This window comes from Trifolium pratense, linkage group LG4, assembly GCF_020283565.1.
Source record: "Trifolium pratense cultivar HEN17-A07 linkage group LG4, ARS_RC_1.1, whole genome shotgun sequence".
In the NCBI taxonomy this organism is placed as follows: Eukaryota; Viridiplantae; Streptophyta; class Magnoliopsida; order Fabales; family Fabaceae; genus Trifolium; species Trifolium pratense.
Genome location: NC_060062.1, coordinates 29,419,684 through 29,482,075, shown reverse-complemented (window position 1 = coordinate 29,482,075; position 62,392 = coordinate 29,419,684). Strand labels below are relative to the sequence as shown.

The 62,392-nt window shown below is 33.9% G+C and overlaps 7 protein-coding genes and 1 pseudogene across 9 annotated transcripts; 6 read left to right on the top strand and 2 right to left on the bottom strand.

The window, feature by feature from the left end:
• The first annotated feature begins 3,721 nt into the window (after positions 1 to 3,721).
• LOC123881778 lies at positions 3,722 to 9,494 on the top strand. Its single transcript, XM_045930521.1, has 9 exons — positions 3,722 to 4,105; positions 7,137 to 7,391; positions 7,473 to 8,143; positions 8,226 to 8,420; positions 8,519 to 8,623; positions 8,725 to 8,791; positions 8,884 to 8,979; positions 9,063 to 9,165; positions 9,293 to 9,494. The coding sequence occupies exons 2-8, from the start codon at positions 7,227 to 7,229 to the stop codon at positions 9,153 to 9,155; spliced, it is 1,392 nt and encodes a 463-aa protein (XP_045786477.1). The 5' UTR covers positions 3,722 to 4,105; positions 7,137 to 7,226; the 3' UTR covers positions 9,156 to 9,165; positions 9,293 to 9,494.
• Positions 4,290 to 6,488, top strand: LOC123922428. Its single transcript, XM_045975145.1, has one exon. It carries the CDS (start codon positions 4,290 to 4,292, stop codon positions 6,486 to 6,488), a length of 2,199 nt encoding a protein of 732 aa, XP_045831101.1.
• Positions 9,495 to 10,463: 969 nt separating the features above from the next.
• Positions 10,464 to 14,205, top strand: LOC123881776 (putative disease resistance protein RGA4). The gene is made up of 2 exons (XM_045930517.1): positions 10,464 to 13,829; positions 13,916 to 14,205. Exon 1 carries the CDS (start codon positions 10,663 to 10,665, stop codon positions 13,714 to 13,716), a length of 3,054 nt encoding a protein of 1,017 aa, XP_045786473.1. The 5' UTR covers positions 10,464 to 10,662; the 3' UTR covers positions 13,717 to 13,829; positions 13,916 to 14,205.
• Positions 14,206 to 14,288: 83 nt separating this feature from the next.
• On the bottom strand, positions 14,289 to 18,313 carry LOC123881777 (putative disease resistance protein RGA3). Of its 2 annotated transcripts, none has more exons than XM_045930518.1 (2): positions 15,124 to 18,313; positions 14,289 to 14,707 (listed from the first exon to the last, which is right to left on the bottom strand). In XM_045930518.1, the coding sequence occupies exon 1, from the start codon at positions 18,180 to 18,182 to the stop codon at positions 15,129 to 15,131; it is 3,054 nt and encodes a 1,017-aa protein (XP_045786474.1). In that variant the 5' UTR covers positions 18,183 to 18,313; the 3' UTR covers positions 14,289 to 14,707; positions 15,124 to 15,128. The 2 variants fall into 2 exon arrangements, with proteins under 2 accessions (XP_045786474.1, XP_045786475.1); XM_045930519.1 differs by having other exon boundaries at positions 16,438 to 18,310.
• Positions 18,314 to 31,746: 13,433 nt separating this feature from the next.
• On the top strand, positions 31,747 to 35,347 carry LOC123881773 (putative disease resistance protein RGA4). The gene has a single exon (XM_045930514.1). It carries the CDS (start codon positions 31,999 to 32,001, stop codon positions 35,041 to 35,043), a length of 3,045 nt encoding a protein of 1,014 aa, XP_045786470.1. The 5' UTR covers positions 31,747 to 31,998; the 3' UTR covers positions 35,044 to 35,347.
• A 770-nt stretch (positions 35,348 to 36,117) lies between these two features.
• Positions 36,118 to 39,605, top strand: LOC123881775 (annotated as a pseudogene).
• A 531-nt stretch (positions 39,606 to 40,136) lies between these two features.
• Positions 40,137 to 44,094, top strand: LOC123881774 (beta-glucosidase BoGH3B-like). 2 transcript variants are annotated; one of them, XM_045930515.1, is made up of 9 exons: positions 40,137 to 40,516; positions 40,610 to 40,817; positions 41,601 to 41,691; positions 41,913 to 42,058; positions 42,297 to 42,540; positions 42,661 to 42,765; positions 42,849 to 43,031; positions 43,215 to 43,416; positions 43,502 to 44,094. In XM_045930515.1, the coding sequence occupies exons 1-9, from the start codon at positions 40,366 to 40,368 to the stop codon at positions 43,999 to 44,001; spliced, it is 1,830 nt and encodes a 609-aa protein (XP_045786471.1). In that variant the 5' UTR covers positions 40,137 to 40,365; the 3' UTR covers positions 44,002 to 44,094. The 2 variants fall into 2 exon arrangements, with proteins under 2 accessions (XP_045786471.1, XP_045786472.1); XM_045930516.1 differs by having other exon boundaries at positions 40,166 to 40,516; positions 43,215 to 43,387; positions 43,502 to 44,001.
• A 1,665-nt stretch (positions 44,095 to 45,759) lies between these two features.
• LOC123881772 (transcription factor DIVARICATA-like) lies at positions 45,760 to 48,803 on the bottom strand. Its single transcript, XM_045930512.1, has 2 exons — positions 47,484 to 48,803; positions 45,760 to 46,769 (listed from the first exon to the last, which is right to left on the bottom strand). Exons 1-2 carry the CDS (start codon positions 47,900 to 47,902, stop codon positions 46,268 to 46,270), a joined length of 921 nt encoding a protein of 306 aa, XP_045786468.1. The 5' UTR covers positions 47,903 to 48,803; the 3' UTR covers positions 45,760 to 46,267.
• Between the last annotated feature and the right edge of the window lie 13,589 nt (positions 48,804 to 62,392).

Here is a 62,392-nt window from a genome sequence, read left to right as displayed (position 1 = left end):
TTTTTTTTTTTTTTTTGTGTGACTCCTATTAATATATACTTTTTCCTTTTATAGAAGGAAGGTAAGAAAAATGTTGAAAAAATATTAGTTGAATAATTTTATATTTTTTGACACAAATAATATATTGTTATATTTTGAAATTTTGAGTATTTTTTTTTTTGGAAAACTCTTTCGTATCTGGATTTTTGTTGGGTGTCGATTGGAGTGGAAATAGACACGTTTAGTAGAAAGACTAAACTCAGAAATAGAACTCTTTAAAAACCTGATTAACTAGGTTTGATTTAAGCTATCTGAAAAGCCTATTCAACCTTATTATTTTTATTTTAGCCAAAGACAAATCAATTCATTTCATAACGAATAATAGTATTAAATTATCAATATAATGAGTAGGATAATAGAAAATAATGGGACAGACCAAAATATAGACACTTAGATTGTAGCTAGCATTGTAAAAATTAATTATATTCCACATCTAGTATATGTAGCAATAATTAATTGAAAATTTAAATAAATAAATTTACTTTAAATTAATTAAACATATAGAAAAATAACATGAGATCAAATATTAGGACATAGATCTTACCATAAAAATAAATAATAGGACATAGACACCAGCTTAAAAAAAAAGGACATAGATACCATCTAATCTATCTACAAGTTAAATATCAATATTTACTAGCTCCGTCTCTTATTATAAATGTCCATTTCTATTTTTCACGTATATTAAGAAAAATCGATAGTGTAATTAATAAGTATTTTTTAAATGTTACAATTATTAAATTGTTCTTAGGAAAAAGATATATTTGTTTTTAACTTTTTATATTTCAGATTATGTTTGAGTAAATGGCTCTACAAATTTAAAACGAGCCTTATAAAAAAAACTTCATCCGATGGGGAGTATTTATTAGAGTGTACATTTTATCTTGCAAAGTTGCCATTACTACGCAACCAAACCAAATATACTTAGTTGGTTCAGTGGTGATTGACGCTTAGTAGGGAGAACCACGGTTCGATCTCGCAACTATATTTGGTAGGGGACTGGAACCACTTGATGTCATAACTCGCCCCGAATTCTGCACCAATAGGGTCCCTTCTCCTTAGGTGAAAAAAAAAAAAAAAAAACAAATATACATGAGCGATCAAATTCATATATATTCTTCCATTTCAATGCACGCTGATTCATTTCACACGAAATTTTGCCTGTCATCTTCACCAATGCCACATTCTTCCACTTTTTCATCGATCAATTTGAAGCTCAAATAATCCCTTTCTCCATTCGGACTCACTCTCCCCAATTCACCATTCATTCAGGTATTTCTTTCAAATTCATTTTACACCATATTTATTTAGGATTTTTTATTATACTTGCTTACTTTTTGAGTGGAGAGTCCGGGATTCGAACCCCAACTTCTGTATATACAATGCAATGTCTCTACCAATTGAGTTAAGTCTACAGACTTATTAATCGCTAACTATAGATGCATTACCTAAGTGTTTATAGGAGATTGCATAATAGTGGATAAAATTTTGGTACCACAATTATTACTGTATATGTATGGTATGATATTCTTTTAAATTGTACTGACCTGTGCTGACTTGGTTAGATGAATTTTCCAATATAAATTAGATTTTGATTCCTTAGTCTCTACGAAATCCAATAAAAAATACATCGGGCGGACTCGACTGGACCTTGGCTCTAGAAAAAGTTGAATATGCAGATACAAATTGTAAATTTATAATCACCATCATTATAGGGTGGGATGGTTAGCTCAACTGGTTTGAGCTAAGGGTTAAAAATGTAAAAGAACTTTGGGTTCAAGTCCCGATGAAGGGGAAATACTAACATTGACAACTAATTACATTTGTGAGGGTATTCGCCTGATCCTAAATCACCTGTTTGCCTAATTCGGTTAACAAGTTGTTTATTTTTAGGTGTAAACAATATTAAACTCTTATAAAAAATTGAAGTGGCTAGTATTAACTTGATTCATGGATTGCCATGTGAATTAGATTACTGAGTGCCATGGATTGCCATGTGACTCAGGATAAAAAAAAAGTGAAAGAGATCCAGTAATGAATACTTGGTCATTGGATCAAGAAACTACTGCATTTTTTTAAACAGTATAAGCTTAGCTATAATAAATACCATCACCCAACAAGTGGGGACTTGGTTGAATTTTCAGTATAAATTAGATTTTCAGTATAACACTAGTAGAAAAATGACTTTTGGTTTGGAGATACCACTACTGGTATGTGAATACCAGTAGTGAAATACATTTGACCAAAGGATTCCACTACTGATATTTTTAAAACGGTAGTGGAAAGTTCAGAGACAAGGGATTTCACTACCGGCTTTGCTAAATCCGTAGTGGAAAGTAGACACGGTGGCAATGTCGTAATTACGTACAAATTTGTTTTAATTATCTTCCACTACCGATCTAGGATTCACCGGTAGTGGAATCCTAATAGTGTTATTATTTTTTTCATATTCCCACTTTTCACTACCGATCTAGGATTCACCGGTAGTGGAATCCTAATAGTGTTATTATATTTTTCATATTGTCATTTTCATTCCCAATTTTCATACGCGTTCAATCTCCCTCCCACTGCAAACTCTCCATTCTCAATCGTCCCAAGTTCTTCCAAATCGTCCCAAGTTCTTCAAATCAAACACTCCAATTTCCCAATCATTCTCCAATCTCTCCATTCTCCATTCTCCAATCTAGGCATGGCAACAGAACCCGTACCCGCGGGTACCCGCCCGAACCCACCCCGAATTTGACGGGGAAAAACCGATTTGACTGGGTTTGGGTTCGGGTTTGGGTTTTCCCCGATTTCAAAACATGGGGATGGGGCGGGTAACGGAGATATTGGTACCCACCCCGAACCCGTCCCCGAACCCGCCCGTTTATATAAAATTACTATATTACGCCTATTTATTTATTTATAATGTCACATATCATATAATTTATCTGCTTGAGTTAGGATTTTTAATGAACAACGGTTCTTAGTTATTTATTTTTTTAGCAATTTCAGTGAACAATGATGTAGAACATTCTTGGTTATGTGGTTGTTTTGATGGTATTTTGGAATATTGGTTTGTACCGGTACTATTTTATGGTTTTGATAATTTTGGTTTGATATTTTGGAATATCATTTCATTTGTATGTTTAATGCATTGAAATTTTGATTTGTACTTTATTATTTGAATTTTTTTGTATTGTATGTATGTCAGGGTTCGGGAAAATTTTGCGTTCGGGTAAGGTTCAGCAGGGCAGGGCAAGGTTCGGGGATACCCGAACCCATTTGGGTATACCCGAACCCATTTGGGACGGGGATTGGGTTCAATTTTTCATCCCCGTCGGGTAATGGGCGGGGAACGGGTATTTATCAATGATTCGGGTATGGGGAACGGGGAAGGTAAAAACCGTACCCGCGGGTACCCATTGCCATGCCTACTCCAATCTCTCCAATTTCATTCGGTTTCATTCTCCAAACCCTAGAATGCTTGAATCGCCTCCAAATTTCTTCGTTTTTATTCGGTAAAGGTATGAATAAATCAAACTTCCTCCAAATTTCATTCGTTTTCGTTTTCATTCATTTTCATTCTTGTTCATTCGTTTTCATTCGCTTGGGTTTTCATTCGTTTTCATTCACGTCGTTTTCGTGGGTCTGTGATGTTCATTTCTGTGATGTTCGTTTTCGTGGGTATGAGCCTAAGATAGCTGAGTAGTGTCTCTCCAAATACCCTTCAGCTTCACCACATAGCCTTATAAGATGGGATCTTTTTTCTTGCAAATACCCTTCAGCTTCGGCTTCAAGAAAACATACAACTTGGCCATGGGCAGGGGTCAATATTTATGGCCAATTGTATAAACATACAACTTGTTTTGATATTAACTAAGTTGTATAAACATATTTATAAAATTATCAATGCTTGTGCTGTGCAGGGGTTGCTGTGTTAGGCGGTGATTGCTGCTCCTGCGTTAGGCGGTGATTGCTGCTCCTGCGTGTTGCTTGTGCTGTGCAGGGGCTGGTGTTGCTCTTTTTTGGTGTTGTCATCTTTGTTTGAAGTTAGAAGGTTCAATCACGGTCTCATCTACAGGTACCGATTCTATTTCAAAACATAGAAGCTATAGGCTATGAATTTTTATTAAAATAGAATGCATAATCTAGTCATTCTGTTATAGGCTATGAATTTTTATTAAAATAGGGCGAGAGAATGTTTCGCAATAGTAACAACCTAGTCATTCCTTTAACTTAGAATGCATAAATTTCGAAACGTAGGTATGGACCGTAGTTGGATGAGAGCTAATCGATTAAGTACTGAGTACAGACATGGAGTGATGGAATTTCTACAGTTTGCGGAAAGTAATGCTGAACTAGAACGTCCTCCTCCTGAATTTCCTCCACTTTTTCTATGTCCGTGTATAAATTGTGCAAATAAAGAACCAAAACGTACTAAGAAAGAAATCATGAATCATCTAATTTGTGACGGGATTTGTCAAAATTATACACAATGGATATGGCACGGTGAAGTAGTTGCAACGCCAAGTGTGTCCCATAGAGAAAGTGGTAGTGTGGATATCGATGATCGACTGGAAGACATGATGCGTGATATTGGAGAAGATTCGTTTAAGAGGGCGCATGTGTATGAAACTTTATGCAGTGACAAGGATGAACCATTGTATCCGGGATGCACAAATTTTACCCGTTTGTCTGCGGTGTTAAAATTGTTTAATTTGAAAGCAAAAAATGGGTGGACCGACAAAAGTTTCACTGAATTGCTTGAATTGTTGATACAAATGCTTCCAGAAGGTAATGTAATGCCAAATCGTTATTACGAGGCGAAAAAAGTATTGTGTCCAATGGGTTTGGAGTATGAAAAGATACATGCATGCCCTAATGATTGTATATTATACCGAAAAGAGTTTGTAAACTATAATCATTGTCCGACATGTAAGGCGTCTCGCTACAAAAAGAAAGATGGTGATTCTAGTGATGATGAGGTGACCAAAACGGGTCCTCCCGCGAAAGTCGTATGGTACCTACCAATAATTTCAAGGTTCAAGAGATTGTTTGCTAATGCAAATGACGCAAAGAATCTTAGATGGCATGCAGAAGAGAGAAAATGTGATGGCCAAATTCGCCATGTAGCTGATTCTTTGCAATGGAAGAAAATTGACTCTTTGTTTCCAAATTTTGGCAAAGAGTCGAGAAACCTTAGACTTGGACTTGCTACTGATGGAATGAATCCGTTTGGTAATCAAAGTACTAACCATAGTTCATGGCCTGTTCTCCTGATGATTTACAACCTATCTCCTTGGTTGTGCATGAAGCGTAAATATATTATGTTATCGATGATGATTTCAGGCCCAAGACAACCAGGAAATGACATAGATGTTTATCTAAGTCCACTAATTGATGATTTGAAAGTGTTGTGGGAGGAAGGAGTGGATGTTTTTGATTCGTATTCTGGTGAACAGTTCAACATGCGTGCCATGTTGTTTTGCACCATCAACGACTTTCCGGCATACGGCAATTTGTCTGGGTATTCCGTTAAAGGGCATAATGCGTGTCCCATATGTGAAAAAAAAACATGTTATAAGCAACTGAAAAATGGAAAGAAGACTGTTTATCTTGGCCACCGAAAATTTCTAAATCGTTATCATCCATATCGTAGATTGCGAAAAGCTTTTGACGGAGACCAAGAGAATGGTGTTGCTCCAACGCCCTTAACTGGAGAGGAAGTTTATGAACGACAACGAGACATTAATGTTGTCTTCGGAAAGTGCCAAAAGCCAAAAGGGAGAGTGCCAAAAGCGAAAGTGCCAAAAGCCGAAAGTGAAAGTGTCAAAAGGAAAAAGCAGCCTGTTGTGAAAAGTATATGGAAAAAGAGGTCAGTGTTCTTTGATCTTCCATATTGGTCTAGTCTTGATGTAAGACATTGTATTGATGTGATGCACGTGGAGAAAAATGTATGTGATAGTGTAATTGGAACACTTCTCGACATTAAAGGCAAGACAAAAGATGGTGCACATGCTCGTCTTGATATGGATTTGATGGGTATACGACAAGAGTTATTACCACAAAAAATCAATGACAAGACATATTTGCCTCCCGCGTGTCACACTTTGTCTAAAGACGAGAAAACAAGTTTTTGCAAGTGTTTACAAAGTATCAAAGTGCCACATGGTTACTCGTCAAATGTCAAGAGCCTTGTATCAATGAAAGATCTCAAATTAATCGGCTTAAAATCTCATGATTGTCATGTCTTGATGCAACAACTACTACCTGTGGCTATTCGTGGGATATTGCCCGATAATGTTAGGAAAGCTATATGCAGGTTGTGCTTATTCTTCAATGCAATATGTTGTAAAGCAATTGATCCATTGAAGTTAGACGAGTTGGAAAACGAAGCTGCAGTTATCTTGTGTCAATTGGAGATTATTTTCCTCCTTCATTTTTTGACATTATGGTTCATTTGATTGTTCATCTAGTAAGGGAGATTAGATTGTGTGGCCCAATTTATTTACGGTGGATGTATCCAATAGAGCGATACATGAAGATCCTAAAAGGGTATACAAAAAACCCACACCGTCCGGAAGCTTCGATTGTTGAGAGGTACATTGCAGAAGAAGCTATTGAGTTTTGTTCAAACTATTTGTCAGAAGTGGATGCTATAGGGGTTCCCAAGTCTCGTCATGATGGAAGATGTGACGGTGTGGGCACGCAAGGTTTAAATGTCAAGAGCATGCATATTGATATAATTCTTCAAGCGCATTTGTATATATTGAATAACACTGATGAAGTTCAACCTTACTTGTCTGCTCACAAAAGCATCATAAAGAAAATGCACGATAAGATGAATGAAAAATGCGCGGAAACTGCTGTTTCTGTCTTTAACATTGCCTAAAACTGTGATTCTGCTGAAACTGCGTTAAAACATTGCCTAAACTGCTGAAACTGTGACTGAAACTGTCTTTAACATTGTTGGTAGTCTGCTGAAACTTGACTGAAACTGAAACTTGACTGAAACTTGACTGAAACTGTCTTTAACATTGCCTAAGTCTGCTGAAACTGCTGAAACTGCTGAATGTGATTTTTACATTACTAATTATTTGAGTTTATAATAGGAAAAAAGTCAAAAGGGTAGGGAGAATCATGCAAAGAATGTTTACCCACATGTATTATCCCGTGGAGGGTATAAGAGGCTCGAGGAGCAGATGATCAATGAAAAGAGATTGTCCTTATCGAAAGATAGTTCTGGCTTAACTGATGATGATCGTCATCCATCTCCACCGGAACGCTATGAGACATGGACGAGAGCACGACAAAAGAAAGGGGGAGAATTCACATCCGAGCCTGTAAAAAAAGTTGCTGAGAAAATTGTAAGTAACATTATAATCATGCTTTTGCTTCAAGTAACACAATTATTTACTATATTGTGACTTTGTTTGTGCATGTTGTAGGAGAAAATTGTTGAAGACTCAAAAAAGGGTGACTTTGTTCCAACGAGACGTCACGATGTCCTAACAGAAGCCATTGGAACACCTGAGCATGGTGGTAGTGTTCGTGGTGTTGGAAAAAAACATAACATTACCACTTACTGGGGAAGATCAAAGGTTTCACGTCAAAGTCAAGGTATAGATGTCAAAGAGCAACTAGCAGCATTTAAAGCAGATTTGGAAGCTAAGTTTGAGGAAAAGTTGGCGCAAGAGCGTAAGATGATGCAAGATTCTCTTATGGAGACACTAAAGTCCATGGGTTTATCCCAAACCTCTGATACAAATAATAGAGTCATGGTACCTGAAGCGCAAACTGAACAACTTGTTGTCACCGGAAGCGCAAAAGGGAGTTGTTCTCCTGCACCGGTCAAGATGCAAAATGAACTCAAGGAGGTTGTTGTCACTGAAAGCGCAAAAGGAAGTCGTTCTCCTGCACCGGTAGCAGAGGCTCAAGATAACATGGACGATGTTCAGAAATTGTTAATGATGGTTCTGAAAAGGGGTGATGATCATTTGGATGTAGAATTAATTCATTGTTCAATGTGTACTAATTTTCTCATGTCTTGCAAGTGTATAAGAGAGTTGTTGGTGGGTTTTATTTGGCTCGACATGAGTACTCTAAGTGTTTGGTGCTCGTAAGTGTACTTTCTTATTTACTACTATCTCAATATCTGTTAATATGTTATATATCTCTCCTAACTTTAAAATTATATTCAGGTACATTCATCGTTTATGCATTGAAAACAACACCACAAATGTATATGGAATTTTGGAACCAACTTTTCTGAACATTGTTGGTGATGCTGGGAAAAAAAGTGATCAGAGAATATCTCAAAGTAAATGCAAGAAATACATCCAGCATAAGTTACAAAATGAAAAGAAAGAGTGTCAATTATTACCATTTAACCATGGGTAAGTTTGTATGAATTTGTGTATTTTTTTAATATTTATTTATTTTTTATAACTCATAGTTATTAACAATATAATACTGCTTCCACGCACGCGTACAGAGGACATTGGCAGTTGATAATACTTTGTCCAAAGATAAATACCGTGGTTGTTATTTGTTCACTACATTGGAAACTTAATCCAATAATGGAGAAAATTGTTTCAAGGTAATTAAGTTTATACTTTAGGGGTTTTGGTTATATACTATAAACATAAATTATTACAAATTTTATATGATTTTATGCGGCTTTTTTTTCTTATGAATTAGTGTTTTTACGGTTGATCAAATGGCGAATGGCAATAGAAAGAACAATACCGTATGGCTTTATCCACAAGTAAGTGTGGTATTCTAACTTTATATATATTTACTTTTTTGATAAGTAAGTGTGGTATTTTTTGATCAAATGTTACTATATATAATTTGTAGGCGAGGAAACAATATAATTCAAATGACTGTGGATACTATGTAATGAAAAATATGTTGGACATTGTCACTGCTAAGATAACTGATTCTTGGATGGAGGTAATAATTTTTATTTTTTATACATCAATAATTTTTTATAACCGAGTCAAGAATAGTTTTATATTATTATTTACTTATTGTAGGTATTTAATGACCCAAAAGAGTTAACAGCTGAGGAGATGTATGAATTGCGATTACGTTGGTCAACATATTTTTTGGAGTTATTGGAGGGTTAAGATTTATCTGGTGAGTTATAGAATAGTTAATTATTTGAACTTTGTTTTTGCAAATTGGTCTATTCAATACATTGCAGCAATTTTAGTTTACACTTGTTTATTTGAACTTTGTTTCTGTCAAATTTGAGATTCTGCAGGGTGATGAATTGGTTATTAGCTTTAGTTTGAGTCTTGGAAGCAGATCAGGTGATGGAATTGGTATTTTGGCTCGGATGTGCATCTCACTGTTTTGGACTGTTTATTTTGGACTATTTTAGGATGGTTTTATGAAGGAATTGGTATTAGAATTGGTATTTTTGTGATGGAATTGGTATTTTATGAAGGATTGGTATTTTAGAATTGGTATTTTAGGAATTGGTATTTTAGGATTGGTATTTTAGGAATTGGTATTTTAGGACTGTTTGTCAGGTGATGGAATTTTATGATGCTGTTGCTGAGAAGCATAGTTTAACTGCACATGAATTGTTTGATGGAAATGATCTTGCTACTTTCTTATCTAATTTGCATCAAGATGTTGGAAATTTAAAGGCAATTGTTGTGTGGTTATTGGTTGCTAGTGCAACTGATTTTTAACATATAGCTTTAGCACTAGCAGCAATGGCTCATTCTTTGGGGTCTGTGATGAAATTTGGTCATGTTACAAAACTACACACCACTACTAATATGCAGGCACAGGATGCTACAAAAAAACGAAAAAAAAAAATAAAACTAACATACCACTACTGATATTTATAACAATCAGTAGTGAAAACTAACATACCACTACGGGTATTTGTAATTACCCGTAGTGGAATCCTCAATTCTAAAAAAAAAAATGGAATAGCATACATACCACTACCGGTATTTACAAATACCGGTAGTGGAATCCCAGATTCTAAAAAAAAAAAAATGAAAACCATACATACCACTACCGGTATTTGTAAATACCGGTAGTGGAATCCCAGACTCTAAAAAAAAAAAATGAAAACTATACATACCACTACCGGTATTTACAAATACCGGTAGTGGAATCCCAGACTCTAAAAAAAAAAAATGAAAACCATACATACCACTACGGATATTGAAAATACCCGTAGTGGAATCTCATACATACCACTACCGGTATTTGTAAAAACCGTCGTGGAATCCTCATAAATTTAATTAATAATACAGTAGAAACCTGACATACCACGACGGATATAAAAAGACCCGTCGTGGAAAGTATTGACTTACAACGACGAGTGTGTTTACTACCGGCCGCGGCCAGTAGTGGAATCCCTATTTGGCCGGTAGTGGAATCCCCTTTCTGCACTAGTATAAGGTGAGTGAGTCCTCCCTAAGTCAATAAAAATAATATAAAGGGCAAGTTTCTTTTTTTGTTTTTTACCTTCTTAACTTCACATTGACCAACCAACTCCTTGTTCCATCGAATCTAGTCTACTTGCTACTCTATTCATATCATATCATTCCTCAAAATCAAAACTGATCTTCTATTTTTATTCATTCAACTCTCTTTCATTTCTCAACAATGGCTGAAGCTTTGCTTGGTGTTGTTTTTGAGAATTTGCTGTCTCTTGTTCAAAATGAATTTTCCACCATTTCTGGTATCAAGTCAAAGGCTCAAAAGTTATCAACCACCTTAGATCTCATCAACGCCGTTCTTGAAGATGCTGAGCACAAACAGCTCACCAACCGTTCCATTAAGGTTTGGCTTCAACAACTCAAAGATGCAATTTATGTGCTGGAGGATATTCTTGATGAATGTTCCATCGAATCTGGTCGACTTAAGGGTGCATCCTCTTCCAAACTGAAGAACATCATGTTGCGCCGTAAGATCGGAAACAAGTTCAAGGAGATTACAAGCAGATTCAATCAAATTGCTGAAAGTAAGAACAAGTTTCTTCTACAAGTGGTTGGTACAGTTAGGGAAAGGCAACAAGAAGTGGCTGTATGGCGCCAAACCACCTCTATTATTGCCGAACCCAAAGTGTATGGTCGAGAGGATGATAAAGAGAAGATTGTCGAATTTCTTCTCACCCAGGCAAGAGGCTCTGACTTCCTCCCTGTGTATAGCATCGTCGGCTTAGGTGGTGTTGGAAAAACAACTCTTGCTCAATTGGTCTTCAATGATCAGCGGGTAAGTATTCATTTTGATACAAAAATTTGGGTGTGTGTTTCAGAGATTTTCTCTATCAAGACGATTTTGTGTTCTATTATAGAATCTATCACAAGAAATAAGTGTTACGACTCCAATTTAGACGTAATGCAAACAAAAGTGCAAGAAAGATTGCAAGGTAAAAGATATTTGTTGGTCTTGGATGATGTATGGAAAAGAAATCAGGAATTGGAATATGGATTAAGCCAGGACAATTGGAATAAGTTGAAAGCTGTGTTATCGTGTGGATCCAAAGGTGCTGCGGTTTTAGTTTCCACTCGTGACAGGGATGTTGCAGGAATCATGGGAACTTGTGAAACTCATTGTCTATCTGGTCTCTCTGAAGACGAATGTTTGTTATTGTTCAAACAATATGCATTCGGACATAGGAAAGAAGAGCGGGCAGAGCTTGTGGCTATTGGCAAGGAAATCATCAAGAAGTGTGGTGGATTACCTCTTGCAGCACAATCGTTAGGTGGTCTAATGCGCTCAAGAAGTCAAGAAAAGGAATGGCTTGAAATTAAAGATAGTGAGATTTGGACTTTACCTGATGAGAATTCAATTTTGCCAGCTTTGAGATTGAGCTACATATATTTAACACCAACCTTGAAGCAGTGTTTCGCGTTTTGTGCTATATTTCCTAAAGATACAGAAATGATGAAGGAAGATTTGATTCATCTTTGGATGGCTAATGGATTCATTTCATCTAGGAAAAATTTGGAAGTAGAAGATGTTGGCAATATGGTCTGGAATGAATTGTGCCAGAAATCATTCTTCCAAGACATCAAGGTGGCTGTTGATTCAGAAGACATTTCTTTTAAGATGCATGATCTTCTCCATGATCTAGCTCAATTTGTTACCGGGCCTGAGTGTATGATTTTGGAGAGCTCAAACTCTGATTTATCAAGAAGCACTCATCATATTAGTTTTGACTATCCCACTTTGCTATCAATCAATGAAGGTACCTTCAAAAAAATTGAATCCTTGCGAACACTATATGGTATAAAATTTTATAACTGCCACTCTTTTTCTCAAAGTCGCTTCCCAACAAACAGCTCTCTGCGGGTTTTACGGATAGATTGTTCAATGTTATTTTCACTTGAGAGCTTTACTCATTTGAGGTATTTGGAACTTTATGGTTTCTCAACCTTTGAAGACATATCTGACTCAATTCATACATTGAAGAATTTGGAAGTCTTAAAATTTAAAAGTTTTTGGAAAACTAGTTATCTACCTGAACACTTAAGTTGCTTACAGAATCTCAGACACCTTGTCATCGAAGATTGTAATTCACTGTCTTCTCTCTTTCCTAATATTGGAAAGTTATCTTGCCTAAGAACATTAAGTGTATTTATTGTTCGTCGGGAGACGGGACACAAGTTGACAGAGTTACATGATCTAAAGTTGGGGGGAAAACTGAGCATCGAAGGCCTAAAAAATGTTGGTAGTTTATCTGAAGCTCAAGAGGCCAATATGATGAGTAAAAAGGACATCCAAGAATTATGCTTGTCATGGAGCAAAAGTGTAGTATTTACCGAGGGACCAACTACTAGTGCAGAGCAAGTAATTGAAGCACTTCAACCCCACTCAAACCTTAAGAGGTTGAAAATAGATCTCTATGATGGGTTATCCTTACCAAGTTGGATCAGGATTCTGAGTAGTTTAATTTCTGTTGAACTTTCTGGTTGTGACAACTGCGTGCAGCTTTCAGCACTTAGCAAACTGCCGTGTCTAAAAAAAATATATTTACGCCAGATGGATAATGTGCAGTACATGGATGATGATGAACCTCCCCATGGTGTGGAAGTGAGGGCTTTCCCATCTCTAGAAGAACTCTCATTAGATGGGTTACCAAACTTAGAGCGATTGTTGAAAGTGGAAAGTGTAGAGATGTTCCCCCATCTTTCTAATTTTACCATCATAAATTGCCCTAAACTTGTGTTGCCACGCCTCTCATCTGTTAAATACCTATTTGTAGATGGATGTAACAACGAGTTACTGAGACAAATCTCTAGTTTCTATGGTCTTACAACTCTTCACCTTCATAAAAATGAAGATGTGACATCCCTCCCAGACGGTATGTTAAGAAACCTGACCTCCCTTCAAACTCTGACAATATCTGATTTCCTAAAATTGATGGAATTGCCAAATGAACCCTTCAATCTTTCTTTGGAACATCTGTGTATCAATCGTTGTGGTGAGCTTGAGTCTTTGCCGGAGCAACTTTGGGAAGGTTCACTTTCTCTTCGAACGATCGATATTGTTCAATGTGAAGGATTGAGATCCTTGCCGGAAGGTATTCGACAACTCACTTCACTTCAGGTTTTGACTATTCATGGTTGCCCAACATTAAAGAAGCGCTGCGAGGAGCAAACAGGGGAGGACTGGGATAAGATAGCGCACATTCCAAAATTACTGATTTGGTAGAATGGAAAAAGAATGTAAACTTTTGGAGAGCATTGATACAACTTGATTATTCTTATATGCTTCCATGAACGTTGTTCTTCCAGTTTTTTCTTCCTCTTATTCGACCCAATCTGGTAAGCTTTATCTTCCTCTTCTACCCTTCTTTTGATTGAATTTCTTATTATGCATGAAGTAACAATTTCTATTAATGTGTTTGCAGAATTTGACACTCTTGGGTCTTGTCTCTATGTGAGAATTGCTTCTGATCAAATTGTTAAGAACAATGATTTATCATCTCTGGGATTTCTGATTTCTGACTTCTGACTGTATGTAGTTTTCAACTTATTCTTGTTGTTGCATTTCCACATATTTCCATTTATGTATTAGATTGCCTTATTTTGTATTTGTATAATTCAAGCTTGAGAATTTCACTTTTGTATTCTTGACAAAAGACTTGCTAATCTCATATTATTGTATTTTGTTATGTTCATAAATGCCTAATTATTGACCTTATCCCCAATGTTCTGGTCTATATGTTGAACAAGTTTGCGCAGCTCGAGTCAAAGCTGTCAAAGTTTAACATGACTTCTAGTTACTGAAAATTAAAAGATAGAGTAATTTACAATGTATTCATTTGATATATCAATGAGAAAATGGATTAATAAATCTTTGTAATGCTATGTTATACTAACTGAGAAAATGGATTAATAAAAAAAAAGTAGATCAATCAAAGTTGTGTCAATACAAATTGAAACAATGATGAGACTGTAAAATCAGATACATCATATAAACGAAAGGAAATTGTTTCTGGTTTATATATAGAACAGAATTTTCTGACAAGAAGTTGCGAATCTTATTTTCCATAACAAAGCACATTATGAGAACTTTTGGAGGAGCTCAATCAACTAATATTGTAAGAACTTCCACTGAAGAGCATGACACATTTATATCTTGGCGCTTCCCTCACTCAAAATATGTTCCAAGAAACAACTGTGTAATAAGGAAGTGATTCCTGCACAAAGAAACTGAAATGAGAAAATAATATATATGATCACAATAAGGACAAGAAAAAGGTTAATCCTTCGGAGGCCTTGAATTGGTAAGAACATTCCTTAATAACAGATTTTGTAGCAGACAAGAAACTTCAGAAAAATGTTCTGACTAGAAATTACAAAATTGAAGCCATAAATTGACAAAGTTGATAAAATGATTATAATTATAACTAAACATGATATTAGTAAATTTCAATTCCTAAAAACAAAAAAGGGATATTCACTTCCTAAACTAACAAGCAAAAAAGTAAGAAAATGAAACTTACCTATGCAAGTAAAAAAGAAAAACTCAATGAAAAGAAAGATGAAGGGAGAATAGAAAGGCTAACAATTTTGGTGGAAATGTGATATATCTTGTTGAAATTAGAAGCAATACCATCATCACCAAATGAATAATGTCGGAATATGCGCTATCTTGTCCCAGTCCTCCCCATTTCCCTCCTTGCATCGTTCCTTTAATGTTGGGCATCCATAAATTTTCAGAACCTCAAGAGAAGTGAGGTGTCGAATACCCTTGGGCAACCATCGCAATCCTTTGCAATTGTCAATATTTAGAGATCGAAGGGATTGTAGACTTTCCCAAATTTTCTCTGGTAAAGACACAAGCTCATCACATTGAGAGATTTCCAGATACTCCAAAGCTTGGTTAAAGGGTTGATATGGTAACTCCTTCAATTTTGGGAAATTCTTAATAGTCAGTTTCTGAAGAAAAGTAAGGTTTGTGAACATCCCCTCTGGGAAGGATGTTATTCCTTCATTGCCGCATTCAACAAGGGTAAGCCTGGTAAGACTGCAGAAGGTAGAGATTGACCTCAGTAACTCATTGTTACATTCTCTGACATAGAGTTTTTTAAGAGATGGAAGACATGGCAGTGCAAGTTTAGGGCAATAGGAGATTTCCAATTTAGAAAGACAAGGAAACATGTCCCCTATTTCCACTTTCAATAACCCCTCTATGTTTGGTAACTTATATAACATGAGTATCTCAAGAGATGGGAAAACCCTCACCTCCATACTATCTTGACATTCATCATCCAAGTATTTTAGATTATCGATCTTGTTTAAATACAATTCCTTTAGAGATGGTAGTTTACCCAATGACGGTAGCCGCCCAAAATTCTTGCAATCCCAAAGACTAAGAGAAACTAAATTACTAAGAATACTTATCCAACTTGGTAACAATAATCCTTCATAGTAATCTATTCTCAACCTCTTGAGATTTGAATGAGGTTGAAGCACTTCTAGTAGTTGTTCAGCATTAATAGTAGGGGGTTTTGTAAATTCACCATCCATTATTTTCCAAGATAACCGTAATTCTTGAAGGTCTTTTTTACACATCAAATTGGCCTCTTGAGCTTCAGATAAACTGCCAACATTATTTAAGCCTTTGATTCCTAGTTTTCCACCGAGGTTTAGATCGCGTAGTTCTACCAAGCTATTACCTTCCTCTAAACTAACAATGTATAAACTTAATGTTCTTAGGCAAGATAATTTTCCAATGTTTGGAAACAAGCGAGACAGCGAATAACAATGTTCAATGACTAGATGTCTAAAATTTTGTAAGCAAAACAAGCGTTTTGGAAGAGAACTCAGTTTATCACAATGGTTTATTTTCAAGATTTCCAATTTGTGTAAGTTGTAAATTAAGTCAGGCAATGTTTTTAAGTCAAGGGAACAAAGTTCCAAATACCTTAAATGAATTAAACTCCCTAGTGATGGTATGTGGATAAAAGATGTGCGTAAAACCCGAAGAAAACGGTTTGTTGGGAAGTAATGATGATTTTCTCCACCAAATTGGTCCAGTTGAAAAAAAGTTCGCAAGGATTCAACTTTTTTGAAGGCAGCCTCATCGATTGATAACAAGTCTTTGGAGTGAACACTTATGTGGTGTGTGCTCTTTGACAAACTAGTCATGTTTGCATCCTCCAAATACAAACATTCTTGCCCTGTTATTGATTGAGCAAGATCATGGACAAGATCATGCATCTTAAATGAAATGTCACCAGAATCTTCATCCATCTTAATGTCTTGAAAGAATGATTTTTGGCACAATTCATTCCAAATCATGCTGCCAACATCTTCAACCTCCAAATTTTTCCTAGATGAAATAAATCCATGAGCCATCCAAAGATGAATCAATTCTTCCTTCAAGAGTTCAGTATCTTTGGGAAACATAGCACAAAATGTGAAACACTGCTTTAAGGGCGGCGATAAATAAGAGTAGCTCAACCTCAAGGCTGGCAAAATATTATTGTCACTCTGTGAATCCCAAAGTCTACTTTCTTTAATTTCAAGCCATTCTTTTTCTCCACTCCTTGAGCGCATTAGACCTCCCAATGCTTGTGCAGCAAGAGGCAATCCCCGACACTTTTTTGCTATATCCTTGCCTATTTCCACGAGCTCTACTTGTTCTTCTCTGTCATGTCCAAATGCATATTGTTTGAATAACAACCAACATTCGTTTTCAGAGAGAACACGCAAATGATGAGCTTGACATGTTCCCATGATTGATGCAACAACCTCATCACGAGTGGAAACTAAACAAGAACTACCTTTGGATCCAATGGACAACACTGATTTCAACTGGTTCCATTTCTCTTGGCTCAATCCGAATTTCAGTTCTTCATTTTTGTTCCAAACGTCATCTAAAACTAGCAAAAATCTTTTACCTTGTAATAGTTCTTGCGCCTTTCTTTGTATTACATCTAAATCCAAGGCATCACACTTCTCACTTTTGATAGATTCTATAATGGAACATAGAATCGTCTTGACCGAGAAAGCTTCAGAAACACAAACCCATATCCTTGTATGAAAATTGGTACTCACCCTTTGATCATTGAAGACCAATTGAGCGAGAGTTGTTTTTCCAATGCCTCCTAAGCCAACAATGGGATAGATGGAAAGGGAGTTAGAGTCCCTCGCTTGGTTGAGGAGAAACTCGACAATCTTCATTTTATCATCTTCTCGTCCGTACACTTTGGGTTCGGCAATAATTGAGCTGGTTTGACGCCATTCAGCCACTTCAATTGTAATGTCCTTAGCAGTAACACCCTCTTGTAGAAAAAACTTGTTCTTCCTGTCAGCAATATCATTGAATCTGCTTGTAATTTCTTTCAACCTGTTTCCAATGTTATGGCGGAAAATGATATTCTTTGGTTTGAAAGAGGATGAGCCCTTAAGTCGATTGGATTCAATGGAACACTCATCAAGAATATCATCGAGGACATATACAGAATCTTTGAGTTGTTGTAGCCATACCTTAATAGAGCGGTCTGTGAGTTGTTTCTTCTCAGCATCTTCAAGAACAGCCTTGATCAGATCCAAGGTGTTTGATAGTTTTTGAGCCTTTGACCTGATTCCATAAATGGTTGAAAATTCATTTTGAAGCAGAGACATCAAATTCTCAAACGCCACTCCAAGTAAAGCATCAGCCATTTTTTCAGAAAAGAAAGAGTTGAAAGAATTGGTTTAGATTGCAAAGAGGTGAATGCAATGGTAGCAAGTCATTATTGTGTCCATCACTTATTTTATTCATTTAGTGGTGAGACTGAGACTGACACTGAGAATACTTAATAAAATATAAAAGAGAATATTGCAATTTTTAAAAGAGTAAGAGAAGCCACAATGCAATTTTCAATGGGAAATTGCGAAGAAACATCCAAGAAGCCACAATGCAATTTTAAATAATAAGAAGAGTTTGATTGAGCCATTGTTTAACCATTAGGATGTGGTCGACAGATTTTTTATTTTTTTATTTTGAATGGCGATGTGGTTGACAGAGTAATGAACTAACTTTGCATTATACTAATAATTTTGATTTGATTGGGATATGTTATTACTACTCCGTCCTATTTTATAATACATACTTTGATTAAATATACTATTTACATGTCTTGTTTTGACCGTATTTTTCTAAAAGTATATAAATGAAAATATTTTTCTTATATTTTGAGACGGAGTGACTATATCATATGTAAGAGAAATGTTATCCTCACACACTCAAACACACCCCAATTATAATCATCTACGTCACCGACTTCTTCTCTTTCCATCTACCTATCAACTTGTTGTCCAGGTTGAGAAACTAATATGTTGTTTTTATTACTCCCTCCATTCCTTCCAAAATGTGAGTCACTTTTTGGTATTTTTATACATGTTAAGGAATGAATGAATGAATGATTACACTATATGATCCTTTTATATACAAATTGTAGGATCAATGTAAACAGGTAAAAAGTAAAACTACAATGACTTCAACTACAAGTCACTTATTCATTCTATGTTTTCCATCATTCTCCTCACTAGTAGTTTCAACTTTTATACTTTACAGTTGCTGTTAATAAAGGCATGTATACTGAGTTTGTAGATGACAATTTCGAACTTGTAATACTGTTTAATTAATGAATGAAGCTGGAATTATAAACATAGTTGCTGATAAAATCCCAACACTTGTGATTCTGATATATGGAATTAGACAATTTGGTCATAGAGCATTGTTTGCCGGAAAGATAGATGCTCTTGTTGCGGCATTGTTACAGAAGGAAACGGAATCATATATATAAGTTTTCTTTGAGAGGAAAATATTCCCCACTGCCTCTCTTTTTCATTTGAATTTCGGTTTCTATTCTTGACAAGCCTTGCTAATCTCAAAATATTGTATTTTGTTCTTTCCATAATTGCTTTGAATAGAATATAGATATGATAAACTCTTATCCTATCAGTATTTCCATAAGCATGGATGTAAAACTAAATTCACACATTTATGTGACTATTTCAGTTCGGGACAAGGATGAATGTAGGACATCCTAGATTTCTAAAGGACTGAATTCATTGAGAGAAATTAAAACACTGATGCAGTCATGAAAATGTGGACCTCAGTGCGACAGTGCCTTTATTTCATGAGTTTAATTGTTGTGCATCGTCGGTGTAAATTTTTTTTACACATACATTCAATGACGCGTTGTCACATTATTTAATGAATGTGACACATCATGTGTTTTTAATGACCATACATGATGTGTCGGTATATTATTAGACGCATGTGCAAGATAACTTTATACCGACGATGCATATAAATTAAATTCTTATTTCATCATTGCATGGCATATAAATTTTAGAAAACTGACATTTCATTTGGCATCAACTGCACTACTTTCCTTTTCCAAGGGTAATGGAAAGTTTTCTTGGCATCAACCGCACAAAAAAGGAGAATCATAACCGTAAAACTGAAGAAAATAAACAGAGAAGAAGAAGAAGGAGGAGGAATGGGTGTAGACTACTACTATCTTCGATTTTATTTCTTTTGAAGAAAAAATTATATTCTTCAACATATAGAAATTATATATGTTCGTTAGGAACCAAAAACAAAATAGAAGATTTTGATTGAACGAAAACATCTGAAGATATATTTTATTTTATTTTTTAAATTTTAGTCTCCAAACTCAATTTAGTCAAATTTTTGCTGATGTGTCAAGCTTATTAATGATGTGGAAGTGTTCATGTGGACAAATTATATTTCATGTCATTAATTTTTTTCTTTAAATCAAATATTAGGTTTTTTTTTTTTGACAAATCAAATATTATGTTTTAAAGTATTGAAATAAATAAATAATGTACCAAAAAATTTAATAATAATTAAAAACCAGTAAAATTAAACTTTATGGGTGCGTTTGATTTGCTAAAAAACAGAGGACTGAACTGGACAACTTTTGTTGTATCCTGTTTGATTTGAAACTGATTATAGGACTGAACAAATTAAGTAGCAAGGAACAGGACAAAAACAAGAATTTTTGTCCCTCAAAGTACAACTTTTTGTCCACGGTACAACTATAGAAAAATACCAAAACTGTATTGTCTTGTTATGTTGTGTACTGTCCTGTCCCGTCTTTGCTGTTTTACGAATCAAACGCACCCTATACAAAATTAATTGTTTATTAAAATAAATAAATAATTAAAAAACAGTAAAATTAACAAAGTATTTTTTGTTTTATATAATAATTAATTAATAATATATAATTAAAAATCAGTTGGGAACCGGGAAAACTTTGTTTTGAATGGCTCTGGCGATGGAGTCCCTGTTCATCTCCTCCTACCTTTGCTACCCTTGATTTCTTTTCACCTTCAATTTTCTTTCAATTGACCGCCGCGGTACTGTAGCAATCCCTAACACTGCCGTATGAAGCCTTTCACGTTGGCATCTCCTTGGTTTTGCTCTTCTTTCGCTTCTCTCGGTGTTGTACACTGTACAGTGTCTTCATCGCTTTCGTTACCTGGGTTTCTATTGTGGGTTTTTGTTACATCATTAGCTTTCATCATCAGTTTCAACAACGACTCAGTTTTGTGGGTTTGATTTTGTTGCTTCGTAGTTCTTCGTCGCGGATTTTCGGCGGACAGAGGTGGTTTTCTGCGTTGTGTAACTTTATTTTTTATTTATAAAAACATAATATTTGATTTAAAAAATAAATAAATTAATGAGAGTAACAAAGCTGGGCCACAAAATATTCGCGGAAAACATAATTCTATATAAAAGAGATGTTGATAGAGATTTTTTCAATAAGTCATTTAACAATGAACAACAATGTCAGGAACACAATGTCAAGAACACAACAACTTATTCTCCTATGATAAAAGGAGACAAAGTGTCATTGTGTAAGCAGAAACACCATTTGCATATGTCGGTTTCAACCTCTTGTGAGTTACTGAAACTCTTTCATATTGTTGTCTTCTTCTTCTAGATTTTAATTTTCTTTCATTTTAATTTTCTTCTTTATGTTTAGATAGAACCAACAACAACATTCACGTGAAGAAGCTGTTATATTAATTTTCGAAAGTTATCAAACTAATCAATAACTCACACTTATGCCAACCGGTTCCTGCTCCTTTAGTCAGAATTGATCAACAAGAACAACCACCTCCATTTCCATTTGTGTTCATCGGGAAAATAATAGGTCTCAACACCAACAAAGTCAAGAACAAACCAATGGAATGTGTAGACAGAGCTCCTATAGTTGCGGTTCTTTTGGCCGGAGCAGCCGTTATATTCTTCAATCGTGGTGTTAATGCCGGCAACAACAACCGTCGTATATAAAATTAATTAAAAAGAAATAATATAGGGATAACAAAATATGATATAAGCATAAAAGTATTTTCATTATACATATATAAAATTAATTATAAAGAAATAATAAAAAATTGATATGCACGGTAGCTGTGACTATGGATAAAATCCATTATATGCACGAAACAAATAGTTTAACGGATACACGAAGATAAAATAAATTTATATAGTAAAGATCCGTAAACAATGGCTGTCTTGGGCACGATTCGAGATGGGCAGTCCCAAGACCTCATATTTAAAGAGACACCAGATTTTTTTAGTAATACATGTAATATATACAAATATTGGATGAACATGTATTTTTTTTATAATGAACATAAATTTATTTTAATAGTATTGTAATTAATTAGTTAGAGGATATATATTTTTGTTGTTTTTGTAATAGCAATGTACTCTATAAATTTGCACAATTGTCTTTTATGTTTACGAATGTAAGCAAAAAAGATGAAAGTAAAGAAAAGAGAAAAATATATAAGAAAATATGAAAAGAAATAAAAAAATCAAATAAAGGATTATGCATGTAGTATTTCATGAAAAATTGAGGAGAATGAGTACAAATATACCGATGGTGTTATGCATGTAATAATTGAATTTTTGTGCTTTTGGTAATTGATATGCATAACTCCAATAGTCATTTAATACACGAGAATGAAAGAATTTTGTATGATTTATTAATATTAAAATTTTTATTTTAAACTTCATAATTTGTCGGTGGTGTCATGCATGTAATTGGTTGATGGTATTTTTGATGATTGATAAGCATGAATTCAAGAGTCATATTTAAAACATGAAAATGAGGCAAAACAAAATATGTAATATTTGTCAAATAGGGAAAACAATATGTGTATTATTTGTCAAATATTCAAAAAAAAAAAGTTAAGGTATATGTTTTGTGTTTTCACCACTTCTTTAATTAAAATTTGCAACATTTAAGTTTCTAAATTAAAAGTAAAATTCTCAATTTTAGGTACCGTTTGACCTAGCTTTTTTCCTATTCTTTTTTCTTAGAAGTAAAAAGCTAGGCCAAACAACAATTATTAAAAGCTCCATAAAAAAAAAACAGTTTGTATATTTAAAGAAAAATTATAATATATTATCAAAGATATCTTTTAACCTGATCCACACCTTGAACCTTCCTTCCTCTTGAAGCTTTTTCCTTTCCTCCTTTGTTATCACACACCCCCTCTCTGCTTATCTGCTGCTGGTACAGCTTGGTAGTTATCTCCTTTGTGGAAGTGCTTATATCATCGGTTTTGCAACTTTTTCTGTCTCGGTAATTCTCGCTTCTGCTCCTTCTGGCTCGTGTGTTTCACCATGGAAATTCAAGCACAACAGTCCAAAGAAAACCTCCAAACTACTACCAGGCCAAGAATGATGATGATCCCTGAAGCACCAAGACTTGTGATTCCTGAATCACCAGCCATGGAACAACACCAACAACATTACTCCACTGAGTCTCCAGCTACACCATCTGCTACCAGATCTGGATTCTTTGTCTACCCTGAAACAGATATCAATGAAGGAATCAATGCCTGCAACAGAAGCATACTGGGTAAGATAATCACTGAAAAATCCATTCATGTTAGTTCTATACAAAACGGCTTAGATAGCATATGGGGAGCACCACCAGGTCTTAAAGTCCAAGAAATTGAAGGAGGGATCTTGCAATTCTTTTTGAACAGAAAAATTGATCAAGAACGAATCTTGCTAGGTAACCCATGGATTTTTAGAAACTCTTGGTTAATTGTAAAGGCCTGGGATAGGAACACAGACCCAAACACTATGGATTTTACTCACACACCTGTGTGGATTCAACTTTGGGGGCTACCCCCACATTGCAAAACTAAGAAAATGGGAGAAAGCATTGGGAATTTGATCGGTACGGTAGAAGCAGCAGAATTTTACGAGTTTCCGGGTAAGAAGATGATAATAAAGATCAAAGTTGCCATAGATGTCAATAAACCTACACAAACAGGAATCTTAATCGGAAACCATAGGGATGGCACCACATGGATTGACTTTAGATATGAGAATTTACCTCAAGTGTGCTTCAAATGCGGCATTCTAGGCCACAGTGATAAAATCTGCCAAAATGAGGTCATGAACATGATGGAATCAGCACCTATTGGACCATGGATACGGTCCAATCAATATGGAAGAAGAGTCAGGGAAGAAAAGGATAGGCAATACCACAGTAACCCCTCTCTCTCAAAGACCTTTGGTCAGTACAGCCCTCCTATACCTGCAGAGATGATAGCCCAAATGGCAGCCATGAAAGTACAAGATGAGGCAAACATGGAGGGCTCTAGATCCTCCAACAGTCATAGGGAAGAGACTCTTGAGGCACAAGCTGGGGATGGAAGGGGAACATGGCATCGAACCAACAGAAACAATGCACAAATTAAGGCTCCTATGGAAGCTACAAACAACACTACCACACTGAGTATTGCGAAAAGGTTGAGAATGGATGATAGCTGGGTAAACAACACAGACAACACAACGGCAGGACCTGCGGAGCAGGCCAGCCAATCAAAATGAGGATCATATCATGGAACTGTCAAGGGAGTGGCAATCCCAAGACAGTTAGAGCTCTAAAAAAGCTCATCGCTAACCAAAAGCCAGATATTGTTTTTCTTATGGAGACGAAACAGCTAAGTTCCAACCCTTGTTTTTTATCTAGCTTTATGAACAAATATAGTACTAAGATTGTCGACTGCTCCACTACTGGTGGAGGTAGAGCGGGAGGTTTAGCTTTACTTTGGAATAACTGTAATTTTGATTTGGAAATAAAAAGCTATGATTCAAACTATATTGATTTGCTTATCAATTCTAATAACATGACTTGGCGTGCTAGTGGTATATATGGATACTCTAATCAACTTCAAAAGTTTCAAACCTGCAATTTAATTAACGATTTGTCTCAAAACGATGTTAATCCTAATTGGTTAATTTTTGGAGACTTCAATATTATTTTATCTTCTGCAGAGAAAGAGGGGGGTAAACCTATGGACTATAACATAATTAACAGCTTCAGAAATACTATTGACATGTGCAATTTAACTGATCTTGGCTTTAATGGAAATATCTTTACGTGGCATAATAGACAACAAGGGAATCAGTATATTCAAGCTCGGCTTGATAGGTTCCTAGCCACGCCTAATTGGATATCTATGTTCCCTCATTTTAAAAATTCTCACCTTCTTAGATACAGTTCTGACCATTGTCCTATTTTGCTTGAATTTTCTCCGAATATTATATGTAGGCAAAGACAAGCACCCTATGTTTGCAGGAAATTTGAACACATGTGGCTCAGAGATGATGAACACTACCAGATCGTCCAAGACACTTGGCAGACACAAAACACCAACTTTACTAACAAACTCAGCCACACCCTTGCAAATTTGCATAAGTGGGGAAAGGAAAAATTTGGTATCATCCCTAAGAGAATAAAAAAAACTCAAGCAGAGTTGCAGACTCTAAACGAGCAAACAAATAATGGAGGTTCAATGCAGAATATTAGGGAAAAAGAAAAAGAGTTAGATGAACTTCTACAGTGTGAGGAGATGTGGTGGAGCCAAAGAGCGAGAGCTCTGTGGCTCAAACATGGGGACAAGAACACTTCTTATTTTCATCAGAAGGCTAATCAGAGACGTAGAATAAACAAGATTGAACACATATGTGATAACCAAGGAATAACCCACCATGACCCTACAAAAATTGAGGAAATCATGATTAATCACTTCCAGAATTTATTTGAGACTCAAGATACGCACCACACTCACAGGACAGTGGAGGTCGTTAAAAACTGTATCACCCAAGATCACTACAATCAATTGGCTGAAGAGTTCACTGAAGATGAAGTGGCGGAAGCAATTAAAAACATGAAAGGGTTGGCTGCCCCGGGCCCAGATGGCCTCCCTGCTCTATTCTATCACACTTATTGGGACATCATTAGGAAGGATGTCACCACAGCTGTTCTTAATGTTCTTAATCACAAGGGTGATTCCACCCCCTACAATCAAACATATATTCGCCTCATACCCAAGAAGAAAAACCCCTCTCAACCTAGTGACTTCAGACCTATATCCTTATGTAATGTTATTCTCAAGATTATCACAAAAACAATAGCTAATAGGCTGAAGTTAATTCTTCCAGAGATTATTAGCCCAAATCAGAGTGCCTTTGTTTCTGATCGTTTAATAACTGACAACACCTTAGTCGCTTATGAGGTGTTTCACTTTTTTAACCAAAGCTCCAGCAAGAAAGGATTCATTGGTATAAAGACGGATATGGCTAAGGCTTATGATAGGGTGGAGTGGAATTTTCTCCAAATTACCCTCGAGACTATGGGATTTCCCCAACATCTTACTGACACCATCATGAATTGTGTCAAAAATGTCATGTTTTCTATCCTTATAAATGGGAAACCTTCCCAAAACTTTATACCTCAAAGGGGGCTCAGACAGGGAGACCCCCTCTCTCCTTATCTTTTCATAATCTGTGCTAATGTCTTTTCAGGTTTACTTACAAAAGCCCAAACTGAGAGGCGTATTCATGGAGTTAAAGTAGCTCATGGAGCCCCCGAGGTAAGCCATTTATTATTTGCTGATGATAGTTTATTGTTTTGCAAGGCTACTGTCCAAGAGGCTACCGTGATAAAGAATATTATTTTAGAATACCAAGAAGCCTCTGGGCAACTCGTTAACATGGAAAAATCTGAGATTGTCTATAGCAGACATGTTCCTCACCAAATCAAGGAAAACATAGGACACATTCTCCCAATGAAAAGAGTAAACCATTTCTCCAAGTACCTGGGTATGCCCACTCATGTGGGAAGATCAAAGAGACAGGTGTTTGATTATATTCAAGATTGTGTGTGGAAAAAGATCAAAGGTTGGAAGGCTCAACACCTCTCCTTCGCTGGAAGAAGCACCCTCATCAAGGCGGTGGCCCAAGCTATCCCTACTTACGTTATGAGTTGCTTTCTACTACCCAAAGAGCTGTGCAGCCACATTGAAAGCATGATTTGTAAATTTTGGTGGGGCAGCAACAATGACAAAAGAAAAATTCACTGGATAAAATGGAGCACGATTTGTAAACATAAGAAGAAGGGTGGGCTCAGTTTCAGAGAATTACGGGCTTTCAACGAAGCTCTACTTGCAAAACAAGGGTGGCGATGTATCACCCAACCAAACTCCATGGTTGCACAAGTCTTAAAGGCTAAGTATTATCCAAAGACAACGCTCCTAGAGGCTGATATTGGAAGCAAAAATGTGAGCTACACTTGGCGTAGCATATCCAAAGCAAGTTGGATTCTTAAGAAAGGAGGTCTTTGGAATATTGGGAATGGAGCTACCACAAACATATGGACTGATAACTGGCTTCCGAGACAACAAGGCCACAAAATCTGGTCCCCTAAAGGAGAAGCCACTCAGACTTGGGTTAAAGATCTTATGATTCCTGAGATAAGAAGCTGGAATAGACAACTGATTTTTGACACCTTTATGCAATTTGAGGCGGAGCAAATTACTCAAATACCTATTGTGCACCTATCTAGACCAGATGAATTCTCTTGGCCTTACACTAAAGATGGAATTTACACAGTGAAGTCAGGTTATCAAGCAATTCAGGACTGGAAAGAAGATCCAAACAAGCCATCAACCAGCTATAAACCCAAAAACAATTCTGTCTGGCAAAAATTATGGCACCTAAAGATCCCTCCCAAATACACTCATCTCATATGGAGAATTTTGCAGGATGCTCTACCAGTCCAATCCAACTTACAGAAACGAGGAGTCAATTGCTATCCTCTATGCCCTCGATGCAAAGAAAATACTGAAGACCTCAATCACGTTTTTAGTGGATGCTGGTGGGCAAAACAAGTGTGGTTTGCCTCACCTCTGACCTTAAAATTTGACCAGAATGAATTCTCTTTCAAAAATTGGATTGAAGACAATATTAGAAAGGATCAAAGCCAGAACATGAATCTAATTGGCGCTATCTGCTATCATATCTGGAGAGCTAGGAATTTATTAACTTTTCAAAATAAAAACGTACCTGTGTTGGATGTGATTCACCGGGCGCAGGAGTGTCTCTTTGAGTACCATCGTCAAGTGAAGCCAATCTCTGAGCAAGTTAACCGCAACACCCGAGCTCGCAGTAACAACGATAGTGACTGGATTCCTCCTCCAAAGGACACCCTAAAACTCAATGTGGATGCTCACCTTATGGGTGATGGCCATTGGGGGTTGGGGTGGATCTTGAGGAAGGAGGATGGTAGTTTGGTTGGAGCTGCGACAAAGGTAGTTCGAGGGCTCAACGAGGCTATCGAGGCAGAAGCGATGGGTGTTGTTGAAGCAATCATGTTTTTAACAGAGTTCCCAAACGGATCTGTTATCATCGAGACAGACAATGCTTCAATTGTGAAAGCTATCCACAGAAGAAGTTATCCTAGACTCTATTGGGGGATGCTAGCGAGAAAGATTAGAGAAGCTATGGAAGAAAACCCCAAAATCTCTATCCAATGGGTCAACAGGAACAAAAACACGGTGGCTCATGTGTTAGCAAATTGGGCTGAAGTTGAACCCAACAAAATTTGGTTAGATAACTTACCCCCCCACATTGTAGGCCATATCCAAAAAGATATGATGCCATCTCATGTCTCTTCTGTTTAGTAATATACTTCTTTTTTGATTCAAAAAAAAAAAAAAGATATCTTTTAACCCTATTATAATAATATAAAAAAGGCTTAATTAGTCTATTGGTCACTTAAAGACATTTTAGGTTTCACAATGGTCCCTTAAAGAAAAAAAAGACCCAGATTGGTCCCTTAAAAAAAGGTCCGGATTGGTCCCTTAAAGACATATATGTTTGTCATATTGGTCCTTTCCGTTAAATTTTAACTCCAAATATAACAAAAAATTTCAATGATTAAAATTTTTAAAATTAATAAGGTTTTTGGTAGACCACTTACACTTAATGGCATTCACAATCCAGTCAATTAAAACTAACGTTTTTTGTAAAAAATTGACAGAAATGACCAATTGAGAAACGAATGTGTCTTTAAGGGACCAGTCCGGACATTTTTTTCTTTAAGGTACCAGTCCGGACATTTTTTTCTTTAAGGGACCATTGTGAAACCTAAAATGTCTTTAAGGAACCAAAAGACTAATTAAGCCTATAAAAAAACAACTTTTAACATTTTTTTATTAAAAAAAATAAGATTTCTCAAACAACTTTAATTTTAGTTTTAAAGCTATTATTTCTAGCTAAAATAGCTTCTACACCTAAAAACAACTCGGTCAAACGATACCTTACACTATGTTCAAAATTAAATTCTCAATCAAGATATTCAAGTTTGATCTCTAACTTGAGCAATACTTAGTTTTTTTATTTTTGGAATATGACATTAAAAGATAAAGAAGTAGCAAATAATTTATGTATGATGACAATTACTCTACCCCTTGATAATTTGGAGGTATTTGTACGTCCAACAACCAATGAGAACAAGCCACACAAGTAGATTTGCTTGTGGTACCCACAACTAACTTGCAACCAACTTTTATTTCACATGCATATAACTTGTTATTATTGGTTGATGGTATATACTCCCAAATTATCAAGGGGTAAATTAGGAAGAAAAAAACATTTATTAAGCCACTAGCTTTAGTTAGTGTAACACCCAAACCCCTTAACGCGAATTTATTGAATATAAATAAATAAAACACTTAAGACAATCTAGGCGTCACATGTTATAATACAAAATCACGGCATAATTAAAATCATGCTAGCACAGCGGAGATTAAAAGCGAATAATATAGATCAACATAGTGCTTATCATACAATAAACATAATTGTTCACACAATATCCCTAGGCTCTAGGCCATATCAACAAAGGATATTATGTTTACAACAAAAGAGTAAGGATTAGCAAGGTCAAATATGCCATCACGGGCTTAATACAATTCAATCGAATAACCCGACCCGGTAAATACCTAATTAGAGCAATTCTATACAACCCAATCAAAAAGATATACAAAATATATCTAAGGAGTAGTCTAAGCTAAACTCCTCACCAAAAAGCGCACTACCACGAGCACGAGCAGCCCTCTAACTCTGATCGGGATCCTCAACCTGAGAATCTGAACCCCCAACGGTCCAGCACATAACACAAAGCATGAGAGTTAGATCACATAATCAAAATACAAGTGGAAGTATAAGGGTACTTAAACACTTCTTCAATAATCATTTATTGGTTAAATATGATTTTGGAGAACAACCCTTTGAAACCATTCCACAGCAAAAATGGTTTCATACCGTTATACACTGAAACCATTAGTCTAGTTAAATGATTTCATGGCGTTATACACCGAAACTATTATTATAGTTAAATGGTTTTATATGAGCATTAGTGTCAAGATGTTATACACTGAAACCATTAATCTTGTTAATTGGTTTTAAGATGTTATACACTGAAACCATTTGTCTAGTTAAATGGTTTGATACTGTTATACACTGAAACCATTATTATAGTTAAATGGTTTTATATGAGCATTAGTGCCAAGATGTTATACATTGAAACCATTAGTCCTTTTAATTGGTTTCAAGATGTCATACACTGAAACCATTTGTCTAGTTAAATGGTTTCATAGTGTTATACACTGAAACCATTATTCTAGTTAAATGGTTTCATAGCGTTATACACTGAAATCATTAGTCTTGTTATTTGGTTTCAAGATGTTATACACTGAAACCATTAGTCTAGTTAAATGGTTTCATAGCGTTATACACTGAAACCATTATTTTAGTTAAATGGTTTCATATGGGCATTAGTGCCAAGATGTTATACATTGAAACCATTGTTATTAAGTAAAACATCACATAACCATTTTACAAAACCATGCTACATAAAGCAAAAAATCATATAAAGCAATTAGGGTTAGTTTAGTTGAAAATAATTTGGATAGTATGCATGAGATATTGGATTCGATCATTTCTTTATTGTAAAGAAAAATCGATATATATATATATATATATATATATATATATATATATATATATATATATATATATATATATATATATATATATATATATATATATATAATTAATTAATGTATGAAATTTTATTTATATTGTGATTATGATTGATAAAACTTAAAATTAAATTGTATGTTTGACAAGTATGTTTTATATATACATGAATCATTCGTTATTATGTTGGACTTCGAGGGGGTGTATGACGAAAATTAATTAAAAATGGATTTTTATAATATATACTTCAAAGGAACGAAAGTTATTATTTAATTGGAAACGGGGGACGCGCTAGAAATTTGGGGGGGGGTGTGCTAGAAGATTGGAGGAGGGAAAAAAATTGGGGGCGCGCTAGAAATCTAGGGGAGGAAAAAAAATTGGAGGGCTCACACGAAATCTAGGAGAAAAAGAAAAAAAAATTGGGGGGTGCGCTAAGCAAAAGGGGGGGCGCAAGTAATGGGGTAGTATATGGGGGGCGCGTGAGTAATGAATTGCCTAATTTTGGGCTTGGACTGACCTTTCTTTGACTTTTGGTGTAGGAAGCAAATATGGTGGGTGTAGGAAGCAAGTTTATGCATGGTGCATAAGTTTGGGCTTATGCACCATAACCACACCCTGATGCAGTACTCCATTTGAGGGAGATACGTACCCATATCAGTACCAAATATATACTTGTACCTTAATTTATGCTCATACACATGCATTAATTTTCTAAAAATATCATATCCCGTACCGGTAACCATATTAGGTACCAGAGTACCGGTACCATATCAGGTAGCGGAATACCGGTAGTGTATCCGCACCTGGGCAATATAGAGAGACACTAGCATTTTCGATTTTGTTACGGTGGTTGAAAGTTGAAGTGTCCCATACTCCCACGGGTTACACTAGTTTTGACAATATAAAAATCACGGGCCCAGCATAGACAACCAACCGAGCATACTAATCTTCCTTAACCAACCATTCTTGCTTACTAACTAACCAACTAACAAGTGGCAATAATAACAACATCAAATAAACCAAAGACTTGTCTGTCACAACTCACAACAACAAAATCTGAATTTGATTCTTACAAGTTTCCAATTTAAACATTCATATAAAATGGTTGAGGCTTTACTTGAAGTTGTGCTTGAGAACCTAGTATCTCTGCTTCGTAATGAATTTTCCACCATTTCTAGAATCAAATCTAAAGCTCAAAATCTGTCAAATACCTTAGAACTCATCAACGCCGTTCTTGAAGACGCTGAGCAAAAACAAGTCAAAGACAGCTCTATTAAGGTATGGCTACAACAGCTCAAAGACGCAGTTTATGTGCTCGATGATATGCTTGACGAATGTTCCATTCAATCCAATCGACTTAAGGGTGCATCCTCTTTAAAACCAAAGAACATTATGTTTCGCTACAACATTGGCAACAAGTTTAAAGAGATTACAAAGAGATTTGATCAAATTGCTGAAAGTAAGAACAAGTTCGTTCTACGAGTGGGTGTTAATGTTAGAGAATGGCCAATTGAAGTGGCTGAATGGCGCCAAACTAGTTCGACTATTGCTGGACCAAAAGTGTACGGACGAGAAGATGATAAAGAGAAGATTGTTGAGTTTCTTCTCACCCAAGTAAGGGACTCTGACTTCCTTTCTGTCTATCCAATTGTCGGCTTAGGTGGTGTTGGAAAAACAACACTTGCTCAATTTGTCTACAATGATCATAGGGTGAGTAGCAATTTTCATACAAAAGTTTGGGTTTGTGTTTCTGAGATTTTCTCTGTCAAGAGGATTTTGTGTTCCATTATAGAATCTATAACTAGAGAAAAATGTGATGCCTTGGATTTAGATGTGTTTGAAAGAAAAGTGCAAGAACTCTTGCAAGGTAAAAGATATTTGTTAGTTTTGGATGATGTATGGAATAGAAATCAAGGATTAGAATTTGGATTAAGCCCAGAGAAATGGAATAAGTTGAAATCTGTATTGTCGTGTGGATCCAAAGGTTCTTCCATTTTGGTTTCCACTCGTGATAAGGATGTAGCGGCAATCATGGGAACATGCCAATTTCATCATTTATCTGGTCTCTCTGATAATGAATGTTGGTTGTTGTTTAAACAATATGCATTTGGACACGACAAAGGAGAGCAGGAAGAGCTAGAGGCAATAGGCAAGGAGATAGTAAAGAAGTGTGGGGGATTGCCTCTTGCGGCACAAGCATTGGGAGGTATAATGCGATCAAGGAGTGGAGAAAAGGAATGGCTTGAAGTTAAGGAGAACCGGCTTTGGTCTTTACCAGATCAGAATTATATTTTGCCCGCCTTGAGTTTGAGCTACTTATATTTAACACCGACCTTAAAGCAGTGTTTTGCTTTTTGTGCCATGTATCCTAAAGATACCGAAATTGTGAAGGCAGATTTGATTTATCTCTGGATGTCCAATGGGTTCATTTCATCAAGGAAAAATTTGGATGTAGAAGATGTTGGAAATATGATTTGGAATGAATTGTGCCAAAAGTCATTCTTCCAAGACATCAAGATGAATGATTATTCGGCAGACATCTGTTTCAAAATGCACGATCTTGTCCATGATCTTGCTCAATCAGTTATGGGATCAGAATGTCTGTTTTTAGAAAATGGAGACGTGACTGGTTTGTCAAAGAGCACTCACCATATTAGTTTTAAACCGGCTGGAATGTTATCATTTGATGGGGATGCGTTCAAAAAAGTTGAATCCTTGCGAACATGGTATCAGTTAAATTTTTACAACCCTAAACTTTTTACTTACTTCCCAACCAGTCGTTCTCTTCGGGTTTTATGCACAAGCAGTTTCAAGTTATCATCATGCGGAAGTTTAATACATTTGAGGTATTTGGAGCTTTATGATTTTGATGGTATAGAAACCATTCCTGACTCAATCTATAACTTGCAGAAATTGGAAATTTTGAAATTGAAATGTTTTTTAAAGCTGAGTTGTCTACCGAAACACTTAACTCGCTTAAAATATCTCAGACATCTTATCATTCAAAACTGTTTGTCATTGTCTCGTGTGTCTCCTTTCATTGGAAAATTATCTTGCCTAAGAACATTAAGTGTATACATTGTTGGTTTAGAGACAGGACACAACTTAAGAGAGTTACATGATCTAAAGCTTGGAGGAAAACTAAGCATAGAAGGCCTTAAAAATGTCATTAGTTTATCTGATGCTCAAGATGCAAATTTGATGGGCAAAACAGACCTCCAGGTATTATGCTTGTCATGGGGAAATAGTGGTGAAACCAAGACACCTATTATTAGTCCTAAACAAGTACTCGAAGTGCTTCAACCTCACTCAAATGTCAAGAGCTTGACAATATGTTTCTATGATGGATTATTCTTCCCAACTTGGATTGGAATACTGAGTAGTTTAGTTTCTGTAGTATTTCGTTGTTGCACGAACTGCATACGACTTCCACCCATAGGTAATCTACCATTTCTGAAAAACCTTGAATTATTTAATATGGATAATCTGCAGTATATGGATGATGATGACTCTCTCAATGGTGAGGTGAGGGCTTTTCCATCCCTGGAGAAACTCTCATTACATAGGTTACCGAACTTAGAGCGATTGTTGAAAGTGGATAGAAAGGAGATGTTCCCCCGTCTTTCTAATTTGACCATCAACTGTTGCCCTAAACTTGCATTGCCATGCCTTCCATCTGCTAAATACCTCTTTGTGTTTGGATGTAACAACGAGATGTTGTCGTCAATCTCTAGTTTTTGTGGTCTTACAACTCTTCAACTTGATGCAAATGAAGACATGAAATCCTTCCGAGAGGGGATATTGAGAAACATGACTTGTCTTCATACTCTAAAAATAATTGGTTTCACAGAATTGAAGGAATTTCCAAATGATTTTTTCAACCCAGCTTTGGAGCATCTACAAATATCTTATTGTGGTAAGCTTGAGTCTCTACCAGAGAAAATTTGGGAAGGCCTTAGATCGCTCCGAACTTTGAAGATTGATCTATGTGTAAGATTGAGATCCTTGCCAGAAAGTATTCGACATCTCACTTCACTGGAGGTTCTGCATATTCGTGGTTGCCCGATATTAAAGGAGCGATGCAAGGAGGAAATAGGGAAGGACTGGGACAAGATAGCACACATTCCTAATTTAAATATTGATTAGAGTGAAGAAGCAGACACTTTGGAAGAGTATGGTTTCGACTTGTTTTTTCGTATTATATGCTTCTACAATCTGTTGCTGATTCCCATTTGCCACATTTCCACCCAGTCCAATACTGTATGGATCTCTCTCCCCCTTCTTGAAATTGTGTTTCTTATTACGCAGTAACATCTTTTGTATGTTTCTGTATTCCCAAATTTTCCATGTTTGGTTAGCATTGTAATCTATTACCAAGTCAAAGTTGCAATCATTTTGTAAGTTCATGCAGCTGTGGTAGTTGAGATGCTGCAATATATTTCTTGAATAACTATGTTCTGATTTGTATATTTTTTTTCTTTTATAATAGCATGTAATGTATGGGATAATTACTAATTTTCATAGAGGGAGAAGGTGTACAAATAAGATTTTGTAAATTAAACAGTTATTCTATTCCATCTATAATAATACACTCTTAAACCGTGTGGCATAGCTATTCATGTAATTGGACTACTAATGATAAATGTTAGTGGTTAGTTTCTGCTATGTTAATAGCCAATTCTGAATCTAGAAGTCATTGTTCCAATTCCTTAGAGTGTTTCAATTCATTGTCATTACATCTAGCAATTGTGAGGTAACTGCATCGGCACATGAAAGTTCTGGATAAAATTCAGCAACTTTTGCCATAAACACCGTCATTGCAGCTATAGATAACTTCAACACACAGATGACTTGTAGCTGCTCCATCTGAAATGAAATATAAGCAAATTTTACATTGTAGATTTAGAATGAAATAAAAGAAAATATTTAACACATTCCTCATATTTATTGATAATATCTCTAAAATACCTTCTCATTTAATTTAATTTTTTGTATTTTCAATGATGTAAGTTATTTAGTTTTAGATCGTACTGTAGACAATAGACTTAATTTTTATTGTTGAGATTGCATATGTTAAATGTGATCAACTACCTTTCTTAATCTGCATAATTTGATCAAGTTTTGCTTATATTTTATTATTCGGGACTTAAATATGAGCAAAAAAAAGTATATGGGGTTGGTTCAAATGTGAACCAAGTGCATATACTTTTGTGTTTATATTTAAGTCCATAGAGAGTATTCATTTTTGAAGGGACGCAACCTGAAATTTGGATAAAATTTCTTCTGTTACTTAGGAACTTTTTGTTTAAATACTAATATATATCCTATTGTTAATATTAAATTTTTCAATCTGAACCACCTTTTGAGATAGTGGTTGCCCCAGAAAAAGTCACTAACTACAGTAATTAAATACTTACATGCAGCCGAAAGTTTCATTTTTATAAATGTTCAATTAATTAAAGTGTGTAGCTAAGTTCATAAATTAAGCATTTGGACATCAATTCTGCAGCAACTGCAAGCAAGAAAGAACTAAGTATAGGTGTTAAACTAACAGTGAATATACATGGATTCCGTGTATATGAATCCCTCTGAACCCATATTGATGTTCGCATCAAAAACCTTCTTTCTCTTATGACATTGAAAGAGAAGATTGGTCAGATGACTCAAATTGAACGTTCTGTTACTACTCCTTCTGCCATTAAAGAATTCACCATTGGTACTCTATCCTAGATACATTTGTGCTTCTGCTTCTTCTTATTACTTTCATTTCTTACGAACTTGTCTCTCATTTTTTATCCGTCTTTTTTAACTAAGGGAGTGTCTACTGTGCTCCAACTTCTAAGAAGGAAGTGTCATCTGATTGGGCTGATATGGTAGACGGGTTTCAGAAGTTGGCGCTTGAGTCACGCTTAGGTATACCAATCATTTATGGAACTGATGCTATTCATGGTAATAATAACGTCTATGGTTCTACTATATTTCCTCACAACGTTGGACTCGGAGCAACTAGGTTCGAGCTTTTCCTCTTGTCTTTTTTTTTTATTTATTTATTTTTATTTAAACCTTTAATTTGCATATTTTCTATGGTGTGCTTGTAGAGATGCAGATTTAGTTCGAAGAATTGCAGCTGCAACATCACTTGAACTTAGAGCAAGTGGAACTCACTATACTTTAGCTCCTAGTGTATCTGTGAGGCATTTAACCAACTTCTGAATTTGTTAACGAACTAGAAATGTGTCAAGTTCTTTGCTTAGCTAATAGATCAATGGACTGGAACTTACTTGAATATGCGAATGAATAGGTTTGCAAAGATCCTAGATGGGGAAGATGCTATGAGAGTTACAGCGAAGACACTGAAATTGTAAGAAAGATGACTTGCTATGTTTCAGGCTTGCAAGGCGAACCTCCAGAATGTCATCCAAAGGGCTATCCACATGTGGATGGGAGGTAGGTCGGCATGAGGACAACAGTTTTTCTTCCACCATTTTACTTTTAAATTTTTTTTAGTAGTATCCATACATCTTTGTCAAAATCACTTTCATACATCTAATTAGTACTTCAGGAACAAAGCTATTGCGTGTGCAAGACATTTTGTTGGAGATGGAGGAACGGAAAAAGGTGTAAATGAGGGGAATACTATACTATCATATCAAGATTTGGAGATGATCCACATGGCTCCTTATGTGGATTGCATAGCACAAGGTGTTTCAACCATTATGGTCTCATATTCCAGCTGGAATGGAGTCAAACTCCATGGCCACCATTTTCTGATAACAGAAATTTTGAAAGAAAAGCTAGGCTTCAAGGTAGACTTTCTAGAAATTGATTTTTGTTGATGGCTAAAATAGTCAAATTGCTTTGTTAAAACTGTTCATTTATTGTTTAAAGTTATACTATCAAATAGGACCTGTAATTTAGATCAGGAAGAAGAAAAGAAAGAAAAAACACTGTTTTATTGAATCTAAGTGAAAGAATCACCTCAGATATTCAAGAGAAGTGTTAAAGATACTTCATAGCATAATTAAGCTGTTTTTCAGTTTCTTTGATTTGTGAATTCAAATAAAACAGTTTGTTATGACCAATGCTCCACTGTAGGGATTTGTGATTTCTGATTGGGAGGGAATTGATGAATTATGTCAACCTTACGGATCAGATTATCGTTATTGCATCTCCACTGCCATTAATGCTGGAATTGACATGGTGTAGATCTTCATATCCCATAATAGTTTAACACACATTGCTTGATTTCATTTTAAACTTAAATACTAGTGAACATATCCAGGTGATGGTTCCTTTAAGATATGAAAAATTCATGGAAGAGTTGACATCTCTAGTTCAATCAGGGGAAGTACCAATTTCCAGGATTGATGATGCCGTTGAGCGGATTTTAAGAGTGAAGTTTATTGCTGAACTTTTTGAATTTCCTTTAACTGACACATCTTTGCTGGATATGGTTGGTTGCAAGGTAATTGAAATTCAACTTTTAGTGACCAAGTACCAAGGCTGCATTCAAATAATCTTTTTTAATTATATAATACAAACCAATGTATAATTAAGCTGAATTCTTTTAAGTTGTTAACATGCTATAAGTGATAGTTTTATTTTACCATCAAATTGTTTTGACAGATACATAGGGATCATGCACGCGAAGCAGTTCGAAAGTCCTTAGTCTTGTTGAAAAACGGAAAGGATCCTAGTAAACCATTCATTCCATTGAATAGGAACGCCAAGAGAATCCTTGTTGCTGGAACTCATGCTAATGATATCGGGTATCAATGTGGAGGATGGACACGTACTAAGTACGGATCAAGTGGCCAGATCACAATTGGTTAGCTTTTTTCCCCCTCTTTTCGTATTTTGAGGAGTTCTGTTTCATTTCTAATGTTATGCATTGTTGGTATGTCAAATATGAAAAAATGTCGCTGTTCTGAAGAGTTTATATCAACTCTTGTGTGAGCAAGAGTTATGTTAACTTTCTTCATTTTCTGATTATTGTGCTCTTTCAATTTCAGGCACAACTATCTATGATGCTATTAAGGAAGCTGTGGGACATGAAACAGAAGTTATATATGAGAAGTGCCCATCAACAGAATTCATAGAACGTAATGAATTTTCTTTTGCCATTGTTGCTATTGGCGAAGCGCCCTATGCTGAGTGTGGAGGTGACAATAAAGAACTTGTAATCCCATTTAATGGAGCTGGAATTGTAGAGATAGTTGCTAATAAAATCCCAACACTTGTGATTCTGATATCTGGAAGACCTTTAGTCTTGGAACCAAGCTTTTTGGAAAAGATAGAAGCTCTTGTTGCGGCATGGTTGCCCGGTACTGAAGGACATGGAATCACAGATGTTATCTTTGGGGATCATGACTTCAAGGGTAAACTACCAATGACTTGGTTTAGAAGAGTTGAACAGCTTGATCGACCTGTTGAAGGAGTGAATTCATGTGATGACCCCTTATTCCCTCTTGGTTACGGGCTAACTTTTAATTTGTAGAATTCACATGATTAAGTACTTAAGTTCCCAAAGATTTGTTTAAGGATTCAATGTAAGGTGATTGTGAACATTTCATGCATGTATGGTAAAAATGGTTTGTCTTTTACAATTTGTAAGTCCATGACATTTGCTTTCATGAAATTTGATCATTCGAATAAGATTGTATGCATTCACGGGCATTTTTTGAAGATGGCCTTAATTGCTTATTTTTGTATCCCATTTCATCTATTGGATATTGCAAACTTGTGAATTTCACTATTTTTATCCTGACAAGACTTCTGATCTATGAAGTCTGAATTCTCCAAAATTGGAAAGTGTCGGTGTCGTACAGGTATCAAACCGTTGTTCGATATTCCCCGGATACTTCTAGACAATTTCCCCCACATCCCAATTTCTTTTACATATTTTTTAGAAAGGTTTTTTTTATAGATACTTATCAGATGCTTCCCAATGTGTTTCAAATATTTTTAGATACTATTTGACACTTCTGAACAAAACTATGTAACACCGACACTTCATATTGAAGACATATTTGGTATCCGACATGTGTTAGTGTTGTGTCCGGTTTTCATTTCTGTGTTTCATAATGTCAAGCCTTGATGATACCTAATGTAGAACCTTTGTTTCCCACACAGATTCCCTACTTTGCATTTTAGTTTAATTAAATACTAATATATCCTAAGTACACAAGTAGCATTGGTTGATTACTTATATTCTATTGTTAATAATATCCTTTTGAGGTGGTGGTTGAGTTGAGTCAGAAAAAGTCATTAACTTCAGTAATTAAATACTTACATGCAGCCGAAAGTTTCTCTTTTTTTCTTTCTTTTCAATGTTTAATTAAAGTGTGTGCCTTGGAACTAAGTCCAAAAATTAAGGTTGTTCAATTTCACCATTTGGACATCAACTCTGTTGTAACAGAAACTGTAAACAAGCATCATAGTGAATATAGCAAGAACTAAGTTGGTTACATGGAATCTGTGTACATGAATCCCTCTGAACCCGTTGAAGCTCGCATCAAAAACCTTATTTCTCTTATGACTTTGAAAGAGAAGATTGGTCAGATGACTCAGATTGAGCGTTCTGTGGCTACTCCTTCTGCCTTAAAAGAGTTCACCATTGGTACTATACTATCTACATTTGTGCTTGTTCTGTCTACTTCCATTTCTTAGTAACTTGTCTCATTTTTTTCTCTCCTTGTTTTCTTTAACTAAGGGAGTGTATACTGTGCTCCGCCAAAGAGTGCAACATCCGAGAAGGAAGTGTCGTCTGATTGGGCTGATATTGCAGATGGATTTCAGAAGTTGGCACTTGAATCACGGTTAGGCATACCAATCATTTATGGTACTGATGCTGTTCATGGTAATAATAATGTCTATGGTACTACCATATTTCCTCAAAATGTTTCCCTCGGAGCTACCAGGTTGGTGGTGTACCGATCCTTTTGTTTTGTTTTACTTTCTTGATTCTCTTATATTGATACACTAAATCTAAGGTTATAACTCACGGTACTAGTCAAAGTCTATCGTATTCCTTAATATTGCGAAAAAGCATGGTCATATACGATTGATGCAGCCCAATTGTGTTTGTGTTGCAATTGCGAAGACAGACATAAAAATTGATGATGTTGCAGTCACATTTTCTGTCGCAAACTGTCTTTTAAAACACTGATCTAAGTATTTTCCTATCAACATGTTAATCTTTTTTAATATATCTATCAACAATTTGTCTCTTGAAACTGCAATATACTATAATACGATCATATTAGTGCAGGACAACAATGAACATTGGGATGTTATAGATTTTTAAGAAATTAATAGTGTAAAAAATATTTATAGAACTGGTGTTCATGTTAATCCTTGAAGAACAGATTTAGCAATTTACTGTAGAAAACAATTTATGCTTGGAACCGAAATTTTCGAAATGTAATCTATATACTTAAACAGAGAGTAGTTATTTAGACATTTCAATGTTAACAAGGTTAATTGTCACAATGAAAAGTTGAGGAGTCTTCTGCATTTTCTCCCAAATATCAGATAGTTCCAAGTTATATGTTTATTCTTTTTGATTCACAATAAAAAGTCACACCCGATTTTTCCATAGATAGCTCCTTAAGGTCAAGTAAATAGTGTTTTTACTTTGTCCTGACAAATAATACTTTTTATCTTTAAAAAGCTTTAATTTTTCATTCATGGTGTGCTTGTAGAGATGCAGATTTAGTACAAAGAATTGGAGCGGCAACATCACTTGAACTTAGAGCAAGTGGAACTCACTTTACTTGTGCTCCTTGTGTGGCTGTAAGGCATCATAACCGACTTCTTAATTTTTTATGCTGATTAACTAAAGCTTTCTGTTAATACTATTTTCTGATTATATTGTGCATAAGTGCAAAAACTTGCTTGAAAGAAAATTGTCGAGAGTAGTAAATGTTTATAAGTGAGAGACATCTCCTAGTCCTACCTTACAAACCGATTTTGTGAGGTTGAATTAGAACTCGCTATGATATGTGAATGGACAGGTCTGCAAAGATCCAAGATGGGGAAGATGTTACGAGAGTTACAGTGAAGACACTGAAATAGTCAGAAATATGACTTCTTTAGTTTCAGGCTTGCAAGGCCAACCTCCTGAAACACATCCGAGGGGCTATCCATTTGTCGCTGGGAGGTAAGTTGGCAGAATCCATCAAAATAACTTCCATTGGTTATAAAAGTTAATGGTTTTTGAAATCTTGAATTGCTGAACAAAATACTATGGTAGTACTGCTGTTTTATAACAATTTATAGAGAATAGACTGTAGATGGAAAACACTATGTATATTCTTCCTTTTGATGGTTTCTACGTATATTAGTACCTATATACATCTTTGTCAAGATCATTTTCATACACCTAATTAATATTTCAGGAACAAAGTTATTGCTTGTGCAAAACATTTCGTCGGAGATGGCGGCACAGAAAAAGGTGTAAATGAGGGGAATACTATATTATCATATCAAGATTTGGAGACGATCCACATGGCTCCTTATGTGGATTGCATTGATCAGGGAGTTTCAAGCATTATGATATCATATTCTAGCTGGAATGGAGTCAAACTCCATGGTCATCATTATCTGATAAATGATATTTTGAAAGAAAAGTTAGGCTTCAAGGTAGATTTTCTGGAAATTGATAGTTTCTAATGACGTATCAAATAATTGAAGCTATTTTGTGTTTTCTTTGATCTGTGAATTCAAATAAATCATTTTGTTACGACTAATGCTCCACTGCAGGGATTTGTGATTTCTGACTGGGAGGGAATTGATGAATTATGTCAACCTTATGGATCTGATTACCGTTATTGCATCTCCACTGCGATTAATGCTGGAATTGACATGGTACAGATCTTCAAATCCCCATAATATTTTAACATAGATCGCTCGATTTCATCTTAAATTTATATATCCGTCAACTTATGCAGGTGATGGTTCCTTTAAGATATGAAAAATTCATGGAAGAGTTGACTTCTCTAGTTCAATCAGGAGAAGTACCAATAGCCAGAATTGATGATGCCGTCAAGCGGATATTAAGAGTGAAGTTTATTGCTGAACTTTTTGAGTTTCCTTTAACTGACAGATCTTTGCTGGATAGAGTAGGATGCAAGGTAAGTGAAGTTCAGCTTGTTAAGAATAATATGCTTAAATAGACCATCAATTTAGATTTAAATATAGGTAATATTTAAGATAAGATATCATTTTTAAATAGGATAAATTTGTTTATAGTCTTTATACCATCTGGCACTCGCTGTAAATGATAGTTTTGTTTTTCGATCAATTTGTTCTCACAGATACATAGAGATCTAGCACGCGAAGCAGTTCGAAAGTCCTTGGTTCTGTTGAAAAACGGAAAGGATCCTAGTAAACCTTTTATTCCGTTGAATAGGAACGCCAAGAGAATCCTTATTGCTGGAACTCATGCTAATGATATCGGGTATCAGTGTGGAGGATGGACACGTACTAAGTATGGATCTAGTGGCCAGATCACAATTGGTTAGCCGTTTTTTGTTTAAATCTTAATGTTATAAATTCATTTATTAATCTTCATTTTCTGATTATTGTGCTCTTACAATATCAGGCACGACTATCTTGGATGCTGTTAAGGAAGCTGTGGGACATGAAACAGAAGTTATATATGAGCAGTGCCCATCAACTGAATTCATAGAATGTAATGAATTTTCTTTGGCCGTTGTAGCTATTGGCGAAGCCCCGTATGCTGAATGTGGAGGTGATAATAAAGAACTTGTAATCCCATTTAATGGAACTGGAATTGTAGACATAGTTGCTGATAAAATCCCAACACTTGTGATTCTGATATCTGGAAGACCTTTGGTCTTGGAACAAAGTTTTTTGGAAAAGATAGAAGCACTTGTTGCGGCATTGTTGCCCGGTACTGAAGGACACGGAATCACAGATGTTATCTTTGGGGATCATGACTTTAAGGGTAAACTACCAATGACTTGGTTCAAAAGAGTTGAACAGCTTGATCAACCTGTTGAAGGAGTGAATTCATGTGATGATCCCTTATTCCCTCTTGGTTATGGGCTAGCTTATAATAATGAGATTTCACATGATTAAGTATTTGAGTTATGCATGTATGGTACAATTGATTGGCCTTTTACAATTTTTATGTCCATGACATTTGGTTTTATTAATTTTAGTTAGTTAATCAAATAAGGTTGCATGCATTCAAAAATTTGAGCGAGAGAATAAAGATAAGAGGTCCTTCTAAAGCCTCTCATGTTTGATATTCAATTGAGAGTTGGGCCTAACTCATCCTTAGAAAATCGACTTTGTAAAGAGAGGTTTGCCCAAGCTATATAAACACTACACAGGCCATATCTCTAAGCAATGTGGGACTAAATCCAACCTTTCACACCTAACACAATGAAGGTGTTGGAGGCTGCAATGAAGGCAACCCAAATGCCGCAATTAGGCGGATGGGGGCGGACCACAATGAAGGCGGAATTTCCAACAGATATTTCATGTTCATAGTCCTAAAAATTGTGTAAAAGAAGGAAGAAAATAAAATTTAGCTAGTGAATGTGGTAATGGACTGTGGTAAGGTAATCATAAATCATGCACTAACTTATTTGACAATTTTTCAACTGAACATACAATTAACAGATAAATTATGATAACCTTGAATCATAGGGTCTACTTGACTGAAATAATTTTAAGTGTTTAATGGAAATAAGAATAAAGTGGCCATGATACTTTTTCATGCAACTTGCAAGATCACGCTTTGCTTTTTGAAAAAGATAATTGTTAGTGTTGTCCTATACTGTAGGGAAGCTAGTTGCAGGTCCATTAGGCTTATATCAGCCATGTATTCTTCATTCCACAGGCTTATTAAGCTGTGCAAATTGTACAGGGATGGTGAAAGCAAGGATCACTGAAAAAATTGTTAAGAACTTTAGAATATTTTATTGGCTAGTTCTATGGTGCACAACGCTATTCGATGGTAGGATTTATGAATCCAATTGTAAAATATAAACTTGTGCAGGTATAACACTATCTTACGTGCGCGCCATAAATTGACCTACTTTGTATCGATTATTAGTATTTGTTTGTCTTAAGCGTCCGGTTCTCGAGGGAACGAGCTCTAGTTATCTAAATTTTGACCTTAAGGTAAATAAAGTCTGACTAACGATTGTTCCAATCATCAGGATTCAAACTCAAGTTTTCCCCAACAAACGTCCTTAACCGAAATTCATCAACCACTTTTGTTTATTTGTTTAGCCATTAGTTCTTAATTGAAACTTTGAGACTTCATTTGAGCCAAGATGTGGAGAAACAGTAAAACATATAAAAAAATTATGTTTAATAATGAGTAGGCTCCGTACATATAGAATCACACAAGACTATGATGCTTAATTTGGACTAATGTGTACACAGTATTAATAAAACCCTACATAACTCACTTTCTTAAGAATATATTGCCTATCTAATCACTCTTGAATCTCTTTTAATTACAATATCACCAGTCTTGAATCTTACTTTATACCATAAAATACTATTATTATATTCTAATAAAATAATTATTAATTGTCCTAGAAGGAATATCCTCTGCTTAGAAAAGAAGATCTCATGTATTCTCAATGATTAATTAACAAACAAAATAGGATTATGACTTTTTTTACTTGCAATATAGGAATAGGACTTGAAGTACAAGTCCATATCAAATTATGCTTTCTCAAATAATAATTGGTTTGAATAATAGCAATAACAGTATCTTCCACTCACATGCATGCCTTGATATTGTTCAAATTTCAAGCATTTATTAAGTTGACATTCCATTATAAACTTTCACTTGAAATCAATTATTCTTAGACATCATAACCACCCATAAATCAACATTGAGGACTTATTAGCATTGAGACTTCTCCTTTAAGGAAGTTTTATTGGTTACATAGAAACAAATTTGTACCTTCCTACAAGTTTATATGCCAAGAACTAACAATTATAACGTAAGATGTTTTAGACCGGATTTTTGGACTGGTCCAATCCCAATATTACCTCCTTGTGATTATACAAGTCTTACATCATCGCCAATTAAGGTATGTCTCATTCTCAGCCTCTCACTCACCTCAGTCATTATACTGACCTGAGCGTTGAAGTGCATGCAGGTATGTACACCCCATCACTGGACTAAACCATCAATGCCATAGATTCACCTTCATTCGCAAAACCTTTCTTCACTCAATCCACGATCACCGTGAGAAGATCCTTTGTCTTTCTTGCATAATCGTTGAATTCGTTCAAAACATACGATATTCACATAAACCATTGGAAAAATCATAGGCAAGCACTATTGAGTTTAATAATTCACTACAATGATCCTTTATGCATGTGAATAATGTTGTGATGAATGTTGCATTTGGAAAACCATATTGTGAGGATAAGAAGTCTCATTAACAAGACCCTTTTGAAAATTTTGGTCCTGCATTTTAATCTCATAGGAATTAACACCATGAGGAGCCATAAAAACTTGTTCATGTGCTGGATTGAAAGCCATAGCATTTTGTTGATTATTCCTCCAATGAAAATTTGTAGTAGTAGAACTTGGTTGTTGTTGGTGGTGTGAGAGTAACATGGAATTCTGTGGTGAAGTGGATGTATTATTGGTGTCTTCTGAAGAACAGGTTCTTGTAGTTTCTGAGAGATTAACTGTTGTTATGTCATGTATGCTAGCTCTTCTCTTGTCTTTGCCTCCTGAAAGTTGTCTTATGAAATACTTTTGAGCATGGCTAGCTACTTGAGTTGGTGTTCTTGTGATGACGAAATTGCGCGAAATATTTCTCCAATCACCTTTGCCATACTTCTTCAGACCTAGTAGAAACAATCTGCAGGAAATATCCACAATATAATTTTCAACTCTAATTCAAGATGACATCCGATGATTTTTCTCTAATTCGACCCTACAAAACCAGCTTATATTATAACCTATTCTAACTTAAGATGACATCGAAGAACTTCGGTGTAACTCGACCCTACAATATACTCTTATACAGACCAGAATTCACTGTTGTAGCGGACGGTCCAGATTAAATTTAGATCGGACGATCCAGATTAAATACACAGTTAAATAATCTTATCCGTTGATTCAGATCGAACGGCCCACGCAATTACAGCAGCAAATCCATTCTCCTCTTATACGGGGAGGGAGGATTGTCTAAATTTTATAAGCTTTATTTAGATTTTATCACTAACCTAATGAAAAATCATGAAAGCTAAAAGATCTTGGTACTAATTGGAAATATCCAACCCTTTAAATATCTTCATAAATAAGTAATGTTCCTACCCTTTAAATATCACATCCTTTAATTCTATACTATATATCTTCATATACTCACCATGTCTTAAACATAAACACTAGTAGCTTATTTGGTTTGAGCTAAGGGTTAAAGTAGTTAAAGGACCAGAGTTCAAACTCGGTGCAGGAAAAATATTACCATAAAAACTAATATACTAATATTTGTCTATTTTAAAAATTTAAATTGAACAAGAATAATGATAATGATAAATAACAACAAAAAATTTGAAAGGTAAAATCTTACTTGTGTTCTTCTTCAGTCCATGGAACTCCTTTCTTCCTTTCATGCTCAGTTGCTCTAGCTATAGGAGATCTCTTTCCACTACCTTTGAATCCATCATAACTAGAACTATTCACCCAATCTAAGGTAAAAGGTGAAGTAGGAGTATTATAACCAGGAACTGGAATCAATCCAGCTTCAATATTACAAACATCATCTTCTAATTCCTTGTACTGTTTCATAACATCACCAACCGTCTTTCCAGGTATCATTTCCGCCACTCTATGCCATCGATCCGGTATATCTTTATCATGAACTGCAAGAGCATTTTCAAATAGCTTGTTCTCTTCAGGTGTCCATTTTGTTGTATTGTTATCTTCTATACACCAATTGGTGTTTGGTGTGAATGATGTAGAAGGGAGAATTTCCATTTCCCACTTCATCAAATCAACTTTTCACAATAATAAATTATTGTTTTATAGAATCAAATTTCAACTTAGTTAACCTTTGTTTTTTGTTCTAAGCCCAGGAAACTCACTTAAAAAACTAAAACTTCATGAAGAAAACAGAGAAAAAACAGAGAAAAACAGAGAAAAACAGAGGAAAACAGAGCAAAGTTGGAGATTTTACAAGAACCTACCACGAGAATTTTTTGAAAAGAATAAGAATACCCTTTTGTTAAGAGTGAGAAAATTTCTCACTCCTAACATAAAAGAATCTAGAAAAGACCCACTTGATCAAAAAATGAGAGAAAATTCTCTATATTTAAAGAAGATTATTATCTCTTATATTGGTGTTAAAATAAAATCTTAAAACCACTTATAATATAAGATAAGATCGCAATCCAATGAACTACCCTTTTAGATATTAAAATTGAACTAAGAAAACTAAAAATAACCCAGAATTTAAAAAGCTATAAACTACTTATAAGCAAAAATAAAATTATATTTTAGTGAGAAAAAATGTTTTTTTTTTCTGCAGCTTCAACTTGAGAGAACTTAACCAAATTTAGAAAACAGTTAGAAGCAAAGGAGAAGAAAGAAAGGGATAAGGTAAACAGAATGAATGTGTAAACCCAATTAGGAAACAACAAAGAGACTCAATAATTTATGTAACAGAAAAGCATGTTAAAAGAAAAACTGTTCTTTTTTCCTTTTCAGTTTCTATACCTCAGCAAAAATAAAAATACCAACTCAGCTACCATAAAAAAAGGGTAAGATCCTCAAATAGAAAAGAACCAATGATATGCAAGTAAGTAATTTTGAAGAAATGGATTTTGGTAACAAAAAAGGAGCTATCAAGAAAAATGAAAGTGATTAAGGTGGTGTGATGTGATTGGATATCATGTGTTTGTGGGTAGCACTTGTATAAAAATACTTAGGGTCATAAACATTTAAATCTATAATTTAGTTACACTCATTTAAAAATATTTATCATTTAATTATTTAAAACATAAATATTATTTATTTTTTTATTTTTAATTTTTATCAAATATGTGTATCATCAAATGTTTGTGTCCACCAGAGAGAAGACTTGCTCCTCCTTACAACTATAACAAAAAGTTCTCTCTTTAATACATTTTTTTTTAATGAAGTCTTCATTGTTGATTGAGTGATTAATTTTTCTCGAAAAATCTGTGAGCATAGAAGGTGAACTCTTTTCTTCTTAACCGAATTTTTTTCATGCTGTTAGAAATCAAACTTAATTATCACCACTTGCTTAAGTGGCTTTGATCAAATAATTTTGTTAACTTATGTCTTAAGGACACGTATTAAGAATTTTAAAAGTAAAATTATAGTATCAAAAATATAATATTTTGACACTTAAAAGTTGAATCCACTACTTCTAAATTTTTATTTTATATTAAGTTCTTTATCATACTATACATGTTAGCATTTGTCTTGATCAAATTTATTGTTGGTCACTTTATTATATAAAAATAGACGGTCTCGGTTCTGTGCATTTTTTGCATAATAAAATATATATATATATAATATAGGGGTGGGTGGGGTAGCTCAGTTGGCACTTGCTTACTGAGCGGGTGTAGGCTGTTGGTCAGGGGTTCGATCCTTGGCAGCAGCAATTGTAGTATTTTTTTTGTAAATAAGTTGGTGGTACTTATAAACCATCAACTTTTAAAAAAAAATAAATAAATAAAATATATATATATATAATATAGTAATAAACTATATACTTGCTTATGTGACTTGCAATGGTTTATTTAATCATTTATTTTATTATTGTGATTGTTTATTTTATATTTTATTTTTTCTCCCATTTTTTTGGTTGTTGGAGTTGTCAAAGAGAAACAAACGAGGATTGGCAGCTCATCATGAATGATGGAAGCTCACCTGCTACGCACTATCAGATTCACCTAAGAGTGTGTCTTCATTTCTTATATAAAATCCAAGCAAATTGTGCCAAATGTTAAATTTCTTTTTAAGAGTTAATAGTTTGTTTGTTTTACTAAATTAGTAGAAAGTTTTAAAACTTATGTATTTTCTGTTAAATTGTTATGCCATTGCTCTTTAAATTTCATTTGGATATAAAACTTTCGAAGTTTATTTAATTTAGGTGACAATATACAGGAGCCTTATGGTGTATCGAGAAATTCGAGAAATTCGGAAAAAATATTGGATCAAATGTTTCAGGATCACATGAAAGGATATACCAAGATGTTTAAAGTTTATTTATTTTTTTAGATTAAGTTGCATAAATTGTAAACATGTAAGATAAATGTGGGATTAAAATCTAGGTCAAAGAAACATATTTTATAATTAGAAATATAATTAGCTTTGACGATTCTTTCATTTGTGAGGCTTCATTATAATTGTTTGCCAACAAAGGATAACTAATGTAACTTCAGGTGTGGTTGGACTTAGGAGTATTATTTGTGTGTTAACTAATGTAACTTTAACAATAGCACTCGATATTTTTATTGCATTGTATCAAATAATAGAATTGATATACATGCAAACCAATTTTTCAGTTTACTTTTAAGAGGTAGAAAAATGCGCGAATGTATCTAATCCATTTGGTTAACATGCATTTGGTCATTATGGAGATTTCGAAATAAGTCGATTTTTCAACATCATGATAATATTTACTCCCTCTGTCCCAAAATACTCTCTCCGTCCCAAAATATAAGTAAAAGATGGTCAACAAAAATGAATATATTTGGCCCAAATTTTTAATCAAATACATCAAGTTTATTTGACTCACTTTTGCTTATATTTTGGGACGGAGTGATCGTATAAGGACTAATTGACACAAATATCTTTAATTGTGTATTAGTAAAAATTATAGAAATTTGATGTTTAAAAAATACTCATCGAAACAAATCAAACAAGATCTTATATGATAATATTTACATTTATATATTTTTAGAAAAATACGGTCAAAACAAGACATATGAATATGCACTTAGTCAAATGAGTTTTTATAAAATGGGACAGAGGTAGTATATTATTTTTTTATATATATGTATAGGGATCGAATTTTGAATCCAAAGTTTCACACGTATTCACCTCAAAGGGTACATTTCTAGTTATCATACTATTTCAATACTATATTATACTTAAACTATTTCATTTTTTTAAAACATTGTTAATACTCCCTCCGTCCCTAATTATAAGCACTCTTTTAAAGAAAAAATGTGTCCCTAAATATAAGTCTCTTTTCAATTCCGTAGACACATTTATTATTACTTTTTCAAACATAACTCTACTTTGCATTGAAATACGTAAAGTTAACTACAAATACATGTTTTCACAAATGACAATATAGTAATTGTAATACCCAAAAAATAGACATTTATTACACTACCAACTTTTCTTAATAAGCGTGAAAAATTGCAAAAGTGACTTATATTAAGGGACGGAGGGAGTAGTTAGTAACTATTATTAGTTTTTGTTGAGTGTGGGAATTAGAATCTTTGACCTTTTCATCTCCACTCGCTAATACATTCACACTCAGCTACCAAGTCATCCTTATAACTCCGAATTATTTTATGTAATTTCAAGTGTTTAAAGTTTTAAATAGTAAAATTTAGTCTAAATTTTGAATTTTTTTATTAAATAAAACATTATTAACTATATTTTTTGAGAAATTTATATGTAATGTCCTATTAACTCAACCTAAATCATTTAACACTAAATTGAATCAGTTCGGTTAACATTGAAAATATATACTCCCTCCGGTCCTTTTTATAAGGAACAATTTGGAAAAAAAATTTGGTCCTTTTTATAAGAAACAATCATTAAATTTATTCTTACAATTCCATTTTTACCCTTATTAAATTGTATCAATTCCAAAGTTATGCATTAATTAGAGTGACATATTCCCTAAGGATAAATTAATACACCAAGGTTAGTTTTGGAATAGATTGTAAAATTTTAGAATTTTTATTAAGAAAGATAAGGTTTCTTGGTATGTGTATTTTTTCTAAATTGTTCCTTATAATAAGGACCGGAGGGAGTATTTTACACAAAATTCAACTCAATTAACTTTGATCAAATCGAGAATAGATCGGTTGAAACCAAACCGACCCATAAACATCCTTAATCCCCATGCAACATGTTTAACTTGTTCCACACTATCATTTCAATAAAAATAATGCTAGCAACACACTCTTTAACAAACACACTCCAACACATATTTTTTTTATTGGTTGAAATTCACATGGGTCCCATAAAAAAATGTGGACCCATATAACTTTTATGGGACCCATATAAATTTTAACCAATAAAAGAGAATGTGTTTGTTAAAGAGTATGTTGCTAGCACTCCTCTTTCAATAATCTTGCCTTTGAATATGTCATTCATATGTAACCAACGTGGTCAACCAAATAAGATGTTGTACGTTCTTATTAACACTACTATTATAACTTAAAAGGAGAATGTTAACTTGTGCCCTTAAGGCACATGTTAAGGAAGCAAAAATAGAAATTATTAAATGCTAATTTGTGTATTTTGACTTTTTGAGCATTAAATTTTTTACATCATTAAATGTTAAATTTCTATTTTGGTATATCTTAACATGTGCCCTAAGGACACATGTTAACAAGACCCTTACTTAAAATACTATTATATATGCTTAAAAAAATAAAAAAAATAAAACTCTACTGCTATTATACTTACAAATGTTACGGCGGTAAACTATCTTGCCAAAATCGCAAGTGGTTTACTATGGATTAATGCTTAAAATGAATTGAAATTTTAAAGATTGTTAATAATATATTTTAAAAATTACAACTCTTTGCACTTTTACGGCTAAAACAATTATTTGATTGGTGCATTTTTAATACGAGATATATCTTTATTTTATGTTATTTTATTAAACCAATATCAATTAAATAATTATTTTATATGTAAAATAAATATGACAATTAACTTATACTTTCAAATAAACTTATTATATCATTCATAAAATTTTAAGTATTTTCTAAATATTAATTAAAGATAGATTTATAGAAATGACTCGTATTAAATTTTAGGTCATGTTAACTAGTGTTGTCTATCATGAGGTAAAAAAAATGAGACAAAAAAAATAACTTTTCATTAAAGATGTCACATTATATATTTTAAAAATATCAATTACATAAATTCTAAAATATTATTATTATATTTGATTTATTTTATTGTTACTCCAAAATACTACTGTTACTACTAATTTTATTCTTAAATTTTTTCTTATCATACGAATTGAGTAGGCATCTCTCTATTTTTTAAAAGAAATGGATGCTACAATTATTACTAAAATTTTTGTATATAAATATTTAAATAATATTAATAATTCTTAAAAGACATACATTTATATCATTAATTTATTTATTATTATTTTTTGGTCTTAATTATTAATTTATTTCAAAACTATAGTTATTGACACTTTATTTCCAAACTACCAAACTAATTTACCGATTGAAATGAAGAACTTTTTATTTTTAAAGTTAAAAGGGACATTTTCACATTTTGGTATACCCAAGGTAGCCGCCAAAGGAACGGTTGAGATGTTTGGGTGGTAAATGACAGGGACCAAGAAGCAAGTTGATGATGTGGGTCCCATGCACGGTTACAACATAACTCTCGTCGTTTTATGATTGGTTAGCCTAGCCAGATTAATTAATTAAGGGTCTTGTTAACATGTGCTCTTAGGGCACATGTTAAGATATACCAAAATAGAAATTTAACATTTAATGATGCAAGAAATTTAATGCTCAAAAAGTCAAAATGCACAAATTAGCATTTAATAATTTCTATTTTTGCTTCCTTAACATTTGCCTTAAGGGCACAAGTTAACATTCTTCATTAATTAATACTCCTCCGTCCAAAAATATAAGAATCAGTTTGACTACTGCACGTATGCCAACACATAATTTTGATCATATCTTTAATTATCTACCAGTAAAAATTATAAAAACTTGATATTTTGAAAATACTCATCAAAATAAATCAAACAACATCTTATATGTTAATATTTATATCTATATATTATTAAATAATATGGTAAAGCAAAATAAGTGAATAGTATCATTTAGTCAAAGTAACTCTTATATTTTCGAGCATCTGGAAATAATTCTAAGTATATTTAGGATCTCTAGGTGTATGACCCTACCCTACAACAATAGTGACGTGTCTCTCTTCAACTGGCTTTAATTACTTGACCGTCATACTCCAAACCAACTAATAAGCAATAACCTTCGACACTTATATGGAGCTTAATCCATTTATTTGTGTCCCTCTTACGTCCGGTTCTATGGAAAAGAAAATGAGAAAAAAGAACATGAATTTAGATCAATTACAGTTTAAATTCATACCTTGGTTTGAGTAATTTTTTTTCATTCCACTTTTTTTCATAGACCAAACATACCCTTAATGTTCTGAGCTAATAGTTAAATATACAAAAAAAAATAAATTAAAGTTGTGTATTTAATAACTCAAAAACATAAAAAGTTATCTTTTCAATATTACTTTCAGCAAAATGCTAAACAGTGCCCCTGAAGCATTGTTTAAGGAACCAAATATGGTAATATTATATTGAAGTTTGTGCAGTCAACGCCTCGAAAGTCTAAAAAATGTTATTTTTAATTTTAAAATTTTCTTAACCAGTGTCCCGGGAGCACCGGTTAGCATGACCCTTACTTTTATCGTTGAATACTCTTTTTAATATGTTTAACAAATGTCTCGAATGCACTGTTTAGCATGACCCTAAAATAAATAACACAGATACCTCGTCCGTCCTATTTTATAAGATCCACTTTGAATAATTGCACTATTTATATATTTTGTTTTAACCATATTTTTCTAAAAGTATATAAATGTAAATATTATTATATAACATCTTGTTTGATTTGTTTTGATTTCAAAATATTTAATTTTTATAATTTTAACTAATTGACAATTAAAGATATTCCTAATCAAAATTATGTATTGACATGTGTACATTAGTCAATGAGTTCTTATATTTTGGTATGGAAAGATTACTCATGTTGCCTTAATTATAAGCAAATTCTGACTTTTTAAATTTATTGAATAACTAATATATCTGATTTATAATTAAGACTATGTCCATTGGTTATTCAATAAATTTAAAAAGTGAAAATATATTTATAATTTAGGCAGGAGGGGAGAGAGTAGAATAAGAATTTATAACAAAATATTGAGTTATACAACATTCAATACAATATTTTATATTTATTCTATTGTTTTGAATTTCATCTTTTAGATAAATAAGTGGATATATTAGCAAAGTTTGGTAAAAAATTGTTCCCGCTAAAATTACTCTTAAATAGATCATTAATATTCTACATAATTTTGTAAAATTCATATTCTCTATTTTTTTGTCATGTATTTTAATGGCTAGAAAATCTACCGAAGAAGTGAATATATAGAGTGTTCAAAGTTCGAAACCCCGCTCTTACACATATAATACGATATTCCTGTCAACTGAGTTAAGCTTACGGAATTATTACATTGTTTTAAAACCTATGGAATAAGTATGTAAAAAAAAACGTAGAGTATAAAATAATCAAATGAGTTATCCGATAATCCGATGTGGGATGAATTGAGTACCCTTGAATTTACTCTCTTTCTGATACTATCATTAATTCATTATAAACAAATTTTCAGATTTCATTGATGATATATGTTTAGAAACTCTTGAGGAATTTAAGTTTTTTGAAAAAATTGAGACTTAATTAATTTAGGTTCAACTATTGACGAAAAGAAGTTAATGTTCACATCCAATCCAATTGTTGTGAATTCGGAATCGCACCAATAATATCTGATGTGTGGAGCAAAAAAACGACAGCCAATATAAAGAGGAATAACAATAATAATCATAAACGATAAAGGAGAAAAAAGAAAGAACACACAATAATTTGTTTATCCTGTACGGTCCAACAGAGAGAGCAACGATTCGTTCCACTATATCAATGAGTTTGGTTTGGTTACAACGAGATTATAAAGGCTTTTATAAGAATTAGTTTTCAATTATAATTCTACTCTACCATTTTCCTGAATCTCTTCCTGCGGCCAAGAGACTCAATGATTTAGACTACCCAATATGAATCCAATAACCATTTGCCTTGTTTCTCTCTAAAACCTAGCCATTGTGTTCGCAACAAATCATAATTCAATTCCCTACATATTACTTCCTTGATCTCTTGCTCTCTCAATTTTTCTATGCAAATAACAACCTTTATTTATAGAAAAACATATGTCTTTGAAGTAGAAACAAATCCGTTTTAAAATAAAATAAAATTCAAGTCAGATATCCTTCAAGAAACTAATTTTTCCAAAATTTAGCAACAACCAAATCTACCTCGCCCACACGCGTGCCCCGCGCCCAAAGTAATGCGCCTAACGCAGAGGCCTTGGTGCCCCCAACGAGACGGTGTGTCTTCCGATTTTTTTATCTTGAGATTTCAAGGCATACTCAATGATGGTGTCTTCCGAAATTTTCTACGTGTTTTACGTGGGGCAAGAACCATCTTTAGCTTATTGTCAAATTTAATGTAATGTCATGTTTTAGCCAATTGCCATTATTATTATTAGGGTTAAATATATTTTTAGTTTTTATAAAATTACCAAATCTTGTTTCGTATTCCAGAAAAGCATATGTTTTGACGCTTATCAAAAACATATTTAACCCATATTACAAGATTAGAGTGAATAAGTGAAGTGTTCGGAGTTCGAACTCAGATTATTGCATATAAAATTTAATGTTCGTACTCAATTTAGTAAAAATATCATGTAATTTAATAAATCATCCTTGGTTGATATGCTTTTGCTCTACTACAACCTTCGATCCTATGTTGCTCCTCCAATTTGAAGTGTTGTATTTGGAAAAACCTTTTGATGCCAAAGTAAGATAAGGTTTTTTTTTTTTTTTTTGAAATTAATATTGAAAATAGACATAGTAAAATGTTCAAGTAGTATTATACCTACAATTTGGGACAAAGTACAAGAGGTACTCCCGCGGACAAAATGAGAAAACAAACTTCCTAGCCCCTATCTCATGATGCAATAAAAAGAATTTATAAACCACTCATAAAATAAACAAGGAGTCCCGAACTTTGTCCCTAAAAACCATTGCCAAGAAATGGTTTTGATTTTATTAACAATCCCTTAGTTAACTTCTTATGATTGAGGCAAAAATAACATCTCTCCAATGGGTGAAAATGTCTCCCGACCAAATTGCACTTGTGATCTTGCACTTTAGAAAAAAATGTGTTTGGGATTTTTGACTTCATCCGAACACCATTGACACCCTTGGCACGCCACTCCCACCGCCACGCCAAAAAAAATTACATCTCGTCGATAATCGGTGTTATAACAATTGCCATGATAATACAATTACTTTTGATGGTACATAGTTTTTCCATAACCACGCCAATAATGCATCCTTCTCGAGTTTAGTGAAGCCTATAATGAGTGACTTAGTACTTGGGAGGTTTTCGATCCATTTATAGTAGTTTTATGCTCTTCCTTATGCTACATTGCTACGCTTGAAGACCCTTAGTTGGTTCATTAAGGCTCTTCAGTTATGAATAACTCCAACTTTCAAAATCATCTTTATGGATCACAATAAGTGTGTTGAGTTTTATTAATTTTAGGTTAAATTGCATTTTTGTTCGTTTAAATTTCACAATCTTGCAATTTTGACCTCTTATTTTAAAAATAGTATTTTTAAAATCAAACTTCTATTTTATGTATCTTGCGATTTTGATCAAAATTAGTTGTCATCTCATAAAAATTACACATGAGAGATCAAACATATAAGAGGATTCATTCCCCCTATTTGCAATTGCAAATCATTTGCTAGTTGTTCATGTTGCACCTGACGTATGTATTTGTGCACAAGTTTGAGAGTGAATAAGTTCAGCATAATAAAAAGGCCTATTATTTTAGAGTTTTATAATGGAGTAATGTGCATTGGTGTCAGTACATGTTGTCCCTTAATGGCCCTGTAGGGCTGGATGGGCATGGACACTATTGGGACGCAGGAAAGAAAACGACCCCATACAAATAAAATATCCTATTATTAATTTGTGTCATGTGATTGTGAATACGTGTGTTATTAAATTGGAAAATTTTCATCATAAAATATAATGTTTTGATTTTAAAAAATTGGATATATAATTTTAATTAAAACAAATATTTTTATATTGAAATTTTTAACATGCTTTTTTGAGACATAAACATGTGTTTTTAAATTACATTCATACAAAATAAAAAAAATAAAAATATAATGAACGCGTATTTTTAATCTGTTTTTTTTTTTATAAGCAAAGTTTGTATTATAAGAAGTATATGGGTACTCAACCCTTACAATACAATGGAAATAACACAGATGCAATGTAAGCAAATTAAGAGATTGTTACATCAGTCAGAGAAACCTACATTAACATTATTCCCTAAACGACCTATTAACCAAAACCACGCGATGTAAATATTTTTTCCACTAGAGAAGATACATTGACTTGATCTCCTCTAAATACGATGTTATTGCACTTACGCCAAATATAGCATGTTGTTGCCAACCATATAATATGATGGAACTTCTTGCTAACTGCTATTAATTGTTTCCTCTTAACAAATCCCCAAATAGATTAAAATGATTATAGACATCAAACAAAGGGTAAATACGTTGATCCCATCCAATTGAATATATGCTTCCAAACTTGAACTGTAACATTGCATGTGAAAAAAATATGGTGAATTTCTTCTACCTCCTTAAAGCACAGCACACACATCTTTCATGGAAGTTTGTAATGATACCTTTGGTATTTTTAATCCGCTTAAAAATAATAATTGGTAAAAGAGAATTCTAATACTCAAAAGAAATTGATTGCATAATTTTAAGTATTAGAATCTTCTCTTTCAATTACTCTCTCCTTCTTGCTCAATCTATATTATACGTATCCATCTTTTCTAAGATGTTAATTCTATAGTTGATTTTTCAACTAGAACCCTTATAAAACTTGTCAACATTTTTTAAATAATACTCTCTATATTATATTTTTAATATAATAAAAGTTGTCTTTATGAACTTAGCTTAGTTGGTAAGGGATGTTGTATTTTATATCTAGGGGTTGAAGTTCGAACCCCAGACACTTTATTTATTCATTTTACGAGTGAAATTTTCTAACTCCTGAACAACCTGACTAAAATAAATTAAAACATATTTGGCACAAACTTAAACCAAATCTATTTTTTTATTTATTCATTTTAAGGTAACATTTTAACAACTAAACTATTAAATATATTTTAATTTTTACTTATATTTAAGATTAAATAGAATAATAATCATAATCAACCAAGACATTTTTAAAGGAGTCTAGGGATACTGTACGGATGCACGTCTTTACAACGATGGCCCAAACAGTAATGGATGACGAAAGCCCGCCAGCAAAAGCCTAAACACAGGTTGGTTCGTAGACCTCTTTGAATCTCTCGAAAGTTAAGGGATTTACGGTCAACACTATTTTAAAGAGCATGACCTTGTTGACTAAATCTCTAAACTTGGACTGGATAGGGGAATTACTTTAACTCTCGGTAAAGATGTCACTTCCTGCATTACAACAAGACTCAAATGGTTAATGAGCTATCCCTAGAACGGATCATTTGGGAGAACTCGAGATCAATTCCTGATGGGAATAACTCTTAATCAGGTTTTACTTACCTCGCGATCAAACTCTAAATTACTACTTCTCCAAGAATTATCGCAAAAAGATAAAAGAATAATAATCATAATCAAAGCAAAATAGGAATAATTAATATGCTTGACCAAAAAATACGGAAAGGGAAAAAGAATCTTAAATAAATTATACAAATGAGTAAATGCGATTTCTCATAATTCACTCACCACCAAATGGTTTCCAATAATGGAAAGATTCTCTGCATAATAAAAGGAAATAAAAGTCAGAAAATGTGAACTGGGTTTGGTTTAAAGGTATTCAGTCTTTGCTTACGCGCCAGCGTGCAAATCCAGCCAAGAAGGACCCATATGCTTTGCTGAATTACATGTCTACTTTCACCAACTCAATGTTTATCTTTTCTTCAAATAATATTATTATTTTCTTATATATCAAATGATTGAAAATAATGACATATAAAAGCTCCCTTTTCATTTTTTTTTTAATTAGGCTTTGCCTTTTTTTAGTCTTTCGATCTGGATGAATACATTACAATATATTTAGTGCGTTGATAAGTGGCGGAACTAGACTAAAATGTCGGGGTGGGCCGTAGCGTAGTATGGATTTTTTGTTTTAGGGGCCATTTATATATGAACAGAGATTAAACGACACTTGTATAATATTTTATCAATATTACACTATTTTTTTTGACAATAATCAATATTACGCTACTTAATAATTTAAACGAATACAAATTTAACAAAATACATAGTTGGATTAAAAGTTTGTATTATATAGACCATTCAATAAAATTTTAAAACCCATAAAGATTTACTATTTCAATAAAATGACATAAATATTTAATCTATTTAATCTTAGTAAGATCATATAAATAAGTTTTAACGAAAAGCTTTAAAAAAAATGTAACAAAAAGTTGAAAATGGATGACATAGGGAGTTGAACACACCACCCTTTGGTAAAAATCACGCAACACTACCACTAGGCTAGGCAAAACTACATTTAATAAATCGAACCTATATATATATATAACGATTTATATAAAAATATGTATATAGTATAACTATATATATACCTATTAAAAATCGAAAATTTCGGGACGGGCCGCGGCCCTCCCCAACCCATAGGAGCTCCGCCCCTGGTGTTGATGTTGAACAAGATCATCCGAGAGATATATCTTACTAATATTACGTAATGCGCAAAAGTAGTCTTATGAATTGCCCAATGTAGTTCTTTAGCATGCCAATGTATGTTAACTTTATCTCGAGTTTAAGAAAAGCGTCTAAACTCATAATCATATTCCTTAGCACACTTAACAATATTACTCATAAATAAATTATTTATATGTACATATAATGAATAACCGAAAATAAAGTTAACGTTTTTTTAGAAAAACTAAAGAAAAAAACTAATATGACAAACAAAATTAAAGTTGAATGATCAATTTGTAAAGTTAATTAGTTAGTATGGACCAATTGTCCAAATTTAGCCTTTTACTTTTATACTATTAGCTTATATTTCAAGGTAAATTCTAATATGGATCACTTCATCAAGTGGTCCATGGTGGACCAGTCATGAATAACATTATAACGAATACGAATTTTATAAAATCCACCGTTGGATTGAAAGTTTATATCATATAGATTATCCATAGAAAAATTTAGAAAAATTGAAAATAATTTGATATGTTATTGAGACACATCAAGATTAACGTACGGTTTATTAAATAACGTAAATCTTAACCCACTTGGGGTTGGTCGAGTGGTGTTGGCTTGGGCCCTTGGAGTATGCTCCTCTCAAGGTCTCAGGTTCGATTCCCACTGGTGCCAATTTCGGTGGGCTAAGTCCATACAGAGCAAAAAAAAACTCTGGCTTTAAATGGGGCCCCCGCAAGTGGGCGGTGGGATTGGTCCCCTTGGATTAGTCGGTCCTAAGTCCATACAAAGCAAAAAAAAAACTCTGGCTTTAAACTCTGGCTTCGTAAAATTCATATTCGGTAGATAATTTATCCACGGTAGACTACTTGTGAAAGTGGTTCACCGTAGCATTAGTTTATATTTCAATAGAAATATATCTTTATGGAGGGTGACAAGATGCAAACAAAATTTGGACTAAATGCCTGAAATACAAGTTTTAGATGAGTCTCTTGGATTTATAACTCTCATCAAGAATTGCGCAAATCGAACTTCTAAAACTTAATGTATGACCAAAACAAGACTGAGGTTTCATTATCTACGAAAATTATACTTTGAACCATTATTAATTTATTTCTTTATATTATATGACTTCAACCATTCTTCTTGTAAGAGATCATATTAGGACTATGTTGCATAGGTACGGGTACGGTACCGGTATCCGGTACATGGTACGATATTTTTAAAATAATTAAGGTACGAGTACGTTTGTATAATTTTTTTTTTTAATATAGTTATATAGTTAAAATAAAAAATTATATTCTTAAAATAAATAATTAAACATAAAAAATAGCAATCTTTAAAAATAGTTATATTGTGGTTTACACGTTTAGGAAATTAGAAGTAGTAGTAAGACTATGCGACTCTACTTTTAAAAATAAATAAAAAGGGTAGGAGACTGAATCAATTCTAATTTTAAAATAAAGTGAATTTTTATTAAAAAAATAAACAAATAAAAAAAGAATGGGATTGAAAAGTGTTGCAAAAAAAATAAGAATAGTTTTTGATAAAATATGTACGACGTGTGTACCCTGAGAGTACCACGCGCGTACCCCCGGAAGTACCACACGTGTACCCACATGAAA

Excerpts from the sequence above, each read along its gene's own strand:
- LOC123922428 (XM_045975145.1), top strand. The coding sequence starts at position 4,290 with ATGGACCGTAGTTGGATGAGAGCTAATCGATTAAGTACTGAGTACAGA.
- LOC123881778 (XM_045930521.1), top strand. The coding sequence starts at position 7,227 with ATGATCAATGAAAAGAGATTGTCCTTATCGAAAGATAGTTCTGGCTTA. Across the intron at positions 8,421-8,518 it reads TTATTACCATTTAACCATGG|AGGACATTGGCAGTTGATAA; the intron begins GTAAGTTTGTAT and ends GCACGCGTACAG. Across the intron at positions 8,792-8,883 it reads CCGTATGGCTTTATCCACAA|GCGAGGAAACAATATAATTC; the intron begins GTAAGTGTGGTA and ends TATAATTTGTAG.
- LOC123881776 (XM_045930517.1), top strand. The coding sequence starts at position 10,663 with ATGGCTGAAGCTTTGCTTGGTGTTGTTTTTGAGAATTTGCTGTCTCTT.
- LOC123881777 (XM_045930518.1), bottom strand. The coding sequence starts at position 18,182 with ATGGCTGATGCTTTACTTGGAGTGGCGTTTGAGAATTTGATGTCTCTG.
- LOC123881773 (XM_045930514.1), top strand. The coding sequence starts at position 31,999 with ATGGTTGAGGCTTTACTTGAAGTTGTGCTTGAGAACCTAGTATCTCTG.
- LOC123881774 (XM_045930515.1), top strand. The coding sequence starts at position 40,366 with ATGGAATCTGTGTACATGAATCCCTCTGAACCCGTTGAAGCTCGCATC. Across the intron at positions 42,766-42,848 it reads TTAATGCTGGAATTGACATG|GTGATGGTTCCTTTAAGATA; the intron begins GTACAGATCTTC and ends CAACTTATGCAG. Across the intron at positions 43,032-43,214 it reads TGGATAGAGTAGGATGCAAG|ATACATAGAGATCTAGCACG; the intron begins GTAAGTGAAGTT and ends TTGTTCTCACAG.
- LOC123881772 (XM_045930512.1), bottom strand. The coding sequence starts at position 47,902 with ATGAAGTGGGAAATGGAAATTCTCCCTTCTACATCATTCACACCAAAC. Across the intron at positions 46,770-47,483 it reads TGGACTGAAGAAGAACACAA|ATTGTTTCTACTAGGTCTGA; the intron begins GTAAGATTTTAC and ends TATTTCCTGCAG.